Source organism: Leiobunum rupestre, chromosome 11, assembly GCF_980474605.1.
Source record: "Leiobunum rupestre chromosome 11, qqLeiRupe1.1.hap1, whole genome shotgun sequence".
Lineage (NCBI taxonomy): Eukaryota > Metazoa > Arthropoda > Arachnida > Opiliones > Sclerosomatidae > Leiobunum > Leiobunum rupestre.
In genome coordinates, this window is record NC_143394.1 from 20812784 (window position 1) to 20884872 (window position 72089).

A 72089-nucleotide genomic window follows, 5' to 3' on the forward strand; every position below is an offset into this window, starting at 1 on the left:
AAATCCGGTTTTTATCGTAAACCATAACTTTTTACACGACGAAAGCACGCACCAATGCCTCCTATGCACATTCGTGCATAAATTAGCGAAAAGGTCTATGCAGATAAATTTTTCTTGAAGATACACATTAGTTATATACATCCAGGGTGCCCTATATGTATATTAGTTTTACTGATATTGACAGATTTCCTAGAAAAGCCGGAGTTCCTACACAGTACTAGTAAACCGCGAAATGGCGAAAATTCAATTGATTCTTAGAGACCCGCTAACCAAATTATAACGATAGTTCAGATCAGTTGATAAGAGTCAATGCAAACCAGATAAATTTTTAATCCGAATTCATTGTAAACTGTCCGATAGATGGTGAGCAGATTTCAGATGCCTCACAGTTCTCGATTTTACATATCCCTCGATTAAACTCCGTCCGAAATTGATTTTTGTTTTTTACAAGATTATATTCGCGAAGCAACGGGAGAGCCGCGTTCAACGGAATATTTGATCCAACGAATCGTGATCGCTGTTAAAAGGGGCAACGCGGCTTCGGTGCTGAACACATTTTCTCCTGGTACCTCTCTCAGTGGCGTATTTAGCATTCAAGCTGTAGCCCCCTTAATCGAAAACGTTCCTACGCACCTGACCTCTCTCGAAGATTGTCTTTAAGTTCTTTTTGTATTTATAAAGGTAATTGAACTAATATTGTTTAATAAAAGATTATATATATACTGAGGAGTAAAAACGCGAACAAGTAAAGAGACCAAGAAGTGGGGGAGAAAACTAAGCTTTAATGGGGAAAAATATGCGGTACTTCGGCCGATAGGCCTTCAAGGCGAAAAACTTTATAACGACTAACCGACAATTTGAAAATGTTTAAAAATATTATTAAAAACGCGAGACGCGAGGCGCGAGACGATAACACGCGACAACAAAAGGAGAATACAAACACGCGACAAAAAAAGGGGGGGGGGGGAGACTAGAAAAGCTAAAAAAGCTAAAAAGGACTGTCATAAAAGGGGAATGTTCGCAATAAGTTTGATGAACAATTAAAGGGGGGGGGGGGGAAAGACGAAAGGAAAACGAGAGGCGAGGGAACCAAACATCAAATGCTTGCGAACAAACCCCTACCCGACAACCAACCTTTGGTGGTTCTCGTGTTTTTATATATATACTAAACGTCAGATAACTGTTAACAGCTAAATGAATCTGGTCATGAATTATAGCAGATCAGTTCAGATCGCTTACTTGGGATAATAGATCAGATGAAATTTGAGATCAGATTGCTGGGTGAGGGAACTAACTGAATATCTTCAGATATTTCCGAATTGTGACCGAAATAACCTGATCAGTTGCTAGTTGGAAGCGCTACTTTAAATTAATTTGTTTTATACTCGAGTCTCTGGAAAATGCTTTAATATGATTGATTTGATCCGCTATCAAAAGGAAGGAAAGGGAATCGTTATTCGGATTGAACCACGATTTTCCAAACGCCGCTGAGGCCCTTTGTTGTTTGCATATCTTTCTTCCTACAATTATACAGGCGGCAAACAGCCAAAAATGCGGAAATAATAAAGAGCTGGTACCCCTGCCACGAATGAAACGAAATGTAGAAATGAATACAACCATCGCAATCTCTTTGATGACCCAGTCGTGCTCAGGGGAATTGCAAAATGGAATCAGGCTGCTAGTCAAGGTTGGCTGCGTGGAAAAGTCGGACTCTACTCGAAGTAAGCGCTACCGGAACCCAAAATATGGTAACTCAATTTTGTTCAAAATAGGAAAATTCACGAAATTTTAGATCATTTCTCAAAATTAATTTAAATTTAGAATAATAATTATATTGTTAAGGGGGTTTTTCTGTTACTTCCAAGCGATGGGGTAGACTTTATTTTAACAAGGTAGCCACAAACGTTTGCGTTCTAATTATTTTATTCATTTCACATCGAAATGAAATGATGGCAACACTGTTTCTGAAAGACATGGAAACATGGTGGCCGCACACTTTTGATTTAAAATAAACTACAACGAAATACTTTTTAGAGACTTGGATAAAATAGCGCCAACTTCCAATATCCGCCGCGTGATTAGATTTAGGAATAATGCGCATTTAAAATTAATGTAATTTCAAATCGGTTACATAAGGAGTATATAATATAAGTAAATTTCACAACGGAGTGTAATATTTACATTTTACATAGTTATTAGTAGAAATTAGTTTCAATTGAAATGTGCCTTGAAGATGCATTTTTCCTTTTATTGACCTAGATTTATCCTTCACCCGTATAATATATACAATAAATACCAGGGGTAATACAGCATCTGGGTAAATTTTACAATCATAATATTCAAAAATAGTTATTAAGCAATAAAAAGCACATAAAACCGATTTTCCCAAAATTTTAATTTTAAAGTATTCCAAAACTATTAACATTTCCGAAATTTTCAAAACTACCTATTTCTAAGTTTTACAATTTTCTTCAAAACTAAATCTTTGAATTCGCATAGTAGTCCAAATTTCTCGAAAATGTGAGTTATAGTTTAAATGTTTTTTCAGAACAAAAAATTTAGTTCCGCCTACAAGTCCAATTTTGTGAAAACTTAAGAAGAACGAGTTAGCATATTTTCGCTCTGAGTCAGCGAAATCCTCTTGCTCGCCATTATACGCTTCGGGAAACTTTCTCGTATTCGCAGCTCTGGCGCGTCTCGGAGTTCGTTCGTTCAGTTTAATTAATAGCCCGGCCAGTCGACTCTGGCGCCCCCTGGAATTGTTCGCTTAGAAATGGACTCGGAAGCGTTCCGTTCCTTTCTCAGCTCCGTAGACCTAGTTTTCTTGGACGGAAAACTTATTTCTTCTTGTTATTTCAAGCGGCTTTGCCCCTCCCCTCCTGCCACCCCTAGCTCCGGAAAAGATACCTTTAATCCTTTTCATATTACGAGTTTGTGACCAAAGCCGCCTTTTCTGCGCCTCTTTGGTTGACTACCATTTTATTTCGAAATTGTTAAGTTTTCATATTTGTGCCTGATAGATGGCTTCGCTAATAATAGACTACAGATGCCATCATATATCTCAAAACTTTGTAATGGGCACGCGACAATTGGTCGGAGGAGTTTACGCTAAACGAAGGAAATTTGTCGGGCAACGTTTTTATATAGTTATATTACGCGAAAAAGTAGAAACGTCCGTAATAAAAAGGGGGCAAAACAGCTAAACCCTAACTTTAAAGTAATGTTAAAACTTTCTGGGACCAATATGTCTTTGAGAAAAAATCAAAACGTGAAACTCGGACCAAATAGATCTTCGAGTCAAAATCTAATTACAATGGATTTAAAATTAAAATTGATTGAACCACTATTTGGAGAATGTGTCTTTCATTCGAGTGACTATTAGGAGAATGTGTCTTTTAGTCGGGCAACTTTTAAAAAAATGTGTATTTTAATCCTACGACTTTTCAAAGAATGTGTATTTTAATCGTACTCGAATTTGTAGAATGGATCTATATACTGGTCGGATCAGTATTTGCAAAATGTGTCTTATAAGCGGATGACTATTTGTAGAATGCGTCTTTAAGTCGGACGACTATTTGTAGAATGAGTCTTTAAGTCGGACGACTATTTGTAGAATGCGTCTTTAAGTCGGACGACTATTTGTAGAATGCGTCATTTAGTCGGACAACTATGTGTAGAATGCGTCTTTTAGTCGGACGACTATTTGTAAAATGCGTCTTTAAGTCGGACGACTATTTGTAGAATGTGTCTTTTCGTGGGATGACTATTTGACAAATGTCTCTTTTGATCGAATGTCTATTTACATTATCTGTCTTTAAATCAGATTACGATTAGAAAATTGTGTCTTATAGGCAAACGACTATTTGTAGAATGCGTCTTTTAGTCGGATCACTATTTGTAAAATGTGTCTTTTAGTCAGACGACTAGTTCAGAATGCATCTTTTAGTCGGGATGACTATTTGAAAAATGTATATTTTAGTTGGATGACTATTTGCAGAATGGGTCGTTTAGTCGGACGACTATTTGCAGAATGCGTCGTTTAGTCGGACGACTATTTGTAGAATGCGTATTTTAATTGGACGACTATTTGTAGAATTAGCAAAATGTGTTTTATAGGCGGACGACTATTTTTAGATGGCGTCTTTTAGTCAAATCTCTATTTGGAGATTGTGTCTTGTAGTCCTACGACTTTTTGGAGTATCTCTTTTAGTTGTATGACTATTTGGATAATGTGTATTTTAGTCGGATGACTATTTGGTGAATGTATTATTTAGTCGGAACGACTATTTGGATAATGTGTCTTTTAGTCGTATGACTTTTTTCAGAATGTGTCTTTCAGTCGAACGACTTTTTTCAGAATATATATTGTAGTCGGACGACTTTTTGAAGAATCTCTTTTAGTCGGATGACTATTTTGATAATGTGTATTTTACTCGGAAGTCATTCTAAATCAAATGTCCCGTTTTTGTAAAAAGTGCGATTCCGACGAAAGCTCACAGGTTAGTAATATAGATAGTTTAATTGCGAAATCCAAATTTTTAGAGCTTAATTCACCGTAGTTTCTATAATATGATTTTTTTTAAATTGATGTATACGGTGCTCATTTTCTATTGGCCAAAAATGCCGGTGTGTTCGTACAAATAATTCAAGAAGTATTAAAGATTCTCCCATAAATCATTGTACACTATAAATATATGTCGTAGAGAGTACCTAGGCAAAATTTTATTAAAATTGTATAATTAGGTTTTGAATTAAAAATTGTTGAAAACGACGATTTTTACTCGAATGTCGCTAGCGAAGGTTTACTAAGAATTAAGTTGGCAAGCCAAAATTTATCTAGGAGACTATGTCCCCTCGGGGAGGTAAAAAGGTTGTTGTCGCGAAGGTTTTAAATCTGAGTTAAATATTAAAAATTATAAAAAGTACAACGGACCCAATTTACATGAAAATCGGGTTGAAAATATTCTAGGAAATTTAGTTTCTGAATTAAAGCTACTTGAAACCATTAATTGTTTGAAAAACTACTAAACATGCTAGTGTTCTAGAGGTAATTAAGGTATAAATGGAAACGATATACAGAAAAATAGCTGAGATTTCAAACTACAAAATGAATGATTAAAAAGATGTGTATGAGAGATCTTCAACCCAAAAAATAACATTCATTGGTAGGCAATTTTAGACCCTTTTTTCGATTGGGGTGTTATTTAAAAAAAGTTGTTTGTTAAATATTGAGCAAATATGTAGATATAGTAACTTACTATTTATTCATAAGAATTTAAGTTTCCAAAACCCCCAACTATTCACGATAAATACAACAAAATCTAAAACGAGATCAACCGATATCTTAAATTTACCCAAATGTAACACTAGCAAGAAAATTACATCAGTTTTCTACTATGGAGTAAAACTGTATAACTTGATATATGCAAAAATAAAGGAATGTAGGACTCTGTACGCGATCAAAAAGTGTTTAAAATCTGAAATTCTGAAAAACGAGATGTTTTAATAATAACCTAATCTAATGTTTTTTTTTCTTTTTTATATTGTTAACTTTTTATTTTTTTATTTTATTTTTTTATACCTGTTATATTGTTTCAAATATTTTCAATCCAGTGCTAGTATAATGCTCTGAAATCTTACAAAAGAGGGCTATAAGTCACTAGACGACTTGACCCTCAATACCAAAAAAATGTAAACTTTCTTGAAAATAAAATTGAAATTGAAATTGAAATGACCGATAAAAATGGTTTTTCGAAAATATCTGCGTTATTACTACTTTTACAGCTATACTGTCCATTAAAAAAATTCTGAGCACGTTCTTTGCCAGAATGGTCTTATGTGAATTTGGCGTCTGAGCAGTCGTTTCTGCGCAATCGCAGTGCCAATGTTTTTAGTAAGGCTTCAATTTTTTTTGCAATCACCGTGTCTGTCTGTGGGTGTGTGTGTCAGTCTGAATATTACTAGAAGACTTAATTCATAAGCGATATAGAATAAAAATACCGTTTTTCGTTAAAATTTAAAGATATATTTAACTTTTTTAGTATTGATAAAGAAGGATAATACAATTTGAAGAAGAATGACACCTCAAAAGTTGAGTTTTGGTAAATAGTTTTTGAATTATAGGCGAATAGAAAATGGTGGCCATTTTCCAAGATGGTGGCGAAAGTCGGCACCACAGACTTAAGGACTTTGCTGAATTTTTAGGTAAAGCATATTTTTTCCACAACTTTATCGCAAAAAAATTGAAGCCTTACTAAAAACATTGGCACTGCGATTGCGCAGAAATGACTGCTCAGACGCTAAATTAACATATGACCATTCTGGCCAAGAACGTGCTCAGAATATTGAAAAATTGTTACAAATTAAAAGGTTCCCAAATTTTTATATCGCATGATTTTACCAGCAATCAAGAGTTAGTGAGGTATCACCTCCGTCAATTTATTAGAGCGCCCGAAAACAAATCAGCTAAATTTCAAACTCAGTATACAGTTGTTAAAGATAGGCAAACCTATTATTATAACGAGATTAAAAAATGTGTAGAATTAAAAACTAATAATACCCAATAAAAATTCTGTCTTCAAATATTTTCTTTTATCTTAAAAAAAATCCTTATTTATGAAGCTAGTATATGCAAATATCCGAAGCGCAAATTGTAACTTGCCTAGCCTTATCGCGCAATCTAATGATAAAAACATTGATATTTTTGCAATTACCGAAACATGGTTTCAGAATAATTTTTCTACATTTATCCCTAACTATGTCTTTACTGGTTCCGGAAACCGAACGGGAGGTGGAGTGGGGTTTTACTTAAAACAAGATTTAAAATTCACTGTATTAACAGACTGCTGTCTCTTCGACATCGATATCGAATGTCACTGTATCAGACTAATATGCTCGAATGATGTATTCCTTGTAATCTACAGACCCCACTCCTCCAAATTTAATTATTTCTTGGAAAAATGTGAACAGGTTATAAATAATATCATTAAGACTAAAACTAATATAATCGTAGCAGGGGACTTCAATTATGATCTAATTTCTAATACTCCGTGTTCACTCGCTATTATTGACCTATTCTCAAGCCATGGCCTTATTAAAACCGTAAACGAACCAACTAGACTACAATCGACTCCGCCTAGATGCCTAGATAATATTTTTACTAATGTCCATGGTACAACCAAAGTCCTAAAAAATTACGACATATCAGATCATTTACCGATTGCGTTCTCATACGTCAATATAAAAAATAACCCAATCACCATATGTACCAGAGACTTATCTCTTAAGAATATGAATTATTTTGCCCAAGTCGTTAGTCGTATACAGTGGGACAACCTTTACAGTTGTGACAATGTAAATGAAGCATACAATTTATTTAACGATACAATCTCTCAGATATATAAAAATGTATTTAAATTTAAAAATATAAAATTATGTCAAGATTCTTGGATTACAGAAAACTTAAAAAATAGTATAAAATATAAACGTAAACTTTATAAACTTTATAAACGTAATCCTTCTATGCAAAATAAATCTAACTACGTCCAGCACCGAAACTTTTGTAACAACCAGATTAGAAACTCGCGTAGCTCCTATATCTATAATAAACTAGAGGGTGCTCGCTCGTGCAGAGATAAATGGAAAATTATCAACTCGGTAACTGGCAATACAAAAACTTCTAAACCAATTCCAGAGTCCTTATCTGCTAATATGATGAACACCCATTTTTCTACAATAGTCAATTCCGACATTGAATCTCACGCCGACCTAAAAATAAACTCTAATCCCTCAACCTGCGCCCTCTTTCCAGTAACGGAAAGAGAAGTGCAGGAAGTAATTGGAAGTTTACCCTCGGCCAGCTCTCCTGGGTTGGACGAAATGCACCCTAGACCAATAAAATTTGTCATGACTCATATTATTACACCTCTGGTTTTTTTAATAAACCTCTCTTTCACTAAGGGAGCTTATCCTGATAAATTAAAATCTACCGCTATAACGCCAATCTTTAAAAAAGGTGACCCCTGCGACCCTAATAATTATAGACCAATTTCTGTGTTGTCGTTCTTCTCAAAAGTGTTTGACAAATGTTATTTGTCTAGAATTTCGTCATTCTGTGATAAACATAATTTAATAACAGAAAAACAATTTGGTTTTCGACCTGGTAGGGGAACAGAACACGCCATATCAATAGTTTATAGTAAAATTCTCAATGCCCTAGACATTTCTAAATACTGTGTTGGTGTGTTTCTAGACTTAGAAAAAGCGTTTGATAGCGTTCCACATAAGCGACTTCTTCAAAAAATTAAAAAACTGGGTGTTCGGGGTGTTGCGTTGGATTGGCTTCGCAGCTATTTGACAGGTCGGATGAATGTGACCAAAATCAACAATAAACTATCAGACCCAAAACCTGTAAAGATTGGACTACCACAGGGCTCAATAATATCTCCGATGCTTTTTAATCTATATATAAATGACCTCTCTTATATTTTACCCCATTGGATCTATATGTACGCTGATGATACCATAATGATTTTGGAAAGCTTTAATCTAGAATCACTTATTAAAACGACAAATGACTACCTGAATTTAATTGATAAATGGCTTGAGGATAACGGTCTTAAATTAAATAAAATAAAAACTGAATATATAATATTCTCTAATCAGGGTAAAACAATAAATGACGCTCTGTGTAAAGTATTTATAAAGGGTTATGAAATTAAAAGAGTTTTGGTTTACAAATACCTGGGTATACTGTTTGATCAACATTTAACTTGGAACGAACATATAAATTCTATCTGTAAAAAATTATCAAGTGCTGTTTATCTAATCCGGAAATGTAAACAATTATTCCCGCGATCAATCTTATTCCAGCTCTATTATAGTTTTTTTTACTCGCGTGTCCTGTACGGAATTGTGGTCTGGGGAAATACATGTAACAACAATATCAAAAGAATACAAGTACTACAAAAACGTACTTTGAGAAATATCTATAACAAGGAATGGCTTTCTCATACCAGACCACTCTTCCAACAGAGTAAACTACTTAACATCACACAAATTTATAAATTTGTATGTTTGAATTTTATTTACAAAAGTGTAAAATCCGAGCCAGGTACTCTCTTTAAAATGAACTCTACTAAAAAAATTACAAGAGCAAATACTATGATAGCAACGCCATTTTGTAAAACAACAAAAAAATTAACTTCTATATTTTACGCCGGCGTACAATTATTCAATTTACATTATTATAAAATTGCAAACTTAAAAACGGAAATGGAAGTTAAAAACACTTTTAAAAGAATAGTTCTTGAGACTGAGTAGACCCAACTCCTAATTTGTACTTTTTTCAGTTTTAACTTAGTTTTATTTATTTTATGTACGGTTCCTTTTTAAATTGCTTTATTTTGAATTGTTTTATTTTACATTGTTACTTTGTTAATTAATATTGTAGTAGTTAGACCAAAACTGTATTATTTAATATTGTAAGAGGGCTATAAGTCGCAAGTTGATTTGGCCCTCTAACCAAAAATACTAAAAACTTAAAAAATAAAATATATTTGAATTTGAATTTGAATTTGAATTATTTTTGTATTCAACAGTATAGCTGTAAAAGTAATAATAATGAATTAAGATATTGACGAAAAACTATTTTCCCGCCAAAATAAAAGTTCCATACACCCCAAACGAAAAAAAGTTTCGAAAATTGCCTACAATTGAATTTTATTTTTTACGTTGAAGATCTCTCGTATACCTCTTTTTTATTTATTTATTTATTTTATAGCTTGAAATTTCCGCTTTCTAACGGTAGTATTATTTTGCTGTATATATTTGACCTTTATACCTTAATTACCCATTTACCCCTAAAACACTAGCATGTTTAGTAGTTTTTCAAAAAAATTATCGGTTTCAGTAGCTATAATTCAAAAACTAAATTTTCTAGAATATTTTCAACGCAATTTTGCATGTTAATTGGGACCGTAATACTTATTATAAACTTCAATATTTGTCCTAGATTTAATAAATACGCGACAACAACCTTTTTAGTAAGCCTTCGCTAGCGACATCGGAGTAAAAATCGTCATTTTCAACAATTTATAATTAAAAAACTAATTATACAAATTTAATAAAATTTTGCCTAGGAACTCTCTACCGCCTATTTTCATAGTGAACAAAGTTTTATGGGACTACCTTTTATAATTCTTGAATTATTTGTATGAACAGACCGGCATTTTCGGCGATTAGAAAATGAACACCCTATACATCAATTAAAAAAAAATCATATTTTAAAAACTACGATGAATTTAGCGCTAAAAATTTGGATTTCCCACTAAAGCTATCTATATTACTTTCGTCGGAATCGCGCTTGGTGCCGTGGGGAACATTTTACAAAAACGGGACATTTGACATGGAATGTCCCTCGGATGACTTTTTGCAGAATGTGTCTTTTAGTCGAACATATATTTGAATAATGTTTTTTTTTAGTCGGATGACTTTTTGGAGAATGTGTGTATCAGCTAGAACACAATGAACCTATCAATTTGTATTCCCGTGCTTTCAACCATTTGGCGTACTAAGGAAGGAGGGTTCGGACAGATTTTAAATTGAACCAGGGAGGCTTGCTATAGTTATGTTACTTATTTGCCAATGCTGAAAAACCTTTTTACTCAGATTGATGCGACTGTAAAACCCAATTTTTTTTATCAGCTTAATCGATTGTATACAGTAAAATATCAATACATGCACCTCTTTCTTTTGTAAATATCTCCATTTATAATATCGCAATAAATTTAAATATCATCCCTTCATTTAAACTATCTTAGCTTCATACAAAATGCAAGTTGCTCTTTAGTGAATACTTCCAAAAACGACGACATTTTTTTTAAATCCAAGAATGACCAAACTTTTAATCCTACTGAATAAGCTTACGTAAGAATTTATGGAAGGCTCTATTCACGATATTTTTCGTACACCAGATTTGACTGTCCGTCGTTTGGATAAATACGACTATAGGGCGTGTTAACTTGTACAGTGGGCGGCATTTGGGTGTAGCTTCTCAACATTAGATTCATATAACGTCCACCGTAAAATCCGAACAGCCATTCATTTTCAAATGCTCATTCTTGGAAAAGCTGTGTATAATCTTTCCCTGAATTGAAAAATATAATTTTTGTGCCCTCTTTTTCCAGCGCCAAGTTATTTTTAAGTTTAGAAAGATGATTTTTAGATTTTTTAAGAATATTTCGATATTTTCGGATTTTCATGTTTTCGTTGGTTTTTACTGTTATTGACTGAGAATCAATTTGAACCTTTTCAGAAGCTGGTTTAGAAGGTTTTTAAATTTGGAACTGATTTGTCGGTTTTTTAATTTTGGCGCCTTTTGCTTTTTGGAAAAGTGGGTTGCTATTAACGTTTGAGCAGTTTCAATTAACAATACTTTTTGAAACCAAATTATCCCTAAACTAGCAGGACGTAATTTTTTCAATTTAAAAGTTCACCAAGGTCAACATCAATATGTTTAAACAGCTATTTTTGGAATAAAATTTCGTACGAAATACTTTGAAGGTCAAGCTCGCCATTTACTAGAAATAAAATAGCCCATTTCTGTACCACTTCCATAAAGAACAGCAGCATGCATTCACTGGATTTATCGATGAAATTCAAATCATTACCTTAACCATTTGGTCTTAAATTTATACATTAAACGTTTAATGAATAGGACTATTGGAGTGATCAAGCTTAGCGGCTGCGTTTTTAGTAGGTATGTAATCTACGAGATATTTCGTGTGAGTCTTTTTAAATACAATTATTAAATAAACGTGAACATCATAAAAATTAAAAAAACTTTAATTATTTTAATATCTACCCAAAAGAAGGCGTTAGTTAGTGTGCGCATTTCCATAGCGTTATATATACAATGTAATAAAAGGCCGCATCGCGTTAATTTTCCAAGTTGCACAGTTTCTTGTAAGTTATTTTCATATAATGCTGTTGGTCGGAAAAATCATCAAGCGCCGACGAGACAGTTTCGAAGAGGAATTTAGGTAATAGGGCTCTAAGCAAGCTTTGTTTCCGGTTGATTAATTCGACGTTGTTGAGGCATTCTTGACACATGGCTTGAGCGTAGGCACTGTACGTTGAAATGCCACTCTGTCATGAAAATTTACGGTTATCAGTTACATGGATCCCAGATGTTTAAATTTTAGTTCAAATTAGAAAAACGTTTCGTTTATTTGTGGTATTTTATATTTTGCGCAGATTTTTCGGCGAGCTTGAGCATAAAGTCTTTCAGCTCTGAGCGCAAATTGTCAACTTAAGATTAAATTTGACAAAATTCTTTCTTAAACGCTCTAGTGGTGGAAGTTTCAAATGACTGCGGTGCGATAGACCATTTAAAAAAATATATAAGTTAAAGGATTCTACTCTTATACGTTATAGGCTTAGTAATATCTAACGGTAATTTTTTAAATTGTAATATTTCAATAATAATTTAAGTAACTCTAAGCAGCCAACATTTTCTAAGCAAATCGTGCTGGTAACGACCTCTAGAGCTCAGAGCAATTGCTAATAATAAGACCCAAAAAATTAATCGAAGCCCCGCATCTTTTTTAAGAGCAAAGGTAGCATTTTTCTTTTCTTGGGAGTCGAGAATAAAGAAAACCTTTATACACGTAAAAATAAAACTTCTTATAACGGAAAAAAGGACAAGTTAGGAAAGTCACCATATACATTTGAAATCATAATATTCTTTTCGGTAAGCGCAAAGCTACACACGACCTTATATGTCAGGTTAAACGTCAAGTTGATAAGATTTCTTACACACAGCAAGTTATCTTTCGTTCTCGACCAATTATCAACTTTTTTGAACTAATAACCTTGCTGATTTGAGGGGGTTTTGTAAGAATGATTTGCGTAGTTTATATAAGAAAAATTTTATATGGCCATTCCCTTACAACATTGGCGTTGTAAAAAGCGATTTAAACGTAATCAAAGGTTACAATTATAATACGTGGTGCAGCTTTTAACGTAATTGAAGTGTACGAGTTCTTACAAGACCGTGATCTTAAAGCATAAAACGGTCTTGCTTAAGCTTGCAACCTCTAGTAGCAAGATTTGTAAGCTGGAGCGAGGAGGAAAAACTTAAGGAAATTAAATATGGTTCATAAATTGAAATTAATATCCCTGCGGATTTATAAAGTTTTGTGTAATAAGATATTATTGTTTTGCGTAAACTAGTGAATATCACGGGAAAAAACACTAAGATCGTCTAAAATATAACATAAGAAAAAACATGAAAAGCCTCAAATCTTTGTGGAATCAAAGATAATATAGACATCATACCGTAGATTCGAAATCACTTCCTTGCGCGTAGTCAATAGCGATAACCCACTACCAGCCAGAGCTCCGAAAATATTTTGCTTAATCGTTACCATAGATAGCGCATTACAGCAACCGATGGAGGCTAATTTTTCGGAGGTCACGTGTCGGAAGTTGGTGATCACTTCGTTACAAAACCATCAATCGGAAAACTCTCCGAATTAGAATCTAAGGTCTATATTTTCTTTGGTGACATCAAATCCTATTTTTCTTGGGATTTTCAAGACAAAAGGTAGTTTAAGGAGACCAAAATGATAATATGTTATTTTCCAAACCTCATTGAAGCCGTATAAATTGGAATTTATTTTCCGTAACACTATGGGAAACCAATAACTACAACTAATTGTTCACATTTCCACCAAAATGCGTTCATAATTAATTTTCGAGGCTTGCAATAGTTCAAGAGTGGTCATATTTTGTGGTCTTCCAATGGTATTAACTATGTTTTTTAGTTTATTTCTGTGTCATTTAGATAAAAGCAATATTATATACTAAGCAGACGACGTGACGGTTCAAAGTTTTAAATTCCGAGCGCCATTGACGTCAGGGAACAAATCATTTTGATTGGTGGAATTTCCAATAGCTGTATCAAGAGGCGTTCAGACTATACAACGTTTATGGGCCAATTAGTTTGGTCACCAAACTTGTCCAACTAATTGACAGGTAATTAAGCCGTGTGAAAACTGTGAATGTCGTTGATTAACCTTTGACTGGACCAAACCACAACCTTATTCGTTTAGGGGACTGCCTTTTGGGTATACAATTTGTTTGGGGTATACAACCATTTCATCCGTCGAGTGCTTACTACATAATATTGCTATTATCAAAATAGCAGACAAATAATTTTGAAAGGCTAGGAAACATTAAAGCAGACGACAATAAAAATACGAATGATCCCATTGGAGGAATCCTTAGCCCTTGTGTAATCCACAAAAATTTCATTTAAATGCATTGTTGGGTGGAAAAGTGTCAACAGCATAGGGTGACCAGCTAATTGGTAATCGGATATGAACAATTAATTGGGCACCAATAAAATTGCATAATCCGAAAGGTACTTAACTTCCAAGAAAAAGTGGACCAATTTACTGTTTACATATCTTATTTCATTCCCAATGAGTTGTACAAATTTGGTGGTTAAACTAATTGGCCTTCAAAAGTTGAATAATCTGAACGCTCCTTAAGCGAAAATCGTTCTTTCTACCGGACAACCACTATCAAAGTATAACTTTGGATATCACGGTTTTGTGTAGAAAATAAAAAGAAGGAAAAGTCGCAATGTATGAGATCTTACTTCATTCGAAGGAACATAGTTTAAGAATGATTTAGAAAGCGTGTCCGAAGTGGCAGGGCCCTCTCCCACGTGCTTGTGAATAACGTTGGCCGAATAGCTGCGCTCCTTTAGCCCCATCTGCTGCATTCTAGAGGTAGCCCAGGAAAAAAACGTCAAAACATTGAAAATACGAATGAGCGAAATGAAACGTTGAAGCACCGTGGCGATAAAATAAAGTAACTCGAAAAAGGTAGTTTGGATTATACTAGCTCCTTTTCAGTAAACATAAGATTCACGTAGCGGCCAACGTGAGAAGCTCGTGCTTCCTTGTAAACTGAAATTTTGGAAGAAATAGTTGTTGTCGCGACTATCAACGGAATACCTAGGCTACGTTTGCTTAGAGGACTTCTAGCTCGGTCACGCCCCTAGCGAAAAAATTTAGTTAAATTTCAATACGTTATTTTTTTTCCAAATCAGATAGATTTAAATTACCCAATGGGGTTGAGATAGTCAACGTTTTAAAAATTAGTACTTTTTACTACATTAAAATCGCGATCCATCTGTTGATATCTGTATTAATTTACATTCTAATTACCCTTAATTTTATTGCACTTTCTGTACCTAAATTTATTTTTATCTTAAAACGCTTTTTCACGATATACGATATTTCTGCCTTAGGGTAAAGAAATGTTATTAACTTTCGCAATGGGTCGACGACCTTTTCTCGGCCTTCGTTCGTAAATAATATTTAAAAACATATCTCATTTCGCGACACGTTCCGTTATTTGACATTTCTAGCGCGAGATGGCGCTGTTGATCGAATTTGTTACTGTTTCAAGTAACATTATTCCAGTAGGGAGGGTACGCTAAGCTCTGTACAAGATTAAATGAGAATAACAGAAACATTGTTTTCGCCGCACTGCCAAGTTAGCTTGATTAACAACCTACGAAACCTGGTGGAATTTTAAAAGTATGACCTCTACAATCCAGTCCCTTATTTGAATCACGGATAGCGTCTGATTGGTGGTTTGTTTTGAGTGTTCGCGTTACATTGAGAACGCCATATTCGGAATTTTGACGCCATTGCTAATCTGTCCCCGCATATAGACAAATGTTTGGCATTATTGTCTTGCCATGAGCCCCGAAATTTGTAGAGGGACTATTACTATAGATCAGATATTATTAGTTCGTCTGATGTTGGTCAAAAAACCTATCAGATTGTTTAAACTTGTAACTAATTCATTGTAAAGTAAACAGATTTCAGATACCCGACCATTACCGATTTTACAAATTATTTTAATATGCTTCCTAAAGAGTTTATATCTACTAAACGTATAATTCAGATAGCTGCTCAGCTAACTGAATCTGATAATTATAATTATATCAGATCAGTTCAGATCGGTTACTTGGGATAAATAATCTGATACCATTTGAGATAAAATTCCTTAGTGGGGGGAATGCAAGAGATAAATCTAATTTGACTAAGTGATTATCTTCAGATATCTGAAAATTACGACAGAATAAGCAGAGCGATTGGCACGTTTGTAATCGCAGCTCTACTGCACCCACTGGCGTAGCTGAGAACTCAAAGTCCCCCCCCCCCGCAAAAATCTCAATGGGGGGCCCCCTTTTAATTTTTTTTATAGTGAGCGGGGGCCCCGAAGCTCGCCCCCCTCCACGCGCTGTGGGCCCTGCGGACCAACAGCTACGCCACTGACTACGCTTCTCTATTTTGACAGAACGCTTTTGGTGTAAATCGATTTTCTAGTGGAATTGACGAATGCTAAAATTAAAAGGAATCTTAATTAAATTTAATTACAATTTAATAGTTTAGTTTTCCCAAATTTGTTTTGTGAAATCTATTTTTGGCCGGTTCTTAATATTCCATTATTTATATTTAAATCCATGATTTGATTTCAATCTTGATAAACAATTAGATTTAAATGAGAGAAACCTAGCCGTGACCATGAACACTAGCTTCGTGGTCCCTTTATGGAGTTCTCGGTCCATGGTTTTACCCTACTAACGCAGCGGTCAGACAGTAATTGTCATAAATACAATAAAATCGCGCACATTCCCGTAAAATAGATTTGAGAAATATCCAGTGACGGCGGAATAGCGGGGTACAGAGGTTCAATAACCCCCCACCCCAGATTACCCCCGTTAAATACATTTAACTGCCATAGATTTCATAAATAATATTTTAATAATAAATGTTTAAAAATAACAATTTAATTAATTTCAGTTATTGCAAGTTTGGGTACACGATGACAATAGCGGAGTAACTGTTTGGACTGTATTCAGAAACGGAATTATTTTTTAAGGTTTTTTTTTCTTTTGAACCCTACCAAATATTTTTTCCCACCCCACCGGAAATATGGAAATTGAAAGCTCCAAAATAAAAGCTAAACATTACGGGTAAGTTACAAAAATATAAAAAAAACTTGTTTTCATTTCATAATAATATTCCCTTTCGTGCTCTAAAAAAATATCAAAAAGTCTGTTTGGGATCCAAATTGAATTGATGATAAGTTATAAAAATATCCCGAACCAGTTTCCAATTCATAATAAAATTCCACTTTATCCTCTTAAAAAAAATTAAATTCTGTTTGAGATCTAACTTGAAAACGGTATGTTCCCATTTATCCCAATTTTACCTTCTCCCAAAGTTATCAGTTCTCCCAAATACATGGTGTCCCATTTGACCCAATTCCATTTCTCCGAACCGGAGTTCATTTAACCCAAAAATATGTTTTCCCATTTTTCCCAACGATCAAGTTTCCCAAAAAAATTTATTCCCATTTCTCCCAACGATCAATATTCCCAAAAATATGGATTCCCCTTTCTCCCAATCATTATTTTCCAAATATATGGTAATTGCGCGGTTTTAAATCTCATCGGTACGAGTCGATATGTCGAAAAAAATACAGCGTAACATTTTGACGGCATTATATTTTTTGACGACATTGTCTAATAAAATAGGATGGGGCCCATATGTGAATTGAATTGGCGTTAGGTAAGGTTAGGTTAGGTTAGGTTAGGTTTACCATATTCATATTGGCAAAATTTGATGTACTTGCATATTAAAATAAAACTTAGATTCATGTTTATACCAAGTGTAATTTTGGGAGAAATTGGAATTGGGAGAACTATTTTGGGCGAAATGGGGGTAAACCTTGAAAACAGCATTATCCCACTCTTTGGATTACCAACACAACTGATATATTTGGAACGTCGACAAAGCTTTTAAAATAATAAATTAAATAGATTTTACCTGGGATCATGGAAGGCTTGTATCCGATACTTGGGCATGCGCGTTGATATCTCCAAGGACAGTCCCGCAAATAACTCTTCGGCTTTCATCCTACTCGAGGCTGTTACCTAAAGTTATGGAAAGGGAAAAATTATAAATGTTATACACGATCAAAGGAGAAAGTCATATCAAAAACCACTAGCGATGAGAGCACACGAATTTATCTTTGATTTCTTCTGGTTAGTCATCATGCATCATAATTTATCTCCGAGGAGCTGATCAGATAAAGTTTTATATGTACACCGATTACGTAATCAGGAACTCGCCGAGCACTCTAATTTTACGTGAAGTACACCAATACTAGGCGAAGACTAAGATTACACGACGAATATACAGAGTAGAAAAAAAATACACGAAAAGTACTCAGAGTAGATAAAAATACACTAAGAGTACTCAGAGTAGGAAAGGATTACACGAAGAGCACGCAGAGATCACACGAAAAGTACGCCGAGTACGAAGAGTTCGCAGAGTTTTACTGATTACATGAAGAGTACCACTTATTACACGAATAGTACGCGGAGTATGTAAAGATTGTGCGAAGAGTACCACTATATTACGTAAGGAGTACCAGTAAGATTACGTACTCATTACGGCAAGAGTGTAGAGCCCCCTGTAGCAAATCGGAGTCGGGCCGACGTCGGCGCAAGACGTAATTCACGGAATCGGGTGGACGTTGGCAAACTGCACTATTTATGGTCGAAATGTCCTACTTGATTTAGGGTCGGCCCGACGTCGTATGTTCGACTTCTGTCGACTCTAAATGTTTGTCGTATGTACTCCGAAACATCGGTAATTAATCTTATTTTTGACCCACAAATTTCTTAAAGGTGTTAGAACCAGACGAGTGGTGTTTAAGAATTAAAGAAAAATAAGTCAGTCGAAAGCTGTGAAGAAAAAGATTTCTAGTCATTTCTAGCCAGCTCGTTTTATCTTTAGTCTTGTACACAATTAAAGAAAAGCAATTTGACAATGCATAGACCTTTTTCAATAAATGTTATTTAATAGTAAACTAAATAGGACAAGCTATTGATTTAATCGTTTATCCATATACGTATTCAAAAAGTTAGCACAGTATTATTTGTAATATGTTGGGTTCATGAAACCCATAAGATGCCCAAAATCTCAATTATCAGAAAACAGTGTACAGTCTTTTTTAAGTTGGAAATTGCACTATAAAATTCGATCGGCACCTTGACAAAGAAATGTCTGAAAAACGTACATTTATTTTTTATTCGAAAAAGATTAAGACTTTTTGGGTCGGATTTTGGCCATGGGACTAAAACCGACTCTCGTGTGCTACAGGGGCCGATCAGCCCCTAGTTTATCTAGATACGATGGCGGAGTGGCTAGCATTTTCACCGAGTAGCGTGTGGCACTGGGTAAAAACTCGTAACCACTCACTGGTTAAAGTGGTTTCCCCCGAGCTCTTCGATTTCGCCTTTCTATAAAAACTTACAGCGGTTAGTGGTAATAGTGATTGTAGGGAGCTATTAGCATGAAAGGCTATCCACCACCCACCTGCGCAAATTGACCGTCCACCTGTTTAAATGTAGTAATCGTCGCTAGATAACTTGGGCCTAAAGTGGTGCTAAATCGCGCATTCTTCAGTTTGGCAGAAAATATGGGGTTCTTTTTCAAGTCCAACAAAGACGGTATTGCGTAGCATATCCTACATTCCCCCACCTTTGTATCGATACCGAAAAAATGTGTTTCTGATAAAATCAGTTCCGTGAGTGTTTCCATGTTCGTATGGACAGGAAATTATATATGTATACCCTTGGAATATCTAAGGTAGAATATTGTGACTGATAATTATCATAAAAACGGTCGTGGTTTTATGCCTAAATTTGGGCTTCACGCCGTGATACTCAAAGCTCGGCTCCGATTCGACACTAAGCCTTGGTTCGAATAGACGTTCACTTTCCTCGTTTGCTCTTTTTTAACCTAACAATAGAGTTGAGAAGAAATTATTACATTTTTCTGCGGAGGTGGTTTATGAGCAATGTTTATTAGCCAATGAAGATTTCCTGGCATTATCGCGATGATACGTACCATTTCGTCGTTGATGGTTTTGAGGGTGTTTGGCAGTCGGTATACGGCGTAGTCGCGCCACATGGAGAGCTCGGTCAGCGGATTGCCCGCGCTAGAGACGGTTAGACTTTCCAAATTGGAGAATTGAGCCAGGGCGTTCAATTGGCACAGGGTACTGATATTGGTGTTGTCGAATCGAATATCCTGTTCATGTGTTAAATAAAAATGGAAACAAATTGAACCAGATTAAATCCCAAATTCTTCGCGTCTTTCGAGGTTAAGTATAGTAACTCAAAAATAAAATATAAAACTACACGGTGTTTTATAAGTCTATTTGCTAAAACTATTGTCAGACGAGGAATTATTAAGCCGGGTCAAGACTACGTGAACCAAACTTTACTTTTAATACTAAGATATTATGAAAGATAAACTTTATTCTACTAAAACCCAGTTTTATAAGCATCATCCGAAATGTTATTAACAAGTAAGCAATTAAGTAATTTAATAAAAAAATTATATATTAGTTTACTGTATTCTATCACGTTCTACAGCACATTTATATTTTGGTAGTCAGAACAATGAACCCGGCACTTTGGTTATTCATAAACCTAAAATATAGGTTTAAGTTGTAATGTATTTCCATAAAAGAAATATAGAAAATTCGTTTCTTTAAAACAAATTCGAAACACGATTTAGTTTTTCTGTGTAAAAATATTTAATTATCAATGATTTTAAATGTAGGCTATTAATAATATTAACTTAATTTTTGTAAGTCCTACATTAAAATTGAATAATTATTTACCTAAAATAAGCCCATTTTCTTATGAAAGAATCAACGTTGGTTGTCATTTTGGGAAAGGTACGAGTTAGTGTATTTTAGCAAAAAGGTTTCTTACAATAAGGCGAGGAAAGACTCTCTTGAGCTTCCCAAATAAGAGCGATATTTGATCGAAAATCAGGAAACTGAAGGTGATGGAATGGATGGTGTTGGACGTCTCGGGTCTCCAAGGCTGCGTCAAGACGGCGATCACGGCTCCGTGTCCGTACAGGCGCATCCGACCCTCCTCGATGTCCACCAAATGATTCGGTTCGGATTCCGACGCCAGGCTCTCTTCAGAGCCACTTTCGAATCTGCTGGGAACGAGACACCAGCGTTTCATTTCAAACCTGCCAACTTGGTCACGTAATGTAGTTCTTTCGGTAGTTCAGACATCTGAAAAGAAATATAACCTCCAACGCGTTCTTTGTGGAAAAAGAGAATTCGCTAACACTTATAACACGGACAATAAAGGAGGCGACGAAATACTAGAGGTTATATTCCCTTTAAGCTTTACAATCAAGTAGAGGCGTAACCGAGATGAAGAGCTCTAGCATTTTATGGTAAGATTAGTCATTAGATTTTTATTAGCTTCTTCACCGTTTTCAATTCCGTTTCGAACGTCATTAAGGTCACATTGGTGACTAACATAAACATAGTGTCACATTGGTGACTAACATAAGCATAGTGTCACATTGGTGACTAACATAAACATAATGTCACATTGGTGATTAACATAAGCATAGTGTCATATTGGTGACTAACATAAACATAATGTCACATTGGTGATTAACATAAGCAGTGTCACATTGGTGATTAACATCAGCAGTGTCACATTGGTGATTAACATAAGCAGTGTCACATTGGTGACTAACATAAGCAGTGTCACATTGGTGACTAACATAAGCAGTGTCTCATTGGTGACTAACATAAGCAGTGTCACATTGGTGACTAACATAAGCAGTGTCTCATTGGTGACTAACATAAGCAGTGTCTCATTGGTGACTAACATAAGCAGTGTCTCATTGGTGACTAACATAAGCATTGTCACATTGGTGACTAACATAAGCAGTGTCTCATTGGTGACTAACATAAGCAGTGTCTCATTGGTGACTAACATAAGCAGTGTCTCATTGGTGACTAACATAAGCTATATGGAATTTTTAAAATAGTGAATTTGAAGGTCCCTTATTAAGTCCTTTGCCGGTCCCATTATTTAAGTTTTTAGTTTGAACTAAAACAAGATATATTTAAAAAAAACTGCAAAAACCAAGTGGGACCAAAATGTTGGCTCTAATAAATAGGCATTTGGTTTCATTACCCTTTGAGAAATCCCCTTACAAATCCCAAGAAAGCCTTTATAAAATAACTTTTTGATATTTTCCGATATGGGTGTTTGAATTGCCGCGATTTTGTGGCAAACGTCTCTCTAGTTTGAATCTCCTTAATAATCTCTGACTGGCCTCTCTGAAATTGGGTCTTTGAACGCCCTATCTCTATCGGCAGGTTAAGCTAAACGCCGTTGTAGTTCTAACTCGAATAAACGTCTAAAATACGTTGCGGAAACTAAGAAGTTCCTATTGAAACGGTTGCTACTTAAGCTCTCTAGTGTCCCTACTAACCTGAGTTGATGTTTCATTTTGGTTTTCCCCTTCCGTGTCAATTTCTTGGTGGCACTTTTCGTGGCGTTCGTGGCTTTCTTCTTGGCTTCGGACGATTCCTTGGAATACGACGATAACGATCGCTGCTCGCTCCGCCTACGAAAAGAAACAAGTTAGTCAAGCCAAAACAACGTTTTGTGTTCTCGTGGATGAGAAAACCGGACGAGTGAGCTGATGACCGCCTAAAAGGTGCCTTAGTTTGCAAAGTATTGGTTTTTACGAAAAACTAGTAAAGCTAGCTCACTCTTCAAAATATATAATTTGACCAAAATTCAAGATTTTCATAAGTAGGTGCCCATTGTGATATGGCCTCCGGCAGGCAAGAATCTTAACAACGTCCGTCCTGTTAGGATGGTTTACAGTACAACAGTTGTATTTTATTAGTGAAACTGCACGTTCTATCTTAATACAGTTACATGCAGTGACGAAAAACCAACATCATAAATAATTTCTAAAACAATAATATTAATATCGTTATTTTTACGACTGTGTCTCTTGTCAATTTTTACTGCGATAGCGTCACTCTGTAAGTAGCTCTCAGCATGGACCAAGTAAGGGTACCCGGGACAAGCAACCTAGCCTTCAACCGTAGAAAGGAAGATTTGGAAAATTGTTCGGAAGATACTGGTGCGCTAAAGTGGCGCCTCTAGCGGCCGTTATGGGCATAACCAAATATGCGCAGGCACGTGATTTTCAATCCTTGTTATTTTGATCCCCGCCCCCATTTCATTTCCTCCTAATATTTTCGGTCATATAATAGGGCTAAAATGTAAATAATTTCAAGTCGCTTTTTCTCTGTGTCGCTTTTCAGTATATGTATATTTTTAAACACTTTTTCATTATTTGTCATATTTTCGTCAATTTAAAACCTTGCGAAGTATCTAATTACAGACATATATTTTTAAATTTTATATACATTTATAGGTCTAAATTTCAAATGTGCATATATTGCCTTCAATGGTAAACACCTCAATCCACCACAAAAACGAACAAAGCGCCTCTTTTACACTTTTCATCTTGTTGTTGTACCAATTATCTAGTAATATTTTGCCAAAAGTGTCTTTAAATGAAACAATACAAGTCTGACCTTTAACGTCCGTGAAAGCTAGGTTATCTCCATATTTATCTTTCAACTTTACCTTGAAGTATTTCATGCTGTAAGTTTCTTTCCTAGGTGAAAATTCTTCAACTTTTTCCAAAAGTTCGTTTAGTGAATACTGGCATTCATTTTTCGAATCTATATAGCTACATAGCTTATCAAACGCATCTTTTAGATCAGGATCATCTGGTCTACCTGGTCTCCCCGAAAGCTCTTCGTGACAGAAAAATTCCATCCTACACTTCCCATGGTACTTAGCTTCAGCCGCCAACAAATCCATTACACTATTTACCCTAAATAGAACACGCTGTCCCAGTTGGTCATCTCTTTCTACGGCCCTCTTTTTAATATGATTAATCATTAGAAGAGTAGCTACTTCAAAAACTATTTTTCGATATTTACATTCCAGCTTGGTGCTTTGTTTTTCGTTCAAATACTTCCCACAAAACAAGCAATTCTCTTTGAAATCGAAGGAGTCCGTTGTCGAACGCAGCTCTTTACAGATTGTAGATACTTCTTCATTATCACTTTTAGAAAATTTTTCTATGTATGCCTTTATACTCGAAGAACGTGTGTAATTTCGTATACACACATAAGTCACTCATGACTTGGCCCGTAACCAAATATTGTAAATTTACTACGAATTAACAACAATAAACTTGAAACTTGAACTTGAACTTGAACAGCAATACTCGTAACGTTATCCAATTTTTCTTTAACTTGGTCCCTTCTTTGAACGCTACATTCCGCTAATGACTTAATTCCTTTCCTAACTACGACAATATCGTTTGTTAACGGCATAGAACACAAAACGCAATTAGTTTCAGTCATCTTAACAACTATTAAGATTCGATTACTCTCTTACAACTAGTTTTTAACTTATTACCATGGCAACCTTTATGGCTCGAGCACGAGGTATTATACAAAATAATCTCGTTAAAATTAGCGTGAAAAAATTCACGATGTAGATTTGAATTTGTTTTCCGTGGTGGGGTGTTAAATAACGCTTAATAAGTTGAATTGTATTTGACCGATATAAAAAACTAAAACATTTTTATTTTTAGCACAACGAGGCTATTATGAAATTATTTTGAAACAAAATTTCAGAAATATATTTGTTTACTTTTTTTATCAAAATCTATAGTTTTAAGTCTAAAATTATTTTAAAATTAATTTTAATTAAAATGATTAACTTAAAATCGGCAAAATATTCTATCATATTACTAAGATCCGAAGACGCATTTTGAGACCGGTTTCATCAAAATCGGTTAAGTAGTTCAAAAGTTACGACTACTTCCGGTTTAGCGCGCGCGTTCCAAGATGGCGGTGAAAGCCGGCTTCGGATTCTTGGGGACTTTTGGGGGATGATGTAGGACCACAACACCTTTCGTTTCTGAAATTTTCAGAAACAACATATTTTTTTCCCTTCTTTGACCAAAAAATGCTTATCTACCCTGTACTATATTACAACACGGATATATATTTGTAATTTAAATAAAAATGATTTTTACTGTGACTATGCTAAAGGTGGCGCTACACAACATTAAGGGGCTTTCCCGTTATAACGGCGTGACTTATACTCGGTGGCCAGTTCCAGCTAGAATTTGAAGGCGTCGTCGGATATCTACAAACACGGGAAAAAAGAGAAGCGTGTGCAGCCTAGTTGAAGAAAAATGAAGACTTTGTTATGGTTCGAGAAGTGAGATTTTCTGTAACCAAGATATGTATTTGTAGAAAGGATATTCGATCGTACAATGTACCGGGATTGCCTTCCTAAACAAACCCAATCAAAGTCTTCAGTTTGTAAACATTCCCGAAAACGTATAATCGAGTTTTTGAGGAAAGTATCCACCGCGACGTTATTTTGAAATCCGCTTCTAGCGAGTTAAACTGCCAAAAAACCGTTCAACACGATATGAAGGAAAACCTCGTAAATGTCGTCAATTTGAGTAAAGAATTAAAAGCTGTGCTCCACAGTATCTCTTAAGGGTAAGGCAAATTCCAAAATTTGAGTCAAAGTTCGTTTCAATATTTGTACCGCGTTTCCGACATGTACAAAATCTGTGACTTGCCCGAATTGCTCGAAACGTTGCTGATTAACCAACTCAACTTCGAGAATGTTATTAATATGAATACGGGGAAGAAAGTGTCAGCAAATTAAAACACGGCGGTATGTTTTGCTATTAAAGTTTACCGTATTTATTCGCTTATCCATCAACTGTTTTGCTTCGTACCAGAAAATCTTGAATTGGATATTTGGTAATACAATATTTGTATTTGAGCATTATTTTTAAATTTAATAATTTACAACACGACTTTTTTTTTTGAGATACACACACATCGGTGTCGACCCGAGGCCTTAGACACCAGCACTCACACAATAACTGATTAATCAGGGCGAGATATGTGTAACGGCCACGCCAACGGGGGGATACGTGGGGACAGGGGTGGGGACACCCTTGGCGGAAGTATTCCGACCACCCGTTAGGGGATGGGTGGTCGTCCTCACACGGCCATCCTCAAACTCTGCCTCCCGGACGCCTGGAATTACAGGAGTGAGCCACTACTCCCGGCTTTTACAACACGACTCTTGAAGAGTTTTCTCACTGCAACTGTTTAACCTAATCCTATTGAGACCACTTTGCGGATCGTCGAACCGATTTCAATCAGATACAGTGGTACGTAGGAGGTAAATATTTTACTGAAAAGGTTTTTTAATGAAATTGCCCCTCGTTTTAGGCGGTTCAAAACTTAAAATTGACCGATTAAAGGAATGACATATTTAATTTACAAATAAAGTAAAATCTTTCGACAAGTTTAATATCTGCGTTACGTCTTCAGTTTTGAATCAAATTATACTTTTTTACAGTATACTACAACCAGTTTAAGTTGCCTTGTCTAAATTAAATGCTAAAGTAATAAGTCCGTGGGAGTCAAAATCAGTATTCCATTTGACTTTTTTTCGTATAACCTAGACTGTATTGAATTATGCCCCGGATTTATATGCCTTTCAGCACTTTTTCGCCCATTTATTCACCCCTTCATTGGCCTCCCCCCCTTCACCATGACCTATAGGCTCCTGGGGTTATAGGGTTAAAGGTTGAAAAACTAAACATGGACGCGGCCAGCGTAAAAGATTGCATTGTTAGAAACAATATATTAAACATTTTAAATACCATGGTACTAAATAATTATAAATAATAACACTGGAGAAATATCACGTACTTATAAACAATTTTAGTAATTGGAGACGTTTCGAACCGTGGTCCTTTATCAATCCATTCTTTTAAGCCTATAGGCTTAAACGTCTCCGATTAATAAAATGGTTTATACCATGAGATTTCTCCAGTATTATTATTTATAATTAGAAACAAAATGTCAGTGATTTACCGAAAAGTCCAGGATTCCTCTTCGAAGTCCTCTTCGGCGGTGTCTTCGTCTTCCAAATCCATCGTGGCCTGGCGGAAGAGGGCTCTGGAGCGGGCCAGGCTGGAAAAGGGGGCCGAGGCCGCCGATCTGACCCTGGGCATCAGAGGAGGGGCGATGGCGGGGATCTTGTTCCTGCTGACCATCTCCGGCAATTTGGTGACTGCGGGGACGGCTCCGGCCGACACTACTTTCCTCCACTCCTCCTGCACTTTACTCAGCGCTTTGTTCCTCGCTTCCTAAAAGTGCGCACGATAGAAATTATTACTCTAGCATTATATACAGTTTCAGGTATGGTATGCGTCAACTTGATTGCCAAACACGGTTGTACAACTTGATTTTCAAACACGGTTGGACAATTTGATTGCCAAAAATGGTTGGATAACTTGATTTTCAAACACGGTTGGACAATTTGATTGCCAAAAATGGTTGGACAACTTAATGATTGTGAAACACGGTTGGACATCTTAATGATTGTCAGACACGTTTGGACAACTTGATTGTCAAACACGGTTGGATAACTTGATTGTCAAACACGGTTGGACAACTTGATTGTCAAACACGGTTGGACAATTTGATTGCCAAAAATGGTTGGATAACTTGATTTTCAAACACGGTTGGACAATTTGATTGCCAAAAATGGTTGGACAACTTGATTTTCAAACACGGTTGGACAATTTGATTGCCAAAAATGGTTGGACAACTTAATGATTGTGAAACACGGTTGGACATCTTAATGATTGTCAGTCACGTTTGGACAACTTGATTGCCAAACACGGCTGGACAACTTGATTTCCCAACATGGTTGTTCAGCTTGATTGCCAAAGGTGGCTGACCAACTGGACTGCCAATCATTGTTGTCCAACTTATTGTCAAACACGGTTTTCCAACTGAGCAGCTCTATCGGAGCAACACGTTTTTTTAATACCGCTATTAAAGCAATAAGATATACTGTGTGTTATCTTTGCAACTGAAAATGTATTTCAGTACCTCTTAGTTTAACATAGAGCCGAGTAACGTCCAACGCAATAAGTTCATAAGCTACTGGACTTTTTCTGCTAAGCAGGCGATAAATCCAGCAGTTTGCGAGTTGGCCGCTTAGTGGCTCTATGTAAACTGAACGTTTAATTGCTAATAGAACGTGAATTGTGCAAATCTATGTAAAAAATTTTTTTGCGTAATTTCGTTTGAAACTTTAACCATAGTGCCTAGAAATAAAATAAATAATTTCTTGTTAATAAGACTAAACATAACAGTTGATATTTGTAATTAAAACACCTTTACTCTGTGCGTTTTAAACGAGTAGTCCGTTTTATCAGGAAATATTCATTAAGTGGATACTTTTCGCTTGTTTAAATTCATTTTTTGTTGGAGAGAATTACCCAACACGGTGAACGTTTTGTCAACGTCAGAGTATGGTGGCACACTTTTACCTAAAAGCGGAAGTTAAAAGAGTAAACTGATAAAATCGTCTATTTATCCAGTCCACCTGCAGGCATTTTGAGAAAACACGAACTATTCGTCAAAACAGACTCATAGTAAAATGCCATGAAAGGTTACTCTTATTACTCTACTCCGAAATTCCATAAAAAGCTAAAATTATCCACCTATGGACAAGTCAGCCCAATTTTGAATTGTTGCGCAACTTGTTTTCCAGTTCGAGGACGAGCAAAAATTTTGCACTGTGCAGTTTTACACACCAAGCTACGTATAAGAAATTACTTAGAACAAATTATTTAATTGCACCAATTTAATTATTTCATCTTCTTAACTATATCTAATAAATTATAAGATTAAAAAAATAGTTCAATTAGCGGTCGTTAGATATTCTATCACTTATGTACTCTCTTACTCTCAAATTGTAATTCGTTATACGTGTGCTGACCACTCCATCAATGTTCTTGCCTTAACGGTTTTAGGGTCTATTGAAAGTTAATATGAGGTGGTACCTTGAGTTTCGCCAATCGTTCCGCCTCCAACTTGCGTTGCTCCTCCCTCTTCTGGACAGCCACGGCGGCTCTCCTTTCCTCTTCCTAAAGAGGAAAAATATCACGGAAAGTCATTGTTCCGAAAAGGGGATGGCTATTAAAGGTCCACAGAATCGTTTGAAAAATAGAGTCGAATTTCAGGTAGCTCTTCCACCCCCTTCCAAAAACACGTCATAATATATCCCCACACTTAAAATTCAAACAATTCTACGGTCCTTTAAAGGACCTTCTGATTGTGACTGTTGCGACTAAAAGGGCCTTCTACGATTACGCACTGATATTCTTTTGGAGTCGAGTGTCTTGAGGTTGAGCAATGAACCCAGAAGGACCTGTCGATAGTTCTGGTCCTGGGTGACGGGACACGAGTTAAAGGACACTTCTTGAAGGCGGGAGCAGCCTAAGACGCTCCACAGATCGGTTAGGCTACGTAATAGTATATAAACTTCTTACTCGATGGCTACCGTGATGTTTAGAAAGGGTAAATGACCGACTCTGTCAGAAGAGTAGCTTATAGCGTCTAAGCTGGCAAAGTTGGCCTTACTAAGTTTTCGAAACGAAATGATCAATGTAGGCTTTCAAGAAAAATAACGCTATTATGGTTTTCTTCGAGGGAAAAACGATAAAAACTAGGCTTTTGCTATTGATCGTTTCGAGGAGATATTGTACTTTAAGAAAGTTCACCCACAATTCGATTCGGTTGTTTTCCAAGTTGATCTTCTGTAATCGTTGAAGATTTTCCAAATAGCCCTGAGGAGAGGGAAACCAGTGAATGTGACACTTTCAAGTTATAAGTTTCGCGTTGGTGGTCGTCTTTTAGGAAACGCCTGTTATGGCCATTGTTCGTAGTTGTTGGTGTGGATAATTATGTAGGCTTAGTTTGATCAAATCTATGAAAGGGAATTATTTTGATTAATCTGTGGCTAGCGTCCGTTGGTAAATTTATGGCACCGGTTTAAGAAAGATAAGTTGATCAAAAATTCTTTTGTCTAAATATATGTAGTGTTAGCACGGTCAAATTTGTATCAAATACTCAAATCTAAAAGATTTCTACTAGTACGCGTAATGTCGCGTTTCGCGTTAAGAGCCTAAAATGTCTCAACTTTCGCACATGCAAAGTTTTTATACTTATCATTTTAGTCGAAATTAATTTTAAAGTGACTAGCGTCGTTTGGTTTAATCTTATGGTGATAAGTGTCGTTTTACCCAAATGTAACGCTAGTAGCGTCATTTTATTAAAACTAACGATAGTAGCCTCGTTTGGCCCAAACATAACGCTAATACCATAAGTTTATAATAAGGGGACTTTATTATAAACTTATGCTAATACCCTTGTTTTTCTAAAATCTAACGATAGTAGCCACGGGTACTTCAAGTTGATAAGATTTCTTGCAACAAATGTAAGATTTTTTGTGATCTCGTGAAGTTGACAATTTTTAAAACCGGAAGTAAAAGCGATTGACGTCAGAGATCTAGCAAGATTAGTAAGATCACTTTCGAGGTAGTTTTAAATAATAATTAAAGATGGCGTCGAATGGCGGTGAATTATTTAACAGACCTTAAAGACGATGATACGGGAATAATTTATAAATTTGAAGTTCCAGCCGAAGAATTTGAGCGAATTTTTAATTTTAAATATATCTTTATTGTTCTTCGAGGCTTTTATAATATTAAAGCAACATTTCGGCGTACTATTTATGAAAAAGCATTTGATGGCAAGGCTTAATGATATTTATATTAGTACTCTAGTGTCATTAGAATTCTTAACGTGCATTATCAGTAGCACATAAAACACACTCTTGTTTGACTTAAATTCTTTACGAATAAATTCGTTAACAATTTCGATACTATTGAAATAAAAAGCATTTCAACGAAAGAATCAAACAACTCTTTACGTTTTCGTTGATTTGTATTCTCTGACACAGCCGCCATTTTGTTTGGGACTTCGCAATCTTTTCAACTTGACACAAAAATCGCGAAATCTTATAATAAGAATTTTTCTTGCTAGACTGTTTCTTATAATAAGGAAAATACCTTCTCCACTTGACGTACCCCAGGTTTTAATAAAATTTGACACTGGTATCATCATTTTCTCAAATCTAACATAGTGGGCCAATTTTGCTCAAATATAACGATAGTAGCTTTGTTTTATAAAATTTAACGCTAGTAGCTTTGTTTGATGAAACTTAACGCGAGTAAATTGAGTAGCATCATTGGAATTTAATCAATAATCTTCAATTCGATGACTTACCACTCTGCTAATAAGATTGTTGCTCAAATTCAAGTCCATCAATGACGTCAACTCTTCAATTCCTTCCATGTACGCCAACGCGTTGTTTGAGACATTTAACACCCTCAGTTCCTTCAAATGATTTATGCACTCGATACTTTTAATCTAAATATGAAATATTGTATTCAAATATTATGTTTTATAATTTCATTTCAACTTCCAAGTCATACCTGATTTCCACTCAAATCCAAAATATCCAACAAAGTTACATTATCGAGTCCAGAAATGGTAGTCAATCTAAACACGATGAGATTATTACACCAGAAGTAAATAAACAGCACTTTTATTGTGACATTCTAGAATTTATATTGCAGTTTCCCCACGACCATGTACCATATGTATATCGATAACCATTCTTGAAACTTGGATTAATTAACAAGTTTCGCAAAAAATATAGCTTTGTGTTTCGAATGCCACCTATCGGAATAGGTTGTTTTCTGAACCTTAAAACCATCACCATGGTCACAATCATATGTATCGCTTCAAATCCACTTTCGCTATGGGTGCTGCGATAGCATAGGGATGGAAAGAGGACTTATGAAACTAAGACCAAACTCAAACTCAAAGTAGAGACACGGTTTGAGGTACAATCTTTTACGAAGCTAGATATTTACTCCGTGTTTGGTAATTGGGGTCACTTTTAGTTTTTAGGTTTTTGAAACAAATTATCATTATAATTTTATTATAATCGGTATAAAACCATATATTATTTTCGAGAGCGTTCAATTTTCCATAAACCAGTGAACGGATAAACTCTAAAGCCTGGTTCACACGGGCAGTGTTTTCCTGGTTTTCTAGATTTTCTAGTTTTACCGCCTTTTCCCGTGGTTCTGGCGCGCAGGAATTTGACTGTACACACGGACAAAATTTGCATTATTTTATCACAGCGAGCGCTGCCGGGGAACGAGAAAACGGATAAACTTTTTTTGAGGGGCGTTGGGCTCAGTCAGCGAGCGTTATGCCGTCACGTGGTAGACGCCAAAATTATTCAGCCTACTTTTAAAGACTTTCAAAATCGCTCCTTATATCACGTGACAGCGAAACGCTCGCTGATTAGTCGAACTCAAAGAGTTTCAAAAACCGGGAAAATAAAGTAAAGATATTTCAACATTTTTTTCTCCGTTTTCTCGTTTACCGGCAGCGGTGACGGCTGAAAAATCCGTTAAATTTTGTCCGTGTGTACAGTCGTTTTCCCGTGCGCCAGAACAACGGGAAAAGGTGGTAAAACCAGAAAATAGAGAAAATCAGGAAAACACTGCCCGTGTGAACCCGCCTTTAATCTTACTTAAGTTTGTGACAAAATAGCTCCGACTCAATTAATTACAGCCACACATTTACCAGCGTTTCCAGCGAATAAATAATTTTCAATTACCTGTTATTAGCCATAACCAGAACCCGGAGATTGCGGAGTGCATTCAAGCCTTCTACGAGTTCCAGAGAGTTATCGCTGAGATCCAAATAGACCAATCGCTTGAGCGCTTCCAAGTTTTTAATTTCTCGGATGTTGTTGTTCTTGAGGCTCAACAAACAGATATTGTCTTCCGAAGAGAGCACGGGGCAGCAGGACAAGTTGTAGCTGTGATAAATACCTCAAATTTAATCGCATCCCCGCTAGTTACTCTTCGCAAGGACGACTTTCTTACTTCTCCAGAATGAGGCGTTCCGGGTCGGCAGCTCTGTCTTTGGGGCTCCTCTGCGCCACCAGCGTCCCGTTGGAGCTTTTCCATATGTTCACTTTATCCGTTGCTTATAGCGGAGTAAATAGATAATTAAAATAGACCCAGGACTTGCTTATTCAGTACTCTGGGAGGTTAGGGCACGCGGTACGTGATAGGCGAGCAAAACTCGAACCACAGATTGCGAGATCTACTACTATGAGTCTATGAATACATTTATATTTACCCATGAATATAGATTTGTCTATACCCATCATGGCATCAGCCAGTCATATTAATAGGGGCAACAGTTTACGCTGCCCCCCCCCCCCCCCCCCCCCCGGCACCGTTACGGAAAGAATAGCAAATAACTACTCGGTATAGCTGTCGCTAGTGACCGTCGATAACGTTGCAGCTAGATCGAATTACTCATTGGCTATTATCGCGTCAATTGCAGAGCGGTTATATAAATGTTATAAAAATCGATATACTTAGTCAAGCTCGTATTAAGGTGATCTATGTATGTGCTATATTCACTGGAGTATATGATTAAATTTTGATTATGTGACATTTATCTGCTACAGTGCGTGACAGTACATAGTTTAATAATCAGAATAAATAAATTCTACGACTGTGGAGGTGCTGTATTTGTGTAAATAGTTGAACATTTCAAACATTACGTTCGACGAAAACTCCTAAGAGCTTTAGACTAGCGTAAAGACACCAGGCATACGGTGAAAAACTATCGCTACTCGCGTAATTGCCAAAGTCCAAAACGTAAATAAAAAATTCCCCCTGAATCTGACTGTTGCCAGAGACCAAAACTATCACTGGCGCACTAACCTCCTCGTTTGAAATAACTACGCTTTTTAAATAAATAGAGTTGTGTGAAGTTTTGAAACTTACCAGGTTTGTGCGGCAGTTTGTTATCGTAATAGAGATCTCTCCGGCTCGACCTGGGCCGTTCGAACAGCGATTCGCTAGAGGAGTCTTGTCTGGCGCGACTCGGAGACCTGATTCGCTTCTTATCGAAACTGATCCTCTCGTCCGATAGGGAGGACGCCCTGAACGCCGACCCGCCGCGTCCCAACCCTGCATCCCCGAAATCACTTTCAATCAGTCTTCCGTTAGGTGGACGCGCTTTCCTTTTAAGTTGCTCTCGACTATTCTTAAATGGTAACTGGGACGCCCTTTTATACATTTAATTTATATGCAGGATTTAACGGTAAGAAGTTCCAAGTTACCAAAATGGAATTTGCCGAAATTAGCTTCGCCAGTATACTTACAATTTCTTTTGGTCGAATCATTTCTGTCTTCGTTTGGAGTTTGGCTTCGAACTGGGCTGGGTCTTGGTTCGTGGGACCCTCGGAAACCGGGTGACGATCTGGCCCGTAACAGTGGCTGATTAGAAAATACATTAATCGTTTATTGTTAATATTATATTTGGGTTAAACCAAGAATTCGGGTTATTGAGGAATAGGTTATCGCGGCTATAGGCTCGGTTTTCATGATACCCGGAAGATATTATCCGTCTACAGTGAGAGAGACTGAGATTGAACCTCAGTGTCGTTCCCATTAACAGGAAAATGGCGGAAAGATTACACGAGGAGAGGTGGGGAAGCGTGGTTTTTGTTGCGAAAATCACATATTATCTGTTCACCTTCGTTAAATCGATAGTCAATGTTGGCTGTGACGACCGTTATTTACCGTTATTAACACGATTTTACTGATATTAATCCAAAACCGGTATTCATAGGTTGTTATGATTTTAACGAAACACCGATGCTTAACTGAAAGTGGACATATCGGTTACCTGCCAGAAATTGGAATGTGAACACTGATTTTCTATTTAAGTGAATATCGGTCATTGGTATCGTAACTCTAATATCAGTACCAATAACGATGTTATATTGGTAGTCGAGTAACTTTATTAATTATTTAATAAAGCACTTACTTGGTTATCTCTTAGTGATACATTGACTTTGGCTTGAGTGATCAAGAGGCCCAAATCATTGATTTGATTTCGTGCCTAAATTTAAAGAAAAAGTTTGTTTAGCACTAAATGGTAAATAGAAATGTCATATACTAACAATAGGTCAACTAGGATTCTCGGTATTTATATTTAGATATTGTCAGATCAGTTGATACGAGTCAAAATGCAAACCAGATTGTTTCAATTCGAAAATGATCAGAATTCAGTGTAAACTGGTAGATGTGCATCGCAGTCACCGATTTTACATATTCCCCAATTATATGCCTTTCGAAATTTAAATTACTGTTTATATTCATTTGATATAGATCAGCTGAATCTGATGAGATCAATTATAACCGGTCAGTTCAGTTCGGTTGCTTGTGGTAAGGAAGGTATACCTAATTTACGTGACTGAAGGGGAGACCTTTAACAGTATGTAGAACATTTTGTACATTTTGCGTTCAAATTCTAATATTCCAACCATTTCAAGGTATAAATGTGTACGTGAAAAAAATAATTGTCCGTGTGCCACTGCAAGTTTTGCTGGAAAAGCCACTTTTACGGCTAAAATGGGCATTTCTGCGTTAACGTAAACGAAATTGAAAAACCAAATGCTTCAAGGTGAACATTTGTGAGGAACCCAAAATGTCAGCGCCACTTTGGAGGGTAAGGGCACTACAGTCGAGGTACCATTATTTTTCTATAGTGGCCACAACAGTTTAAATTTCATTTTCGAGTACCATAATTTAAAATGGGATTCTAATTTATGGCAACATTTAACCCGTTATAAGGTCCTGGCAACAATGCCCAACAAATCTTCGGCGTCAGTCTTTTTCAAGAAGCAGCCAAGGCTTATTGAAAAAAAATTCGCTTTTGAAAGTAAAACTTCTTTGACAAAATAAGGATTAATTATTGAACAGGAGCATAATATTGATTTGTTTCTCAAGTTTGTTATTTTGAATTTGATACCTACGCACCTTTTCCTTCGAATTTATTACTTTAAATCTACCCTGGAAATAAATTGGCCCACGAACTAGTTTCATTACGTGAGAAAAATATCGTTATTGTTCAACGTCACACTTATTATTATTTGGTTACTTATGTTTATAATTATTCTGTAATTCCAAACAGAATGAAGTATCTCAAGAGCTATTTTTACGCTTAGGATTCTTTCATTGAAATATAGTTTAAAACTTTTCAATATTTAAAAAAAACTTTAAAAATGAACATAAAGATACTTCCAATGAAATTTTATTTTATTCATATTTAAGCCTAATCTTCATTTTGTTACTGGTCATTGATTCTTTGTATTGCGAACGATTGGTGTTTAATAGTCATTCTCTGGTTTTCTTAACTAAAGAGTTTAATTGTATCTTGACCAGAAATGGTTGGTCAGAAATAAATTGTCATTCAACAAGAGAGTATTACTTAATATTTCCGAGAGAACGTTTCAAATACTCGTAGAGCAGAAAGGTAAACCAGAAACAATATTTCAAAATTAAAGTAGATACAAAGCAAGTGGCGTCCAATGCTCTTAATGCATTGCACTGGGACCGCGTTATTTGTATGGAACCATCACGTCGCGTCGGGGGAACTGAAACTATGCCCTGAAAACACAAAATAGTCCCATGGATATTTCAAAGAGATCCAAATCTCTTTCGGACACCCCTAACAAATGTAACTATCCAAAATACTTATCCTACCTTACATATTTTAAAAATATCTAAAGGTTGTCCACAAATTTAAAATCAATCTTCCTGAACCAAGAAATGCTCAAGTGATATCCGAAGTTACATGTACATATCTCTCTGCATGAAGTCGTGATAAAAAGATATTTCGGATATATTTAGCAAAGCATTATGATTCACACTGGATATCCATGCAATTATAATATTTAGATATTATCAGCAAAGTATATTTGGACTTTTATTTGAGATCCGAGGGAAGACGTACATCTTCCATATTTGGATATTACCTAGTAGGGACATTTCGATTATCTCGTGGATACCTCTCTTTCGATGTCCTTTAGATGTTTTTTGGATATCCGTAGAATATTTTAGCTACCCTTACATGGAAATTCTATAGAATTACATTCGGAATAGTTTATATAATTTCTATAGAAATTTGGGTCATTTTTCTATAGAGCTAGAATAATTTCTATACTGAAAAAACCGTTGATTTCTATAGAAAGTAAGCGGAAACACGAGTTTTTTTTACAGAAAGTACAGGGATGGTTTTATAGAAAACCTAGGATATTTTTATAGAAAAACTAAAATATTTTTATAGAAAACCTAGGATATTTTTAAAGAAAAACTAGAATATTTTTATAGAAAACCTAGGATATTTTGATCGAAAACCTAGGATATTTTTCAAATTTAAATATCTGTAGTACATCAAAGTTAGTCACTTAAATTAACCATAAAAATTTTGAGAGTTTTCACTACCAGTGCCAATTTATACTTCTATTTGGCAAATCTTAGCCCTTCGGGTGAATTCAAACCCATATTGGGGTGTTTTTCACACTGAAATAGCTATAGTACACCAAAGTGAACCACTTTTATCATTCCCCAACTAGAGTTTCCACTAACTGGTTGAAATGTATACATCAATTATGCAAATATAAACCTTTTGGGTGAACTCAAACAACATATTTGTGGTGTTTTTCAAATAAACCATAATAATTTCGGGCTTTCACTTTGGTGCCAATTTATACTTCCATTTGGCAAATTAATCTGGAGAATTCAAATAACCAACAATTTCTATAGAAATAACTGGTATATTTTGATATAACTAAGGTAGAAAACACTATAGAAATCAATCCATATAATTTCTGTAGAAATAACTGGTATATTTTGATATAACTAAGGTAGAAAACACTATAGAAATCAATCCATATAATTTCTGTAGAAATAACTGGTATAATTTGATATAATAAATGTAGAAAACACCATAGAAATCAATCCATATCATTTCTATAGAAAAAAACTGGTATATTTTGATATAACTATTGTAGTAAACACTATAGAAATCAATCCATATAATTTCTGTAGAAATAACTGGTATAATTTGATATAATAAATGTAGAAAACACCATAGAAATCAATCCATATAATTTCTATAGAAAAAACTGGTATATTTTGATATAACTATTGTAGAAAACACCATAGAAATCAATCAATATAATTTCTATAGAAATAACTGGTATATTTTGATATAATAATTGTAGAAAACACCATAGAAATCAATCCATATAATTTCTATAGAAATAGCTGGTATATCTTGATATAATTATTGTAGAAAACACCATAGAAATCAATCCATATAATTTCTATAGAAAAAATTAGTGTATTTTCTATAGAAATATTTATAGAGCACTCTATAGGACATAGAAATCTATATAGAAAACCTATAGAAATATTTTCTAAGGGACATCCTATTTAGGTGGGATCTCCCAAAGAGATTTAGATCTCGTTAGAATATTTGAGGGATATTTATGTTTGCTGGGTATAGACTGGGACCTATTTGCCCATTTTAATTGTAGCTCAATTTTTGTAGCTACGCCACTGTAAAAAGGTCGTTAAAGACTACATATATAATACTCCAGTGGTAACCAAAAGGAGAGATAAACTGAAAGTGGACAGAAGCCAAACATTTATGATTAGTATAAAATCCTCGTTACGATGGTAATGAGGCTCTCTACAAATACATGGTTTAATATGACGTCAAAATAAATAAAACAAATTCTGGTAAAACTGAAGAGCTTAGGTCAAACTTAACGGAATTACTAGCCACCGAAACGACAATTCTAGGAATCTCAATAGATTTAAGATCTTCTATTCAAATAATTAATAGAACTCTAAAGGGCGTTCTAACGACTTTAGCAGGATTTATTTTAGAGTATTTTTGTAAATTGTATTGATAATGGAAATTTGTTAAACCACTTTATATTTTATCAGGAAATTCGTATTGTTCTACAGTTTAATTTTTTCCTGCCAACCTAGGATCAGTGGCGTAGCCAGGGGGGCACAGGGGGCACTCATTACTTATAATAAATAAGTAATATTATTTTGTTGTTTTTTATGTTTATATAAAATGTAAGTTTAATCATGAAATATGAATAGTATAAAAAGTACTCTTTTTAGATTTAACAATATCGTTACGGTATTTTCAAAATGTATATTTGCCAATATTAATTCATTCAATTTCGCTCAGTAGATAGCGGCATCTGAGTCTTAAAAATAAATGAAATAATTTGGTAGAAAAACATGGAAATAAAAACTGAACCGGTTCCAAATTCTCCCTTACTTAAATCGATTTTATATTTAATTATATTAATTTGAGAAATAATCTAATCTAAACACCATATTTTTATCACAGCCCTTAACCGGTTAATCCAGCATTTGAAACATGCAAGGCAATCTATTTCTGACAAATCACATTTTCAACTTAGTACTAACTTTTAAACTCGAAAAGGTAATTAAATGTCTAATTAATGGCGCCGAAAATTTTACACAGATTGTAGTACCTTTACCAATAAAAGTGATTTTTCTGGAAATTGCGTTTTTTGCATTTAATAATCCATACAAATTTTAAAAACGCAAAAATACCACCATAAAGTGGCGCCAGGAGAGTAGGTAAGAGCCACAAATTCCACCGAGGTGTCCCAAAAATTTTAAATTATCGAAAACGTTTGGGTGTTAACTTTTAAATGAATTTAAATTTCTAACGTAAAAATATTTTACCTATTTCATATCTATAATATTGAAAACAATTTTCGAAAAGTAGCGCTTTGATTGGGAAAAGTTTAATCCTTCTACAGTCTGGCAGGTGTTAAGCGTCAAAACTTTGTAACTTCTAAAGAGATTACTTTGTAAATTTTGGCAAGTAGGGAGTGAATAGCCTTTTCCCGAAGCGTACACTTAATTATCTCTCATCTAGTGTTCCCCAAAACGGCCTGTGTGCAATGCGTGAGTAGGGCTGTTGTGCCGGTATTACTATAGCAACGCTCGTTTTAGGCGTTCGGCGCGACTAATTAACGTACCGGCTTCTATAACGTATCTATAGCATCACCCTTTAAGGGTAGTAGTTGCGAAGGTAGCCTGCAAAGTATCTTACCTGCTTCGAGCGTCTGTTACGTTTCATAAAGGCATGAGTGCCTCACCCTAGTCGCTTACTTTGACGAAATTCCTATAATATAATTTTAAGGAAAATTTCGACATAACTTATATGAAATTGCGGGCCTTTACGTACCGAAGGAAAGCAAAATGTGATCTTTTAAAAGAGCCTGTGCTCAGCGGTTCACTACCCTACAGTCGCACTGCGCTCTTCTGCGCAATCTCTCGTATGATGAAATGCTCGTAATATCGATTTCATCGTCTGCTACTTATTCTTAGGCCTAATGTTCGGTTATTAACATTAGCTATATTAGAAACTTAAGTTATTACTTTAAATACTAGTGTTTTTATTTATTATTAAATTAATGTCTATTTTTCGTTACGTTTATTACTTCAAATATTTCTTGTAGTACGAGCTAGATGCCGTTGTTTTACAAAAGATAAAATCAATCAATAGATTTTCGTCCTGCCAAGAATCGTAAGTTGTTATGGTAACGCTTATACTATCCTAGCGAGCATAACGGAAGTAAGTGCCAAAAGACAACGTTATAGTGGAGTTCATCCCTGTTTAAAAACAGTTACGTATTTTCGAGGTAAGCTGAACTACAATGATTCAACATAGATGAGTAAGCGTTGTTATGGTAACTCTACTGATCCGCCAACTAGAGAGACTCGTTGTTATGGTAACGCCTTATTCATCGGGATAAAAACAAAACTGCGAAAAATGGAATTCACAAACCAAACTAAAAGGAGCAAAAAAATTATTTTCTTGAAAAAACGGTATTAATTCATGATTATTATTGAAGATTTAATTTAGGTTTATATAATATTATTCTATTTGAACTTAGTTGTCAAAAGATAATGAACGGACGAGGAGATAAACGGTTCTCATTGGGCGATCGGGATCAAAACAATAATGACGTCATCTTGGATGGGGAGCATTCTAATCGAGAAGAAAGTAAGCCAAATGAACTTCATTTTATTGCAAAACTAAGTGATTATTAATAAATTTTATTTTAAATTAATTCAGTGTGGCTTAAGTACGTTTTAATTGAAATTGAAAGTAGCAAAATCACAGAAAATGGTTCCAAATGTAAGGTTTTTAATTGGAATATTTTTTATTAATTATAATACCGTTATTAATCAAGATAACCATAATAAATTTATTGAAAAACATTGAAAATTAATTAAATAGAATCAAATTGATATCATTAAATTCAGCTAAAGTTCCAGCTTTGAAGTGGATGTCCATTGTAATTTTAAAGAGGATTATTAAGTCTAGGTAGGTTAATTATACTTACTATAAATTCATTAATTAATATTTAACTAAAATTTATTTAATATTTAACTACTATTTATTCAATATTTCACTAATATTTATTTAATATTTAACTAATATTTAACTAATATTTAATTATTATTTATTTAATATTTAACTAATAATTTTTTAATATTTAACTAATATTATACTAATATTTAACTAATATTTTACTAATATTTAACTAATATTTTACTAATATTTAACTAATATTTATTTAATATTTAACTAATATTTATTTAATATTTAACTAATATTCATTTAATATTTAACTAATATTTAACTAATATTTGACTAATATTTAACTAATATTTATTTAATATTTAACTAATATTTATTTAATATTTAACTAATATTTATTTAATATTTATTTAATATTTAACTAATATTTATTTAATATTTAACTAATATTTATTTAATATTTAACTAATATTTATTTAATATTTAACTAATATTTATTTAATATTTAACTAATATTTATTTAATATTTAACTAATATTTATTTAATATTTAACTAATATTTATTTAATATTTAACTAATATTTATTTAATATTTAACTAATATTTATTTAATATTTAACTAATATTTATTTAATATTTAACTAATATTTATTTAATATTTAACTAATATTTATTTAATATTTAACTAATATTTATTTAATATTTAACTAATATTTATTTAATATTTAACTAATACTTATTTAATATTTAACTAATATTTATTTAATATTTAACTAATATTTATTTAATATATTCAGTTCATATTCAGTTCATATTCAGTTCAAATTCATTTCATCTTCATTTCATCTTCATTTCATCTTCATTTCATCTTCATTTCATTTTCATTTCATTTTCATTTCATTTTCATTTCATTTTCATTTCATTTTCATTTCATTTTCATTTCATATTCATTTCATATTCATTTCATATTCATTTCATATTCATTTCATATTCATTTCATATTCATTTCATATTCATTTCATATTCATTTCATATTCATTTCATATTCATTTCATAATTTATTAATATTTAGTTCATATTTCACTTATATTATTTTAATTTTTATCTTATATTTATTTAATATTTATCTTATATTTATTTATTATTTATATTATATTTAATTAATAATTAATTTCAATTTAAGGTATAAAGTACTTGCAACGGAAGCTAAATCACTGATCAATATTTGCGACTACCATATGAAGAAGTTAACTCTGAAGGCGAAATCGGAAACTTATAAAACCGTCACTTCTGAAATGAAATTCAGTGAAAACATTTTACCAGAAGTAGTCGCGTTTCAGGTTCGTTATCAATTGCAAGCTCTTACGCTACTCAACGAATCAATGATAGCTGTTTTTCTTAGCTCTTTACGCTCTAAAATTAACAATTTTCCGGTAGAACTGACTGTTTTCTCTCCAGAGTTAATTATTTACGCTCTAAAATTAACAATTTTCTCGTAGAATTAACTTTTTTCTTTCCAGAATGCATTATTTACACTCTAAAATTTACAATTTTAATTAAAAATTAACAATTTATGCTCTAAATTCACCATGTACATTTTAGATTTCACTATTCCCTAACCAGAATTCACTACTGGCGCACTAAAAATTTGAGAATTCACTACGCTGTACAATTGACTACATAAGCTCTTACGTTGACAGAACTAATGAAGTTAAAATATAAATATCTAGGAATTCCTAGTGAAATTCAAAGGTCATTCGGGAGGTTGGGAAGAGTATGATCATTTAATGTTCATCAAATATCGAAAGAAGTCCAAAGTTAGTACTAATATCAGAAGTAAGTGAATCGGAGTAATCGGCAAGTAAACTTTTCGACTTTGTAAATATTTTTCGTTATCGCGTTACAATTCCTTCAAGTTCTTAAGCACGTGCATTATTAAACCGTCGCTTGGTCTAACTAAATTTCTCAGTGTACGAGAGATCAAAACCATAAGTCTATAATTATGTCCATAAGTGTGACACTTAGTAGAAGTAGTTACGGCTTGCTATAAAAATACGTAGCTTAAAAACAAACCATCAAGCTCCGGTTCTATGTCTCGGCACGTGCTCACTATGACGACGCGAGGCAAAGAGCATGAACTAGGCGTAATGATTAAGTTCGAAGTTCACCAAATATTTGCGTTAATCCTTTTAGAAATTGATCTCAGTAAAAATTAAACATAAATATCCTATGCAAAACATTGGTAAATGCTCTTCGTGTTTTTGATATTCGTTGGTTACTTCGGTTAATATACTTCTACCAATATTTAATCGAATATAATTTACTTATGGTCTGAATGTTAAGGGACATAATGATCAGCTAGTTGAGGAATTGTTGGATATTCTGTTCGGTCAAACGAGAGAAAGCATCAAAAGTCATATCGAATGGTTCCAAGACTATACTTCAAATAGAAATCAAATGAAAGTGGCCTTATCTAAATGGAGACTCCAGAAAGAGGTGGGCACTTTAAAATAACTTCAGGAGGTAATTATAATCCTCCGCCAAAGTATATGTACTTTATCTAAACGAATTTACAAATTTCTTCTGGTGTGAGGAGCCGGGTTCGATCCCAGCTTGTGGCACTGGGTGAAAACTCGGAAGAACTCCTTCAGCGTTGGGTTCGCGAGTTCTCTCCCCACTGAATTAAGGGGTTTTCTCTTGAGCTCTTCGGTTTTTCCTTTCCATAAAAACTTGTTGAGGTTAACATTAATAGTAAGTGTAGGGAGCTGTTGGCTCGCGTGGCTTTAAGGGCTTGCCACCACCCTCCTATACGCATCGTAACCCGGCCACCTGAATTAATGGCTTCAAATGTCGCATGATGACTTAAGGGTTTATTATTGATTTAATTCAGAAATATATTTTTACTGATATATCTCCAAATACGTCAGAAAAGGTGAACCGGTAAGGGGGCAATCTTGTAAATCTAGGTTATAGTTGCGATTCCATAGTCTCTTTTATGCCTTCAATTCGGTCTTAATAAGAATTAATATTAAGGCGATTTATATTGATAGATATAGATATTAATGAATAAATTCGTGGTAATATTTATAATTGCTTCATCCTTTTTTACTTTTCTTCATTGTAGCAAGACAAAAATATTAAAACTGCGGATGAAAATCAGATTAAATTTACTGATATGAAATACAACGAGGAACAACGAGAAATTGCTCGAAGAAGTGTCGAAACTTGGAAGGTTCTCACTCTAGCAAATTCATGTGAAGATGATCAAACCATTACCTCGAAATTAAGTCGCTATGTGTACTAAATCAAACAGTCAGAAATCTACATGCAAAAATATTCCTCGTTTTATAGTACCAATTTAAGCCGGTAGATTGTAACTTTAATGTAGGTGGAGAAGAAATTTATAATAATTAACATTTCATCCTTATTATACTCGATTCGCCTTTATCCTGATTACGTTATTTCATAAATACATGAAACCAAATTTACACTAGAGACAAGTTAACCGCCTCAACTTACTGGCCTGACTCCTCCCACATTAAAAGCGCCATCTACATTAATGCTATTTGCGTGAAATTTTAATTTATTATCGAAATCAATTTTACCTGAGACGTACGTACCTGAGATAGCTTACTTTAGTCCTTCTCTAGCAACTTACTAACTTCACATGCCACTTTACATAGAAAAATTAAGCCTTTTCTGTCCAATTACGTTTATATGTATCCGTGTATATATTTTTCCGTTCTGAGAAAAAAAATTAATAGTGTGAACCTGGTTCAATTCTTTTTTTACTGTACATATTATTGTAAAACAAGCTGCTGTGCTCTTTTAATCTTAAAGAAGCTTTTATTATGTCGATATAATCTAAATTGATACTTAAAATTTTAAATTCAAATTTTAAAATATGTTTATTCACACGTATTATCAATTTCTTACTACATGTTAATTGCAGACAATATAGGAAATAAAATTTACTGTAGGGAGATCATGAAGGTAGGACCAAAACTACAACCTTTGCTCTTTCACGCGGGTAACAGCGAGAATGTTAACGAGAGGAGCTGGGTCCGAACTCAGCTTGATTGCTAGTTCTCTCTCCGCTGATTAAAGGAGTTTTACCACGAAATTTTCGGTTTCCCCTTTCCACCAATACTTTCCTAGGTTAACGGTAATATTGAGTGTAGGGACTAGGGAGGGGTTAGCTCACGTGGCAAGAAGGGCTTGCCAACCCCCTCCTACTCCATGTAACCCATGCCACTGAATTAATTGCTTTAAAAGTCGCTTTATGACTTAGGTCTAAGGTGTTGCCTTAGGTATTAGAATTAAAAATGTATTCCGATAACATAGAATATCTGGCAGTGAAGGCTCAGTATTCCTAACATAGTGACTGTTTCGTAACAACCTTATTTCGCAAAATATATTTTAAGATTGGTTTGATCTTTCTTTACTCTCGATTGAGATTCACTGAATCATTTACTTTAAATTTATTTTGTAAAGATAAAATGTAAAGAGTTAAAAACCGAAGAAGAATTAAAAATAAAAATGGTCGCAGAAATTGAAAAACAGAAAGAACTGAAAAGTCAAGAGAAACAAGTAAACACCGTAACATAAGTTAAAAACAAACATCAAAGCAAAATTTTGAAAATTTTTGGTTTGGATTAAAAACCCATTAGCGAGAGATAAAGAGTCAGCTTGAAATTAGAAAAATGGCGAAGGAAGACGAAGTGAGGCGACTACGAGTGAGCGAAAGTGAAAGAATCGAGATGGAAACGAGAAAAATACAAAGAGTAGCCAACGCCGAAGTCAAGAAAAGAACGGACTTGCTTTTTCACATGATCAAAGCCAAATCCGCAATGAAAGAAATACAGGAACGACAACATAAGGAACGACAATTAAAGCTCGAGCAGTTTAGAAGAAAAGTATTTATTTACTTATTTATTTATTTATTTATTTACTTTTTTACTTACTTATTTACTTATTTATTTACCTATTTATTTATTTACTAATTAACTTATTTATTAACTAGTTAACTTATTTATTTACTAATTAACTTATTTATTTACTTATTTATTTACTTATTTATTTATTTACTTATTTATTTACTTTTTTTTTAAGCCTACCCAACAATTAGGTAAGCGTTTATTAGAAAGCAACAATGGTTACACAAAATTTGCAAACATTGTTTTCTCTAAAACTTTAAAAGCATAACAATTTTTTCATTTACGAGACTACATATTCCGGTACTTAAAAATTCACAAAACATTGAAACGTCATCTTTTCTATGAAATTCAAATTCGGTAAGGATACATAAGTACATTTTTTTGTTAAAGTAGTTTTTTAACATTAGTAAGGGACTTTCTGTTTTTTCGTTCATACAATTTTGGTAAGTGTAATAAATTGCAAGTTTACAAATATTAATAACAATTGAGGTGAGTCGGTAATAAGGAATCTTTTCCGTTTTGTAGAACCAGTACATTTTGTTTTTTAAATTAAAATTTACATTAAAATTTTGTATATAATTTAAAATGCCTTCTAAAAAATCTTGAGTGGTTTGACAATCGAAAAACATGTGTATCAACTCGCCAGGGTGATTTTCGCACAATGGACAGACGCTGTTTACATTAAATAATTTATTTGCTAAAATTGGTGTCGTAATGTTACCCATCGTAATTCTCCAAAGAATGTTGTTTTCTTTGAAGAAAAAACACGAGTACCAAATTGGGCTTAAACGATACGAAATATTTTCAGTTGTACAAAATTTTCTTTTAATTCTATTTTGTAAAGCTTCTGAATTTGGTGCTAGATAGGTTTTAAATTGTGTTTTCGATATCTTTGAGACTGGTACCATTACGTTATTAATTTCCATTTATTTATTTATTTATGTATTTATTTATTTACCTATTTATTTATTTATTTACTAATTAACTTATTTATTAACTAATTAACTTATTTATTTACTAATTAACTTATTTATTTACTTATTTTCTTATTTATTTATTTATTTATTTATTTACTTATTTATTTACTTATTTATTTATTTATTTATTTACTTATTTATTTATTTATTTACTTACTTATTCATGTATTTATTTATTTATTCATTTTCATTCTACCATTCATTTATCTTGCAATCATTAATTTTACCATTCATTCATCCATGCATTAATTAATTCGTTCATTCGTCTCTCATTCGTTCACTCACTCACTCACTCATTAATTCATTCGTTCAGTCATTCTTTCATTGATTCAATCATTCATTTATGCATTCCTTCGGTCACTCACAGAATCATTCTATTATTTATTCATTCTAGCATGCACACATATACGCACACACTTACTCACTCACTCATTAATTAATTCATTCATTCATATCATTTATTCATGCAATCAGTTATTCATTCATCCACTCACTCACTCACTCACTCTTCATTCACGCACTCAGGCACTAATTCCTCACACAATCACTCATTCGTCCAATCACTCACTCATTCATTCAATCATTCCTTCCATTCACGCGGTTCCTCATTCGTTCGTTCTCCTAATTTATATTATTGAGCGGAGCGAGCGAAGCTCTCACTGCAGTGACTTCAATGGAAAAGATGCCTGTCGTGCTGTCGTTCGGCAGTTCATCGCGCAGCGTTAGGGGAGCGCGTAAATGGAGGGGGGCAAAGAAACGCTTCCTTCCCTCCTTTTTATCCTCGAACAATAGAAAGAGAATATCGCGGAGAACCAAGAAAAGGCGAGTGTACAGCATTAATTATTTTCTTCTACTTTCTTCGCTTATGAAACTTTTGTCAGCCTTGCGACGCGTTTCTTATTTTGAAAGAAAATTATTTTTCGTCTTCATTCTTGTTTCTTCCGTATGTATTGAAAATCGTTTACCGGCTCTGTAGTTTTTATAAAATGTAGCTTTCTTATACTTAAAATGTTTGAATCAAAGTAAAGGATAAAAACTCGTGACTTGAATTCCAGCCATTACGCGCGCTCCGCTCAATATTTTGTCGAGAACGCCCGTTTCGGGTTTTGAGACGCCCTAGTTAACTAGAAAGCCTAAAGTCAATGTTACCACCGTTCTTTATGGACGTTCCCAAGAATTATAACGGCAATATCTCCTGAACACGCCACCTAGAAGCAACAAACACAAGGAGAACGCAGCTAGCCTTTAAACACGCTAAAGCAGGTTGTGTACATATTTCATATTGCGGTCGGGGGGGGGATGACAATTTCCGAGTTTTCTCCTTCCGACGGCAGCAGGCGCTAAAGCGTCTAACCAATGAAAAATGTACAAAAGAAGATGCACGGCTTTTGTGGGGCGCAGTGTTTGTTGCTCCTAGACGCCTCCAAGAATGCATTTATTTATACTTCAGGAGATTTACTATATTTGGACGATCTGTGGGCATCATGGTCTAATTTTCCCCTGCCACAAGTAGGAGGGGGAGAATAAAAATGTTACGGAAGACGTCAGTTTTAGCAAGAGACATTCTATATCTCTTGGTTTTAGGGAACCAATGAGATTCCGGGCGGATTTTATTTTTTTAAGGAGGAGGGAGCTTATTCTTCGAGCATGAGTGGATTCGGAGTGGGTACGAGATTATGGGGGTGGAAATAGCTCTGTTCTCGGTCTTTCAGTAGAAATATACATATTATTGACACCGCTAAGCCGCGCCGAAAAGGGAGCTACCGATATTGGAACTGTTTATTGGCTGCGACCGAAATACCAGAGGTTATATTCCCTTAAAGATAACTCTAATGTCATTTTACGTATTTATCCTTTTTTCATTCAAATAATATCACCAAAGTCATGCGAACAGAGCTCTTAGAGCGATCAGAGAGAAGTAGAAGCATAAGTAACATAACAGTACTAAGTATGACATTGCTCGATATCGGTTTGTTATAGTTTCTCACAGAGTGATTTTGATAAAGGGAATACGACCTCCAACGCGCTTAACAATTTTAAGTATTATCATAACTCCAAACCACTTACGACGTTAGCAGAGCCGAAAAGCTAAAATCCACAAGAGGGAGCAACCAATATTGGAATCCTTTAGGCAGGACCAGAGAGTCAGAAATTGTTCAGGTTACATTACCGATTACGGAGATTTATGAAACGGGTGATAATTCTGTTCCAGAAAATGTAATTCCCAACATTTTCCCGCTCATCCGGGCCCAGCGGCATAGGGTCACATAAGTATTTAAAATTTCAGCTGAAACTCGTGATGATGATTTGGCAGTTTTTCAAGCCCAATTTCCGAAAAACCCCCGCCTTGAAACAACTGTACCAGTCAAGATAGTATTTCTTTCGTGACACAGATCAAGAGGCAAAACTTCACACGATCCTGGAATGTAAATATTCACCATAGTAAATTAAAAAGGCCACTTCCACGAGCAGGCTACGAATAAATCTCGTGGTAGAATGTTTGCGAACTGTCCACAAGGGGATCTATTACTTAAAAGGGAAAACGATCCTCCATGTTTTTGGGGGATTAATGAATTTTTCATTTCCGCCACCAGGTTTATCTAAAGATGATTGACGCTAGTTACGATGAAAATCACATGCTAATCATGTTTAATCCATGTGCTAATACACGCTACGCCCTGTTTATTAACGTAACTTAACGAAAACCAAACTTGGTGGCTGAAATATGAAACTCGTTGATCCTTAGCTTACAGTTCCATAGACTAGTACGTGCTAGTGGAGTGTTGTCAGTCCTTTACTCTGTTATAATACAGGCGGTTATTGGTTAAATAGACTATCATAAAAAATAGCTAGCATTGGGAAAAGAAGGTGTCATATTTATTTGCTTATGTTACTTATGGTAAGACATGATTATTTTACCAAAGTATGTTTTTTGAAGTTTCATTTGAAAGCTATTTAAAGTTTTCCAAGCCCTGGGGGAAATTGCAGTCAGTGGCGACTAGGAGCAACAAACACAGCACCCCACACAAGGATAGCGCAACCCATCAAAAGTCGTGCATTTTCTTGTGTACATTTTTCATTGGTTAGACGCTTTAGCGCCTGCTGCCGTCGGAAGGGGAAAATTTGGAAAATATCCCCCCCACCCGTAAAACGTTCAGCGTAAAGGTTCGGCCAATAAAATTTGTACACAACACTGCGTTAGCGTGTTTAAAGGCGTGTTTGTTGCTCCAAGGTGGCGAAACAATGGGGTTGTAACTCACTGGGCAGCACTTATGGGGTGATTTTTCTAACAGAAAAGTATTGATTGGGCGTCAAAATAGGCACAGAAATTGAGGAACTAGCTTTAACTTCTTATTGCAATTCAGCAGTATAATTCACAAAGACAAAGTCGCTAAAAATATAAATTATTAAAAATTAAAGGGGCTCCAAAGTTCGGTGGCAAAATGTGTGTAAAGTCAGTAAAGTGCGAAATTTACGGTTGACTCTGCCCGCCTCTGCCAAGGCCGAGTGAGCGGTTGGGGGGAATGAAAAGCATGCTCAATTTTCTTTGCCCCCGAACTTTGGAGCCCCTTTAACCCTAGTTTTATACTTATGGTATTGTTATTTATGGAATTACTTATTTCAATATCTTCCTGAGTAATAATGGACTATTTGTTAATTTCAGAATAAAATTGATGTTTCAAAAGACCCGAATAGAATTTTAAAACCAACCAAAGCTTGGTTGAGCAAGTCATCAGTGGTTCATGTTCAACCAATTAGCGCAATTCCTAAATCTCATTACTTTGCCACCTTAACCCAAATCAAACGCAGGTGTGCTTTAATTGTTATTATCACAGTTTCATAAAAATAAAGAACGCTTTAATTTTTCTAGGGCTATCCCAAATTGGAGGCGAGAACTAAAAGGTGTAAGGTGAATGAAATGCAAAAACTCATGAAACAATTTTTTTTTTAATTTTATAGAAAAAACCATATGACAAAAACCCTAATTTTTGATAACAAAGAATTCAACTTATATAATACTTATTTTTTAGGAAATACTTAACAATATTATTTAAAAATTGTGCATCTTTACCACTTTTCAATGAAAATCGTTATTTAAAATCATGTGTTTAATTTTCATTGGTATAAGCTTATTAATCATTCTATTAAATATTCCGTTAAAGCAAGTGTCGGCTTAACGTGTACTAGCTCGTTTTTCAACAGATGTCGCTAGCGTCGACATAAAAAAAAAATGCTTAAGCTACATTTTGACCCAAAAGGTGGGACATAAAAGTACCCCTCACGTTGATTGGCTCGTTTGTTAATTTGACAATAACTTAAATTATAGTAATTTTTAACGATATATTTTATTTGGCAAATATAATTTTGGTTTAAGTCCACTAAGTGGGGTTAATTTGTCTAATTTTAATAATCTACAATGCTTTTCTGACAACGTTATCGTTTCGTTATTTTGAATTTAAGCTTCGTGTGCCATTTATAGATGGCACCGCACTCTCCAGTAAAGTCGTTTTCTCGAAGAATCAGCTATATTCATGGCCATCTCTAATAACAATGGCTTTATCATTATACAGGAGGCAATGATAGAGCCGACAGTTGCTTTAAGACAGATGCCAGGGTGTTAAAGGACTTGCTATTTTATAAATTTTGTTGCATTTAAATTTAAGTAATTAAGGCAAGCTTGGTGTTATCTATTAAAATCATAAGTGTATATCGCTTGTGCTTCAAGTTACTTGAAATATGAAAATGTTTAGGTTCTAAAAATATTTAAGATTTTCAATTAATTGGCAGCTTGTGCTTGTGGAGTAGTTGCTTCTTCCATTGTCTTCAAATATTTGTACAGATCAGGGTTTAATAAAATTTCTACTTTCGACGTGACAGGTTCAAGCGCTTTATTCACCATGACCTTAGCCAAATCAATTGTTTTGATAGAGACTCGGGTAGGGAAAATTAGATTTAATGGAATTAACAAAACTCCAAAAACTCGTTCCAATGGTCTACTTTCCCTTCGATTACAAATTAGCATTCTGCAATAAATAATTAAAATAAAATTTAAGTCCAATAAATAGTTCCTTAATACTAACCCTGGCCTGTAAATTACGAGACTTTCAAAACCGATATTTTGCAAGGCATCTTCCATTTTTCCCTTGAAACAAGATAAGTTAAGTTTTAAAAAGCTTTGACAAAATTATGACTAAATTTACTTTAGTTTGGGAGTACAGAAAATTGCTTTTAGAATTTGCTCCAGTTGATGAAACAACTGCAAAATTCTTGCAACCATTAGCGTATGCTACTTTAGCAGAATTCACCACGTAATCATGATCCACTTTATAGAAATGTGCCTTTAATTATAATGATAAATTTCAATGAGTTATAAGTATTAGATAAATGACACTGAACGATACTTGTGAAGGGAGAATTTGCCAGATAAATTTAATCAAATTAATGATATTTTATGTAATTATATATAAATTTCATATTGAAAACCAAGCACCAACTATGTGTTCTCCCAATACATTTTATCGTCTCATTTAATTTTTCAATTGAAGTTACACACAGCTCCATTCTTTGCTCGAGTAGTTCCTAAACAGCAAAAGCCAACCGGAATATCTTTAAAAGCTGAAGCGTGTTCTTCAATTTTATCAAAGTCAACGATACGTTGCTCCTAAATTTATACATCATTAGTGATAATTTGGAAAACAAGGGTAATGGTATTGTGTGAAGATCTTACTGTTGAAGAATATATATCTTCCTTCAGCTCTCTTCTTGTGATTACAACAATCTTAGAAAATTCTTTTGATGATGTTAATTCTTTTACTACTTCCATTCCAACTTCTCCAGATGCACCCAAAACAAATGCGGATTTTTGATTTATTTCACTCATTTTCACAAAATATAAATCATTAAATAATAAAACAAATTACACTAGATTCTTTTACACTTTAATTATAATACAAAACCACAGGAGTTTGTTTACTTTCGTACACGAGTAACGACCAAAGAGTCTAGACTACATAAAAATTGTATATATCTCAGTATTCCCAGGGCACGGCCAACTTAGATCTGTTCTCGCTCTCGCTGTACTCGCGAGTACAGCGAGAGCGAGAACAGATCTAAGTTGGCCGTGCCCCGGGTTTCAGCATTGCCAGGTTCCAAAAATGAAATTATAGTATCGAAGCCCAAAAATTACCGAATTTTCTAGAAAATTATAGTACACAAGTACGACCAGCATTGAATACTCTATACAGGGTGATGGCACTTGATAATAGTTGGCCGTGACTTACTTATCACAGTAGGCGAAAACTATAGAAATCAGATAACAAACTAGAACGATTTTTGAAATTTTGTCGCGTGGTCCGATTAGAACTTTTAAAGAACCCTGCCTTTGTCCCCATTGAGTTGGGAATATTAAACTAGACATCCAATCAAATCCGCTCCCCGCAAAACAAGTTTTTGAAAATTACGAATGTGCCGTCTCCTCTAAAATGACGATAAAACGTTATCATATGACCCGTGGCGCCATCCATTATTTTTGAAGAAAACAAATCTTTTACCGGGAAAACGCGTCTTATTTGAACGAACCATTGAGTTTTCTCGTTATTTTGGAAGCAGATGGCAGTTTCTCTTATTTTAAAAAAAAATGTTTTGCAAAACACTGAAATCCGACGTTTTGATTGGACCTCTAAATTAATATTCCCAACTCAATAACAAAAACAAGACGTTCTGTTAACAGGTCAAAAGTTTCCATTATTTCAACAAGCATTATATAAACAATAGTTTGAGGGTCCTGGCTCGAGAAAATATTACTTCTTGGCGATTTCCTGAGAAGATGATTTATTTAAGCACCTCGAAAATGCGTAAGGGATTGTATTGTGAAGATTGTATTGAATAAAATTAAATCTACACACCTACCGCTACAAGTTTTCAAAGGGTGGATTAACCTGTAATGACAATTATCTGACATGACCTATTATTCGAAAGCAAGCGTCAAGTGAGCAGCAAAAGCTCACCGAAGATTCTGGGCCAGCAGGTGGCGTAACAGCTCGAGCTTGTAGCTAGCAGCCTTGGAAATAAAGGTGGTTAGGTGGTCAAAGACCATTTGATTATTTGCTCAGACCAGTTTATTTATTCAAAATTTGGGGGGTCACTGGTCACCGTGTCCAGTTTATTAATTCGAAATAATATCAAATAATAGGAGATGACCAGTTTATTAATTCAAAGTTTCTATCAATTTTGATTTCCCTGTTCACCGGATTTCTATGTACCGCGTACTACCGTCGCACGTCGAGGCATTGCAGAGTACCTCACTCGCATCCCTCGAATGAGTCAAACTGTCGAAGCCCCCTCTGGGCCTCAAAGCCTCAAACTCTCAATCCTCTAGTCTTGCGTTCCCCAGAGTACGTTAGGCTACGCGGTAACGGACTGAGGACTTGGGAGCTACGGGACCTAGAGTAGAGAGAGAGAATACTTTAAATTACGAGGGTCTTCTAGGCTATGGCAGTAATATGAGATAGTACTATATAGTACTATTCTTATGATACTCATAAAATAAAGTTAGGTTTTTTTATTCTTATAAAATGTCATAAAAACATTTTATATGAGACCAGTTTATTAATTCATAATCTAAGGGATCAATGCGCTACCTGAGAGCAAAAGTCAAGTAAGTATCTCACGTGACTATTGAAAGAAATTCAAAATAAGAATCCTTCAGTGTTTTTAAATTAAAGGGAATATAACCTCAGCTATTTAGTGTGGAACACCAACGTTTGCAGCTCTAGCCGCTATTGCCTTTGGCTTTAAAATGTTTGGCACCACTGTAGAGGGACATTTAAAAATTGAAGGGGTCTCCCATAAAGATTGCTTTGCAGGTTATATTCCCTTTAAGGTGACTCAATACAAAATTTTCAATATATATTTTCACTCTATCGTTATCAATTTGCATTATTAGATTATCATTGTTATTATGCTAGATTTCGAACTTAAAACTGGTTTTTCTCAAATAGGGCTTTCAGACTTGCTTGACTCTTGTAGCGAATGGTCATAAGGACCAGTTTAAAAAAATACCTTATTTCCAAGGCTGCTAGCTAGCACCTGTGATACCGACTTGTAAATAGCGGCAGTCCACACGTCAAAAACCCCTGAACAAAATCACGGGACTACTAAAAAAGTCTTTAGTAGGGGGTAAAGAGTCCACGGGACTCCCTCAAATTATTTCGTTAGCTGTGTAAAAAGAGGGAAAATTTCGAGAATTTAATAAAAAGTATAATTATTTTTCTCTTTGAGACATCTTTATAGTGTATAGACTCTTAAACGCGCCTTCCCAATCGACCGCCATTACCTTACAGTCTACGGGAGGGTGATGAAAAAAACGGTTTTGGGGGGGGTGAATTTCTGCGGTGGAGGGCTGGCTCATTGGTTGTCTGTACGATAATGGCGGCACCCAGTAAACGTTTCTAAAAAGAGTGTATACTGACCGTCACTATGTCGGACTATATAGTCGGACTCCCAACGGAGCTAGAGCTCCCCTAACCAACGAAAAATTTGGAAAACTTGGGCCACCAGGGAAAAACCTCTTTTAACTTAAAGGGTCTCCAAAGTTCGGTGGCAAAATGTGTGTAAATTCAGTAAAGTGCGAAATTTACGGCTGACTCTGCCCGCCTCTGCCAAGGCCGAGTGTGGGGTTGGGGTTAATGAAAAGCATGCTCAATTTTCTTTATTTTGCCATCGAACTTTGGAGCCCCTTTAAACAGGTGTGGCCCGTGTGGGGAATAATTTTGATACTTCATTTACCCGATCACAATTATTTATGAAAATATCAATGTATTAATTTAAAGACTTTTTAGCTACTTGTGCAGATATATTGTATAGAAATTAAAACAACAAAAAGTTAAAAGTGCACAAGAATTTTTTATTAAAACATAATAAAATTTAATTAAGCCCGACTAGTTTCATTCCCCTGATGACGTCACAATAACGTAGCCGAAACTAGTCGGGCTTAATTAAATTTTATTATGTTTTAATAAAAATTTCTTGTGCACTTTGAACTTTTTGTTGTTTTAATTTCTATACAAAATATCAATGTAGTCTTTGGAAAATATGTAAACTTTGTTGTTGGGAATATAAAATGAAATAACGCTGAATTTCGATTTCTGACTGTCTCTTTTATAATTGCAATACAAATTTTATAGGATTAGCCTGGTTAGGTGACATTTATTTTCGAATGTAAAATGAAGGAATAAAGAGAGATTAAAGAACATATAAATTTAAACGAGAGGGGGGAGAAAAAAGGGGGAAGAGTCTTGGACTCGTCGAAAAAAATAGATCAGCAGAAGGGTCCGGGTCCAGTGGACTCTCTTAAAAATATACACTATTCCTTATGAAAAAAACAATATAAACCAATTCGTTTCAAATTGTGACCAATTGGTCTCTCATTTGATTCAAATCGAATATGATGGCTCTAATTGGGCATCAATTGGAAATACAAAACCCAACTTGGAAAAATCATATACCAATTGGAACTCAGTGGTAATTATTGATTTTCCAATTGGAATATATGTACCCCAATTGGAACCAATGCATCCTCCATTGAGTCCAATTAATCCCCGGTTGGGATGGTGGAATAGCAATTGGTACCAATATATCCTTCAGAAAAAACTATATACACCAATTAGTTTCAAATTGTGGCCAATGGGTCCAGTAGCGTAGCCAGGATTTTGTTTCGGGGGGGGGGGTGGCACACCATTAAAAAAAAGTAAAAAAATACAAATATTTGTACGTACGACCATACGTTTCGGGGGGGCATGTGCCCCCCTGGCTACGCCACTGAATGGGTCTCTCATTTGGCTCAATTGGAATATGATGGCTATAATTGGAGATTAATTGGAAATACAATACCAAACTTGGAAAAATCATCCCAATTGGAACTAATGCATCCTACACTCAGTTAAAGTTTGTTTGTAAACCAAATGGATTCTAATGGTTTCAATTGGAACTCAATGGGCTCCGACTGCGACTGGGTTTTCTTTAGAGTACCATTTGGAAACCTAATGGGCTCTAATCATTGATTTAAATCACCTATTATATTTCAATGTAATTTTAAATGTCAATTTAGTGAAAATTCTAGCTACAGCCCTGGGTTAATGATGGCCCACTGCCATACTTTTTCAGACACAATTACAGTCAGTAAAATTAATTTATGTTTTTTTTTCTATTAAAGTCTCCTCATATTTGCTTTATCATCCTACTAAACTGACTAATAAAATTAGATAAAATTTATCTTTAATATTTCCTTTCAAATTCACCCGTCTTAAAGGTAAATGCAAACAATAACCAATCGAATGCTTTGGTTAAATTCCTATGTAAGTACGAAAACCACGTAACATGAAAAACATGTATTGTTCTTATACTGGGGTTTCTCAACAAGTGTACAAATAGCGTGAATATGTTGTAATAAAACCAAACTGAACCACCGTAAAAATGTAATTGAAATAATTATCCACTTCCATTTGGAACCACTAACGACTTCCAATAAAAACCACTATATAAACCTCCAATTGGACCCACTAGAAACCTCTACACTATAATTGGAAAATCGAGTTATCCCATTAAAAAAAAACCAATTGGAAAAAAAAAATTCTACAATTGTAAAAATGAAATATTCCATTTAGAACCAATAAGCAAAACCAATAAACTCTACAATTGGAAATCAAAATATCCCATTTAAATACAATAAACAAAACCAATTGGAAAAAAATACATTCTACAATTGGAAAAACCAAATATCCCATTTAGAACCAATAACAAACCAATTTAATCCATCAACAATACCAATGTGGAAACAAATGGGAATGGTCCAAAAATACAAGTGGAACCAACTAATCGTTACCAATGTGTAAAAAACAATTGGTTTCTATTGATTTTTTTGTAAGGGATTTACAAGTCTGCAGTGTGATCTAGCGTCTACTACATAGACAAATTAAAAAGTAAAACTAATAGCATCTGCTTTTGCCGCTACCTATTAAGGTTTCAATGAGGAACCAAAGGGGGCGTAGCGATAGTTTTCGGTAGCAAATTGAAAATCTCAAGTTCTCAGCGGTGAAAACTTAAAGGGGGTCCAAAGTTCGGTGGCAAAATGTGTGTAAATTCAGTAAAGTGCGAAATTTACGGTTGACTCTGCCCGCCTCTGCCAAGGCCGAGGGGATTGAAAAGCATGCTCAATTTTCTTTATTTTGCCATCGAACTTTGGAGCCCCTTTAAGGTGGGGGAGGAATATAATTGGCGATGTTATAAAGTTTAGTTTTTGCCAACTAACAGAAATTATTAAAGGAGTTTTTTTCCTCCTTGGGGACTTCCTCGCACACAAACAGGATCACTGTAAAACCAAGGCTACTCGACGAATCAAAGAATATGATTCTTTGCTCGAATACTTTGCGATTTTAAGAACTAATCACGGCGTGAAATCTCAAATTTTCTGGCATCTCTGCCTCGTGTCCCTGCGCACGGCCAACTTTGATTTCTCGCGCATCTCTCGCGCTACAGCGGCCATCTCATTGATTTCGTTGACGTTCCTGTGTTAACCTATGAGCAAAAGATGTGTATGACGTCAGCGCCCCAAGCGGATTATTATTTTTAGTATAGTTTTTACATTGGGGACAATATAACCACCGAGCGTGGCGCTGAACTCCTACACATTATAGTACAGTTTATAGGGGGAAAATCCTTGCTCGCGGAATTTCGACGAATGTGTTGGCCGTAGTAGCGCGAACAGCGCGTGATCAAAGTTGGCCGTGCCCTGCGCCGCCTGTGGCCTGCATAACGTTTTTCGGTTTTCTCTTTGAGTATTACAGTATTGTCCTTTTCGTGTTTTAGGAAAATATACTAAATAAGGAAATTTAATTTAATAGTTTACTGTTAAAATTTAAGTGGCCAACATGAGGCTGCAACCAAATATTCTTATTACAGGTAAATATTTATTTAAAGTATTAATCATTAAATAATATGCTTCCTTTGATATGAAGGCCCTTTCTTACATCATCTTATGGGACTTATGTTATTAATTTGTGGCCACGTGGTTTACACTTAACCTAGTTTTTTTGTATTGGTGTACTCTTGCTCATTTTAGAATTTTAATGTAATAAACCCAAACATTTTACGAATGTTCTACTTTACAAAAAAATTCAATGTGGATAAATTTGGAACATTTAGGGACTCCATGCACTGGAAAAACTACTCTTTGTTCTGAATTAAGTGAAAGAACCAATTTGGAATGGATTAACATTGGTGAAGTGGCTAAAACAAATCAACTCTATGACGGTTATGACACAACTTACGAGTGCCCTATTATTGACGAAGATTTGGTATTATTAGTTATTTATTCTCATTTATGGTGCATTTCATTAAAAATTTAATATATTCTTAAGGTTGTTGACGAGCTTGATGATAAAATGAATGAGGGTGGTAAAATAGTTGACTATCACAGCTGTGGTTTCTTCCCAAAAAGATGGTTTGACATAATTTTTGTTCTCCGTACTGACAACAAACTTCTATATGATAGGCTAATTTTAAGGTAAATAACCTTGAACCAAATAAGATAAATCAACATTTGTAATGAGGTATTTTTGAAAGTAGGAATTACAATAAAAAGAAACTAGATGATAACTTGCAATGTGAAATATTTCAAGTTATTCTTGATGAAGCAAAAGAGTCTTACAATGAAGAAATTGTTTTTGAACTGCCAAGCAATACTCCCGATGATATGGAAGATAATTTGGAGCAAATTTGTCAATGGGTTAGGCAATGGCAACTAAGTCGAGAATCGGTGGCACGGTAGCTGTAATTTTTATTAATTTTCAATGTGTAAATAATGATGTCAGTACATTCGCATAATGGTACGAGATTACATTGCCAGTACCATTTAAATATTTAGCCCAGTTTTTAAATTTTTAATAAAAGATTGGGCATTGTACTTTGTTATTACTCTGAATAAAAGAGTTTAAAATAAACATTAAATATCGTAACATTCAGCATGAAACGTAATTGAAACCTATTTTAAGAAATGTTTAAAATCGATATTAAGTTAATGAAATAGAAATCATGTGCGAGACAAATTTACAATAAGGAACTAACACTAGCTTTGGCTGTGGCCGCCATGTTGGGTAGAATTGTCTTTTAATAGGATTAAGCATGGGTGATGTAGAACTGTTAGCTCCCTATAGTTATAAGTAAATAATTATCTTATGTTATTTTTGTTGTATGTGTGCATGCCTTTTTTATTTTCTGTAGTTTGCAGTTTTTCATTTAATTTTGTCACTTAATTTTCAATTAACGGTAATAGTTAGTGTAGGGAGCTGTTGGCTCGAACGCGTGGCATGCAGGGCTTGTCACCACCCTCCTACGCATTATAACCCAGCCACCTGAATTAAAGGCTTCAAAAGTCGCTTGATGACTTAGGCCTAAGGTGGTACCTTGGGTATTAGCCTAGCTGATTATTATTATTATTATTATTATTTCTTTTTAATTTTAGATTGTTGTTTTGTTTTATTTGGACAGACTTATTTTTAAATTTTTTCAGTGAAACGCTATTTTTAACTGTTGTTTCATTGCCTCTGATTAATGTTGGCATTAATACTATAATTTCTGCACTAATGGATTTATATCTGTTACATGAGCATAATAAATTGATTTTGATTTGAAGATAGGAATATTTATACTACCACATTGTCATAATTTGATGCACAGGTTTCTCTTGGGTATAGTGATCACAGGGTTCTTCTTTAATTGGTTTAGCTGGAGTGGCAAATTATGATTAAACCAAAACACTTTGTAATAATTTATAGATTTAAATAGTGTTTTGTAGTGATACATTGGAATTATCATTTTCTGAAATTGCACAATTTTTCAACTGAATGCTGTGGAAAAAGCTGTTTTGGCACTTTTCATCTGATAATTCTTTCAACTCATCCCTGTTGCTATGTCAATAATTAATACATGGTAAATGGTAAGAACCATCGGATGGTTTTTCTTTACCTTCGTAGCATATTGAGATTCTATTATATTGTTATTATCCCAAAACATATTTGGTATTTTTGGATTTGATATACACAAAACCATGGCTAGTAAAATGAAGTGACTCTTGAGTAAAGTATGGATGATGGATAAGTATTCTATAGTTTTATTTTTATACTTTTTCTTTTCAATATAAGAAGTATGTAAAAGAGAAATTCGACTATACCGTGTTTTTATCCTTCAGAAATTAAAAAAATAAAACAAGGTATTTTTTATGAGATGATGAACAATTGGACTTTATTTATGGTTTTAAGGGTTACTTTTACAATGTTCCTGCTGGCTCCCCCACCAAAGAGTGTGTCTGAATTTATAGCCCGGTGTACCTAGTAACAGAGACCATACCACCGGAGGCCTATCATCATAGTGCCCTATGTCAGCGTCCACCTAGCCCGGACAGGTGACAAATCCAGTACCCTACTACTGATGGTCGCACCTTTGACGCAAGCCACTCAACCCAGCAGGTGCAGCAATGGGTGGACCAATCCCCACTTCGCACACAGCAGTGGGATTAAGAATGGATGCTGTAGCAACTCCAGCCGACACCCTACCTACACAGGTAAGGAGTCAAACCCTTTGGAGAGAGCTCCTAAAGGGGAACGACGAGCACACAGCAGTCCAAGTAACCCGGCACAGCCGGCACCGGAGATCCAGGTGTTGTTCCAAAAGGCCGGGAAACAGAACCGCCGTGCCCGCATATGGAGGCCCGCCGCCCCACAGCAGGCTACCCAATCCGCCGAGGCGGCCAGTTTGCACGGACCCTCTCCGTTAGCCTGAGCCGAAGCTCAGTATCCAGCCCAAACCCTTCCATAAACTGCAACCTTGTACCTCTTCGTGGTGGAAGGGAGTAACAGGTGGAGGGGAAACCCTTCATGCTGGCCAACTAAGGCTCTGCTTCTTCCTTAAGCTAAGGTGTGAGGTATCGTGCTGAGGGCTGAGTGGTACCGGGGAAGCGTAAATACGGTATCGTGAACGATCCCCCTGTATTTTAGCCTTCCGCCCGGACAGAGGATTAAGGGCGGTGACTTTTTACTTTCCTCTTTTCTCGTGGGACCAAAATGGAAACACAAAATAACAAACAAAAAAACCAAAAACCCGGCAAGGGTTCGAAAGAACCCGGCCTTAAGCAAGGGGAGGGTTCGAAAGGACCCAACCAAAAGCAAGGGGAGGGTTCGAAAGGACCCAACCCAAAGCAAGGAGAGGGTTCGAAAGGATCCAACCCAAAGCAAGGGGAGGGTTCGAAAGAACCCGACCCTAAGCAAGGGGCGGGTTCATCTTCGGATGTTACCCCCCCTGTTTCTAACCTGGAGGGGGGACTTTCCCCTACAAGAACCCGGCCTAGCCTTCAAGGGTCTGCCTCTGGCAAGACCCAGTTGGTGAAGCAAGGGTTCAAGGGGGATAAACCCCTCAGTTAAACTCAAAAGCGGAATCGACGCCGCAGGGAAAGATTGATGCAGGAGGAGGTCCCTGGTAAGGACGACCCCCCGCCATCACTTTTAAAACGTTCCAGGGAAAATGACTCCCCCGATTCCCAGTCTCAGGTTTCCAAAAAGGTGAAGTCTCACGGCCAAACCTATAGCGAAACCTTAAGCTCCACAAAGATGGCCATCGTTAAAGAAGGCTATCCTGTGAAGACCATCTCCGCAGAGGAAATGGGCACCATCCAGCGTGAGGTCCTGAAGCGGATAGATGGGTCACCTTCGGGAGACCCTCTACCTCGTTTTGGGAACTTTCAGCTGGTTGGGGGCGCCATTCACTACCTCTGTAAGGATGCGTTTACAGCGGATTGGTTGGTGGGAGGATTTGACCAGAAGGAATTGGTCTCCGGGGGGTCACGGCTTTCAGTAATGAAGGCCGTCGACCTACCGAAACCTTTCAAGGTAGCCTTCCGCACCAAGGACGTCTTCACCAAGGATGGCAATGTCCTCCTTCGTAGACTCAGGACCTACAACAACGCGCTAAATACGCAATGTTGGAAGGTCGTAAATAAAGCCGATGAGCCGACTGCCATCCGCTGGATCTTCCAGGTGGATGGAGAGTCGGTTAAGGCTATCAAGGAGGCAGGACACCGAGCCTTAACGGGTCTGGACAGTGGTATCTTTAAGATACTTCATGAACCTGACCCGACAGCTCCGGTGGATCCTGTAAAGGAGGGTGGTTCAGTCGAACCCTCTGTCTTGGAGATCTCAAGGATGGAAGATGAGGCTCTGGCTGGCGGGGACTCCGGAGAGGACATTCCAATGGAAGATAATCTCGTGGAGGAGCTAAAGGCCTTTGCTTTGTCGGACACCGACGAGATCAAAGAGGTTGTACCACTGGAGGGTGCAACAGGGGGGCAGGCAGGGGGGATGTAAGTCAGAACGGTGGGTGTGTTGGGGTTTCCACAAACACAACCACCACTGTGTCTGAATAGACATCTAAGGCCTGCAACCGAGCTCACCTTAAACCAAGATGAGTGTAAAGGTGCTGCAAATTAATTTGCACCACTGCAAGGCAGCCACTGCAGTTCTCTGTAGGAGGTTCGCAAAGGAGAGCTTCGACGTCGCTCTCATACAGGAGCCATGGACTGCCAATGGAAAGATACTTGGTCTCCAAAATGCAGGTAATATATTCTATGATTATAACTCTGCTACACCCAGGGCTTGTGCACTGACACGCAAGGGCATTCATGCCCTTCCGCTCTCAGTGCACACCTCCAGGGATATTGCCACGGTAAAGCTCATCATGGAAGGTGGGGAGGTTACTATGGCATCGGCATACCTACCATACGACGATGCTCTCCCCCTCCCTCGCAGGGGGTGACCAGATTGGTCAGCTACTGTGAGGGTTCGGGGAGGAGGCTAGTCATCGGTTGTGATGCTAATGCGCACCACGAAATCTGAGGCAGCTCAGACTGCAACCAGCGTGGTAACGACTTAATGGAATATCTGGTTAGTACCAGACTTCACATTTTGAATAAGAACAATGTACCAACTTTTGTTACTTCTAACAGAAGTGAGGTCATTGATCTCACACTGTGTACAGTAAATGTCGCAGATAAAATCAAGAACTGGCATGTGTCTAACGAACCGTCTTTGTCGGATCACCGACACATTTGCTTCAATATTCTGGTCAAACCTGTATGGGCTTGTACTACTATTCGTAACCCTAGGGGCACAGATTGGTGCGGTTACAGGGAAGACTTAAATTTCTTCCAAAAGGGTGATAAGCCACGGCTGTCATCGGTGTTGGATTTTGATTTGGCTGTTGAACGCGTTCAACAGTCCATTATCGACTCCTATCACCGCAACTGTCCGGCAAAGCCTGCCAACCGGCCAAGGCTAGTGCCTTGGTGGAACATCGAGATTGGCAGGCTGCGCAAGGAAACTCGTAGGCTCTTTAATAGGGCAAAGAAAGGGGGTGATTGGGATGCCTATAAACGCACCCTCACCACCTACCACAAGTCTATCCGCGATGCCAAGAAGTCTTCATGGAGAGACTTCTGTGAGAACATAGCGGATGTTCCCAGTACGGCCAAATTAATGAAAATTTTGGCACACGATAATTCTAAGCATCTTGACACCATTAAGTTGAAAGATGGTAGTTTTTCCACGTCCGGTAAGGACACTCAGACACATATGTTAGATGTACACTTTCCGGACTCTAAGCTCACTAGCAATGGTAACACTGACTATCGCCCTTTGAGGATCAATCGAACCAAAAGGGAAGATTGGGCAGTGGCGAATAAGCTCGCCACGCATTCCAGACTTATATGGGCTGTAAAGTCATTTAAACCCTATAAGTCCCCGGGACCGGATGGGATTTTTCCTATCCTCTTACAGGAGGGCATTGATATTCTATGCCCTATGCTGCTGAGAATCTACAGGGCTTGTATTGCTCTAGGGCATTTACCTAGCACCTGGAAGCTTTCTCAAGCGATCTTCATACCTAAGCCTGGTAAATCTGATTACCTGGAAGCTAAGGCATTTAGGCCAATTAGTCTTACCTCTTTTCTCCTAAAAATTCTGGAGAAAATGGTGGACAACTACATTAGGGAGGAGGTTCTTTGCAACTCTCCTCTGTCTGCTGCGCAGCATGCTTACCAGAAGGGCAGGTCTACTGAGACCGCCCTGCATGGTATCAGCAGCTGCCTGGAAAAAGCAATTGAGCACAAGGAAATTGCGTTAGCAGTTTTTCTTGATATTGAGGGAGCCTTTGATAAGGTCTCCAGCGCAGTCATACTTAAGGCTGCGAAAAGGTTTGGTATCAATGACACATTGTGCCTTTGGATCAAATCTATGTTAACTGACCGAAAAGTGGTATCCTCCTTGCTGGGTGACTCCCTTATGGTCTCCACCAGTCGTGGTTGCCCACAGGGAGGCGTTCTTTCTCCCCTTCTGTGGTGCCTGGTGGTGGATGAACTCGTTCGGAGGTTGAACAGGGGAGGATGCCGCTGTTTCGGTTACGCCGATGATATTGATATCATCATTACTGGGAAATTCCCGGCAACAGTGAAGGACGTAATGAGGAGGGCCCTAGCATCAGTTGAGAGCTGGTGCAGGGAGGTCAACCTCATGGTTAATCCTAATAAAACTGTCTTGGTTCCTTTTACTCGTAGAAGGATAAAAGGTATGTTTGAGGGTATTTCCTTATTTGGAAAGGACCTAGTGGAGAGCACCGAGGTGAAGTACCTCGGGGTCATCCTGGATAGCAAACTAACATGGAAACCACACCTTGACTACATAGTCAAGAGGGGCAAAATGTTATTTTGGAGAACTAGAAGTGCAGTTAGCAAGACCTGGGGCTTAAGCCCCAGGGCTGTGTACTGGCTGTACACCATGATCATCAGACCTATCCTGTCTTATGCAGCTGTGGTCTGGTGGCCAAGGGTTACTTTAAAGACTGTGCAGTTTGATCTGCGCACTCTGCAAAGGCTGGCTTGTGTCGGCATTACAGGAGCCATGAGAACAGCCCCAAGCGCTTCTCTGGAAATACTCCTGAATATGCTTCCTCTCCACCTTTTTATTGAGGAAGCTGCCCTTTTAGGTGCCTATAGGCTTAACCAAAATGGCTGGTGGAAGGCTAATAATTGGGAGCATAGCCACACCAAGCTCTTCCGAGATATGTCCAATCAGATGCCGATTTTAACAATGGGCTCTGATCTGATGGTTACTAAACTCCACTTTAGTAAACCTTTTGAAGTCAACTTCCCTAGCCGTGCGGAGTGGAGTCACTTCACCCACGGTACCAGAGGAGAGATCGTCTGGTTCACTGATGGGTCTAAGACACACTATGGCACTGGTGCGGGGATGTATTGCCTTACAAATAATTTCGACTTTTATGAAAGCCTAGGGATACACACTAGTGTATTCCAGGCTGAAATTTTTGCCATTTGCTCCTGTGTTGCTCACTGTTTACATCAGGGGTATTATGGGAAGGTTATCCAGATTTATTCAGATAGTCAGGCTGCTCTTAGAGCTCTCAGCCAGTATAGTATTCTTTCTAAACTGGTTTTTAGCTGCTTAGATCTCCTCTGCACTCTTGGGTTGCACAATAAAGTTCAACTTTGTTGGGTACCTGGGCATAAGGGGCATCTTGGGAACGAAAGGGCCGACGCCTTGGCCAAGGAAGGTGCGAGGGCTGGGTTCATTGGTCCAGAACCTGCTCTCCCCATCTCCCGAGGACTTGTACGCGGCTTAATCTCCAAGTTTATGTCGGATCGTCATATTGAGGGTCAAAGGCAGGCCAAAGAGTTCACTCTTGGCCCATCTAGGGAGAGAGCTAGAGAATTACTCTCGCTCTCTAGGTCCAGTATTAGGATTGTTTCTGGCCTACTTACAGGCCACTGCCATCTTAACAGACATTTAACGCTTATTGGGGTCAGTGATGACCCGATTTGCAGATCTTGTCTAGCTGAGGAGGAAACTGCCTCACATGTACTCTGTAGCTGCGATTACTATGCAGCGCAGAGGTTTGAGCATTTGGGTATGCATCGGTTGGAGACGTATGACGTCTCTAATATCACGGCCGGGCAGATTTTAAGCTTTATGTCGGCAATAGGACTTATTTAAGTCACCCAGTTTGGGGATGCACAATGGACCTTAGGTCGAAGTGTTTGGCTTGCCACCCCACTCAATAATAATAATAATAATAATAATAATAATAATAATAATCCAGCCCAAACCTGACCGAAGTCGGAGGTGGAGATAGGACCATTTGATCGAAGCTAACATCTCCCAGTGCGCCACCGCCCTTATGGGTTACAAGAGCCGGACCACGACTCCCCGGTAAAGCCACCAGTTATTGCACACTCCGATCCATTTAGGGCCCCCCACCAAAGAGTGTATGAATTCAGCCATAGACTTTGACTGCACTATTTTCTGTCATACATAATAGAGTAGTATTTCCATTGTGGTCGCGAATTTTTTATGAATAGGAAAATGCATGGGTGACGTCGTGTGACGCAGCACTGCCATTACTCTATAACAAGTCAGCTATCACTAGGGAGTATAGCGACTTAATAGAACAAATTAAATGGACCAGTCCCTTTGAAATCATTTAGATATAGTTGGAAAATCCACCTTACTCTGAAGAACCTCACTAAAGCACAAAACATTTTAAATTAGTTTAAAACTAATAAAATCATGGAAATAATTTTAAAATTCAATAAAAACTTTCAATTTATATTAAACTTTTTTATGGAAATTACAGGCTAAAATAGGTACAAACCAATAATGTAAATATAAAAACATTATAACGGAAACAAAAAGAGATGGCGCTGGGGTTGCCTTATAAAAATATTTTAAATTTTGAAGCGAAAACAACTATTAGAACATTCATTTTCTAATGTTCTTTCACCTTAATTCTAAGGCCTAAATTAAATTAAAAAAAGGTCAGTTTTGAAAAATTTCAGGATGTTGTGGTACCAATGATACATAGTCGTGAATGTATAAAAGTAATAAATATAGTTTATTAATGGTTGATAATATTTACATAATGAGGAACCGACTATCTAGAAGGAGGGTTGGGAAGCATACTGAATGACAAACAAGTGTAAGCCCCTAGTTAAATTAAATAATCTCCTTTTTTTAATAACTTAAAAACACCATGTTATTGTTAAAACGTATTTCTATGCGTAGCTTAATTCATATCTGTGTGTTGTACCGGTCAGAAGTTACGGATATTTTACTTGAGTAAGAAATGACATTTTATAAGATTTTTTTCTGAAATCGAATAAATCTCTTAACGAAAATGGGCCTGTGAGCCTGTTTGCTGTTAACAATTATATTCCTTTTATTTCTTCTCACTATTTTACGTAATAAATGAGAAATCGACAATTAATGGGGGTATAACTTTTTTTCGAAATTTAGAGGCACCATTTAAACGAGGGTTACGCTCCCTTTAAGCTGAAAAATACACTACCGACTAGAGGTCGAAGATTGTAACATACGATAACAATTAATGACCCCAACTTTAACTGTACCCTACCAAGTTCGGCAGCTCGAATTTCGCCGAAATAGCTAAATAGCTAGTCCCCGAGTCCCCTATGTTGTTTTATGTGCAAATCCACAAGGTTTTTTACATTTTTATTATTTTGGAAGCTAGTTTTTTACGACCTGGAAATTGGTGGATTCGAATATCGTTTTAGTCTGTTATAATTAGGGTGAGAGTGGTAAAAATGATGTCATCAGCTCTGCCGTTAACATACATGTACGTCGACTCGTCGATAAATCACCGGCCCTGGAAACTACTTAGTGTTGTTCCGTGACCACGCAATATGGATACCACAACATGCTGTATTTGTGGCAGGCTCTTATCAAGCGGGAAAACTGTTATAGTTAAAAGGAAGGGAATTCAGACTGTTATTAAAGAGAGTGTCCAACGTGGCGATGAAAAAAATTTAAATTTCGAGGATGAAAAGCACTCTCTTATTTTGCACAAGACAGCATTTTGAGATATTTAAAAAAGAAGACGTGTGGACCCTCGGAAGAGCCATCAGTGACTAGAGCTGTTACACCTGAATTTAATTTTAAAGAGCATTGTCGTTTTTTGCGCGAAAGCTTGTCCCTTATAATCATTAAGTCCGAGTCGCGATTATCGCCCTCTAGAGTTAGGGCTAGCATGTATCGCCTTCTACATTTAGATTTATCACGTACTTGCATGTTAAATATATATATTCTCTCGTAAGGAACTCATGTAAGCGCGTTATTTGTTTATTCAATAAAGAAGGGTAAAAATGAAATCTTCTGTTTGAAAATTCCCATGGTTTCATCGTTTCAAGATGGCGGGGGGGGGGAGGGGTGATGTACTTTCAAGTTTTGGGGAGACATTACCTTGCCTTCCGCTCCTCATTTCAGGGGCGTAGGAACGTTTTAGAAGTTGGAGGGGGCAAAGAGAAACGAAACTGGGGTCTAGGAGCTTAGCCCCCGATGTAGAGGGAGCAATCGGTCACGAAGGTCATTAAGGCATTAACAGTAACAACAGTTATCATACGAAGTGTATTTTAGTCTTTAGAGTCGTTTATGAATTTAAGATACACAAATCCACAATAATAAAATGAAAATGGTTTTGAATTTTTAAAGGAGTATAGCTTCACCGAATGAACGGAGCGTCTGTACATTGTCTGGTTCGGGTGCTTCCATGATGTCGAGCCGGGAAAAAAGTGGGCCCGACTCGTCTCTAATGCCCCCAAGTCCGCTTGTGATGGGAGTAACTCTCTCACCTCCCTACTTAGGTGGCGCCATCTACAAATGCGGTATATGGTTGTATTACTAATTTGGGATGAAATTATGTGTACAACACTACTCGAAAAAAAATAAAGAACCATTTGGACGATACAGTTAAGGTGTAATTCCCAATTACCACTTCTTTCGGCATGAATAAATAGCTTGACAATTTCTATAATATCCCATAACATAATCCAGTTCTTCTGGCATTAGCGCATTTTCACATTTCGTCTTCCAACCTAGTATGAATGCCTACTAGATTTTCACTTTCAACGTTGTCGTCAGTGGGATCTTTATATATTAATTCCAGTTCTTCAAGTAGCATATCTTCTAATCCGCATCTTTTTAAAATAATTGAAGATGAAGCTTGCTGCGTTAGAAAATTAGATCTTATCTCTCTTGAGTATACGTGACCACTGAGCTGTATTCTTGGCGTAAACTGTTTGCCAAAGCTCTGAGACCGTTAGAATCCATAAAATATCCTATTGATCCCAAAATAGACATGCCTGTGTGAAAACCTCCCCAAACGTTCGATTACTCCTGAAACAGGATCTTCGTTTCCAACGCTTTCCGTAACGTCTACAGCATTTAGAAATAATGGCTGGTCAAAAGTTCCCAAACAATGGCCGAAGACTTAGGGCAGTATATTTTGTATTTACGTTTCCTGGATCCAAGTTGATGAATGGTAGAGCAATTGCTCAGGTTGTGGAAAATTCAGATGTGGGAGCAGCGGTACTCATGTACCCATTCCAAGAAACTAGACCATCTTGGCTAAAATATTTTGCACATGCCCATAACGTATTTAAGTATCTGTTTTTTCTGAGTTTTTCAGAATTGTCCAAATTTATCTCAATCTTACTTATTTCTATGTCACCAAGTCTATTCGAATTCAAAGCCTTCTTAAAACATTTTACAGGTATATTTAAAAACTTGCCGACTTTCTCGGCATTATATGTACTCTTAGGTCTGGGTATTTCCTGACAAATTTGAGCTGCATTTTCGGGAATAACGCGAGCCACTCCATCCATGAAATGAAAGGTGTCGTGCCCGTCCAAGGTTCGTATGTTAAAGTCCGCGTTGTCAAATACCAACTGGACAAAGGCGTCACTTTCGTACGTTATTTGGGAAATAAACACAGCGGAATACTCAAATTTTAAAACTTCTTTGTAAGAGGAACAAAAACCAAGTTTCGAAATATTAATGTCTAATAATTGCTTAGAACCAAATATTCTGTGAAGGTGAACTGCTAAACGCCAAAGGATCCGAGGCACATATGAGCGAGCCCGCACTATTGACATTATAGAGTTAGATAAAGCCATGGCTTTAATATTCTTAAGTGTATCATTCTTACTTATATCAAATATACATTTCATAAAGATGCCTAAGGTTTCTAGGGATGCAACGGATAACCGGAACCGAGTAAATTCTAGGAACCGGAACCGATAATATAAAAATTTGATAACCGTATCCGGAACCGGAACCGATATTTGTAAAAAAATGATAACCGAAACCGGAACCGGAACCGAGTTTTTCTTTGTTTTAAACGGTTCTATAACTTTATTTACCAACATTTAGCGAATGTTGAAATTTAGTAATTAAACTACCTAATTTACTATTAGTTTTTCATATAAGCTCATCTTTATCCTATCTCAGATAACTCTTTGTGGATTTCTACGTAACTGTTAACTGACACACCCTTACGTATTGTCAATTGAAAATGGGCTCGTCCTCCAAATGTTTGCTTTCAAAACTGGCATAATCCGGAAATCCGCGATAGTTTTAGTTTTATTTTCTTCAGTCGGAAAACTCGACACAATTTCACAAATGTAGCAAAGGCCACAATATCTACTGCTACTTATGTGCCTTCCAAGCAATTATTTGTTGATCCCCTTCGCAACCGAGTTAGAGGAGAAATAGCAGGAAAGCCAGTGGCGTAAATAAAGCCCCGGCAGACTCCGCAATGCGGGGGGAGGCTTCCATCAAGGGGACCCCAAATTGCCTATGGGAGTGTGTACAGTCCAACCGCCCTAGGCCACGTCTAGTTTTTCTCTTGTCAGCTCAAGTTAATGTTTTACTTGCTTCAAATATTTCTTTGTTTCAACAGGCGCGCCCAAAACTTTATGAAT

At 36.1% G+C, this 72089-nt stretch overlaps 4 protein-coding genes and 1 long non-coding RNA gene across 7 annotated transcripts; 2 read left to right on the top strand and 3 right to left on the bottom strand.

Annotated features, from left to right (window-relative positions):
* Positions 1-11898: 11898 nt before the first annotated feature.
* On the bottom strand, positions 11899-32767 carry LOC149921977 (leucine-rich repeat-containing protein 49-like). Of its 3 annotated transcripts, none has more exons than XM_090163534.1 (13): positions 32639-32767; positions 31437-31503; positions 31228-31371; positions 29665-29726; positions 29255-29402; positions 28941-29024; positions 26956-27230; positions 22428-22562; positions 20885-21119; positions 20010-20192; positions 17919-18025; positions 14666-14792; positions 11899-12147 (listed from the first exon to the last, which is right to left on the bottom strand). In XM_090163534.1, the coding sequence occupies exons 1-13, from the start codon at positions 32650-32652 to the stop codon at positions 11938-11940; spliced, it is 1791 nt and encodes a 596-aa protein (XP_090019660.1). In that variant the 5' UTR covers positions 32653-32767; the 3' UTR covers positions 11899-11937. The 3 variants fall into 3 exon arrangements, with proteins under 3 accessions (XP_090019660.1, XP_090019659.1, XP_090019661.1); XM_090163533.1 differs by having other exon boundaries at positions 20885-21122; XM_090163535.1 differs by lacking the exons at positions 29255-29402; positions 29665-29726 and having other exon boundaries at positions 20885-21122.
* On the bottom strand, positions 32766-34253 carry LOC149921978 (uncharacterized). Its single transcript, XR_016477314.1, has 4 exons — positions 34208-34253; positions 33828-34013; positions 32910-33012; positions 32766-32842 (listed from the first exon to the last, which is right to left on the bottom strand). It is a non-coding gene; the product is annotated as an uncharacterized LOC149921978 (long non-coding RNA).
* Positions 34254-40868: 6615 nt separating this feature from the next.
* Positions 40869-51271, top strand: LOC149921979 (coiled-coil domain-containing protein 112-like). Its single transcript, XM_090162201.1, has 10 exons — positions 40869-40965; positions 41038-41100; positions 41229-41289; positions 42470-42626; positions 43017-43103; positions 43630-43782; positions 45781-45876; positions 45957-46202; positions 50865-51010; positions 51072-51271. The coding sequence occupies exons 1-10, from the start codon at positions 40869-40871 to the stop codon at positions 51112-51114; spliced, it is 1149 nt and encodes a 382-aa protein (XP_090018327.1). The 3' UTR covers positions 51115-51271.
* Positions 51153-53186, bottom strand: LOC149921980 (protein HTATIP2-like). Its single transcript, XM_090163042.1, has 5 exons — positions 52929-53186; positions 52755-52862; positions 52402-52539; positions 52282-52343; positions 51153-52224 (listed from the first exon to the last, which is right to left on the bottom strand). Exons 1-5 carry the CDS (start codon positions 53079-53081, stop codon positions 51978-51980), a joined length of 708 nt encoding a protein of 235 aa, XP_090019168.1. The 5' UTR covers positions 53082-53186; the 3' UTR covers positions 51153-51977.
* A 5805-nt stretch (positions 53187-58991) lies between these two features.
* Ak6 (adenylate kinase isoenzyme 6) lies at positions 58992-60198 on the top strand. The gene is made up of 4 exons (XM_090162631.1): positions 58992-59158; positions 59402-59553; positions 59617-59762; positions 59825-60198. The coding sequence occupies exons 1-4, from the start codon at positions 59128-59130 to the stop codon at positions 60024-60026; spliced, it is 531 nt and encodes a 176-aa protein (XP_090018757.1). The 5' UTR covers positions 58992-59127; the 3' UTR covers positions 60027-60198.
* Positions 60199-72089: the final 11891 nt, after the last annotated feature.

What these genes read in the sequence shown, in the direction of transcription:
- LOC149921977 (XM_090163533.1), bottom strand. An exon ending in CAAGCCTTCCATGATCCCAG is followed by an intron (nt 14,793 to 17,918) that starts GTAAAATCTATT and finishes GGCTACCTCTAG; the next exon opens with AATGCAGCAGATGGGGCTAA. An exon ending in ACTATGTTCCTTCGAATGAA is followed by an intron (nt 12,148 to 14,665) that starts GTAAGATCTCAT and finishes TTTTCATGACAG; the next exon opens with AGTGGCATTTCAACGTACAG.
- LOC149921979 (XM_090162201.1), top strand. Translation starts at nt 40,869, where the DNA reads ATGAACGGACGAGGAGATAAACGGTTCTCATTGGGCGATCGGGATCAA. An exon ending in AAGAGGATTATTAAGTCTAG is followed by an intron (nt 41,290 to 42,469) that starts GTAGGTTAATTA and finishes TTTCAATTTAAG; the next exon opens with GTATAAAGTACTTGCAACGG. An exon ending in TCGAGCAGTTTAGAAGAAAA is followed by an intron (nt 46,203 to 50,864) that starts GTATTTATTTAC and finishes TGTTAATTTCAG; the next exon opens with AATAAAATTGATGTTTCAAA.
- LOC149921980 (XM_090163042.1), bottom strand. Translation starts at nt 53,081, where the DNA reads ATGAGTGAAATAAATCAAAAATCCGCATTTGTTTTGGGTGCATCTGGA. An exon ending in AAGATATATATTCTTCAACA is followed by an intron (nt 52,863 to 52,928) that starts GTAAGATCTTCA and finishes GTATAAATTTAG; the next exon opens with GAGCAACGTATCGTTGACTT. An exon ending in TTCTGTACTCCCAAACTAAA is followed by an intron (nt 52,344 to 52,401) that starts GTAAATTTAGTC and finishes TCTTGTTTCAAG; the next exon opens with GGAAAAATGGAAGATGCCTT.
- Ak6 (XM_090162631.1), top strand. Translation starts at nt 59,128, where the DNA reads ATGAGGCTGCAACCAAATATTCTTATTACAG. An exon ending in CTATTATTGACGAAGATTTG is followed by an intron (nt 59,554 to 59,616) that starts GTATTATTAGTT and finishes TATATTCTTAAG; the next exon opens with GTTGTTGACGAGCTTGATGA. An exon ending in TATGATAGGCTAATTTTAAG is followed by an intron (nt 59,763 to 59,824) that starts GTAAATAACCTT and finishes TTTTGAAAGTAG; the next exon opens with GAATTACAATAAAAAGAAAC.